Source organism: Xiphias gladius, chromosome 12 (assembly GCF_016859285.1).
Source record: "Xiphias gladius isolate SHS-SW01 ecotype Sanya breed wild chromosome 12, ASM1685928v1, whole genome shotgun sequence".
Taxonomy (NCBI): Eukaryota; Metazoa; Chordata; class Actinopteri; order Istiophoriformes; family Xiphiidae; genus Xiphias; species Xiphias gladius.
In genome coordinates, this window is record NC_053411.1 from 2,069,782 (window position 1) to 2,141,870 (window position 72,089).

The 72,089-nt window shown below is 38.8% G+C and overlaps 1 protein-coding gene across 4 annotated transcripts; it reads right to left on the bottom strand.

Annotated features, from left to right (window-relative positions):
* Nucleotides 1-2,345: 2,345 nt before the first annotated feature.
* Nucleotides 2,346-59,630, bottom strand: lrch4 (leucine-rich repeats and calponin homology (CH) domain containing 4). 4 transcript variants are annotated; one of them, XM_040140276.1, is made up of 19 exons: nt 59,244-59,356; nt 49,392-49,473; nt 31,687-31,831; nt 30,024-30,153; nt 29,573-29,678; nt 28,219-28,465; nt 27,448-27,544; nt 26,526-26,637; nt 25,816-25,925; nt 25,666-25,718; nt 22,469-22,621; nt 22,013-22,081; nt 21,753-21,807; nt 21,588-21,651; nt 20,021-20,122; nt 19,839-19,936; nt 19,021-19,158; nt 17,669-17,746; nt 13,575-17,271 (listed from the first exon to the last, which is right to left on the bottom strand). In XM_040140276.1, the coding sequence occupies exons 1-19, from the start codon at nt 59,247-59,249 to the stop codon at nt 17,035-17,037; spliced, it is 2,082 nt and encodes a 693-aa protein (XP_039996210.1). In that variant the 5' UTR covers nt 59,250-59,356; the 3' UTR covers nt 13,575-17,034. The 4 variants fall into 4 exon arrangements, with proteins under 4 accessions (XP_039996211.1, XP_039996210.1, XP_039996208.1 ...); XM_040140277.1 differs by lacking the exons at nt 13,575-17,271; nt 49,392-49,473 and adding an exon at nt 2,346-2,610 and having other exon boundaries at nt 59,244-59,630; XM_040140274.1 differs by lacking the exon at nt 49,392-49,473 and having other exon boundaries at nt 59,244-59,630.
* Between the last annotated feature and the right edge of the window lie 12,459 nt (nt 59,631-72,089).

A 72,089-nucleotide genomic window follows, 5' to 3' on the forward strand; every position in this document is an offset into this window, starting at 1 on the left:
TGCAAATTTTCCAAAATGGTATCAATATAGGCTTAAAAAAAACATTGCGGTGTAGTAAATCAATTTTCACCTTCTGTTTTTTTCTGTCCATATCCTTTTTAACTAATTTTAGATTTTATCAAATTATCTCAAAAAACATTGTTTTGAGCAAGGCTAGATGTTACAAGAGGTGATGAGTACCCACCATTTGAAAGAAAGGTGAGAGGGTTGGTTAAAATGGGAGGCAGCTCACGAGCCAGTTACACCAGTTCCATCGTCAGTCTCCTGGTTCACAGCACGAATCCTGGAGTGTGTTCAGAATAAAACCTTGAGCAGTATGTTTAACTCTACCTTACACTGACCAACACTTCTCAACAGCCTTGCAACAGATCTGTTCATTCCTTGGTTGAATGAGTCAGAGGTGAACAGTGTTCCTGACAGACACCAACGCACCTTGGATTGAGGTTTTTGCAATGTTAATTAAACCTTCACTGTCAGTGTTGTGATAAGTGCCCAAAGAGGACATACACAGGTGAATCCTTTCATTAGTGCAGCGGCGACTGGAACCAGTTCTTTGCAATAGGATGTTCAGTTCATCACCCTGTCTAATTGAGGCATTTTGCTATGACTTGGCAGCACTGAGCGTGACGCAGTTTGACTCTTCCACAGGTTAAAGCTATGAAACCTTGTTTCTGCATTTCCAAAATAAACCTGAATCTCACATTTTATACCATGTCCAAGATGATCATCTGTCTCTGATTTGCCCTTTTGTCTGCTGCTGCTGATAACTGCTGTTATTTTACATGCTGTTAAAAGTAGAATCCAGACATTTTTGCACATTTTCATTGACGTTCCTACCTTATTTTAATGTTTGTTATATCATACTCTTTTCAGTATGATGTCAGTGATCCTCTGAGCTGTTCCTCAGTCCTCTCCAGTGTTCTTTGGGAGATACTATGTCTGTAATGCCACTATCAAGGATTAAAGTAATAGTTTAACATTTTTGGAAATGCACTTATTTATCTCTGACAATTAAATGAAAGGATTGATACCGCTTTTATGACTGTGCACAAAGAGCAGTCCAATTAGCATCACACCCCATAACATTGTATAACATTCATAATGGACAGCTTAAAAAAAGGATCGCACTGATGCAGCAAAAATGAAGCATAGCATCTGTTCAGGCAGAGCACTGAAGTCGCCCTTAAATTGGCTGATTGGTTCTAGCCATTTGCAGTATGGCTCCTCATTGTTACACTGACATTACACCCATGCCAACACAGTTTGTTGCTGCGGCTCCCTCCACCACCCCAACTTCCTTCTGATGTGGTATTTCATGTTGTTGATTTAACTAAGATTCACTTTCATTTGTGGGGATTAGCTCCCAGCAGAATCCACGTCGCTGCTTGGATTCATTCAGAGCTCCCTCAAACAGCAGAGCCTTTTCCACTAAATCTAACTGTAGAACCATTTGCTATAGATGGTCACTTTATTGAGGTGTTTCTGACTGAACCAGAGATACAGTTTTTTATTCTACACGTTCTTCTTCCTTGTCAGAAACTGGCACCTACATTACCCACAATGCAACTTGACTCCTAACAGTTTGGCCAGAGATTGAGGTGGGTTATCCTACTAGCATGTAATGTAGCCTGGAGCTGCTTCAGACTTGTAGCCTTCAGACCCGGCTATTGCTGACTCAAGTGACAGCACTTGAGGAGATTTATCAGACTTCACACAGAGACCAAAACCTGTGCTTACCAACTGTATCTGGATACAAATGCTGTAGCCAAAGACACTGAACTACTAGGTAGATGGATACAGAATTGTAAGTCAAGAAACAGCTCTGTCAAGTGACTCTCCCTAAAACCACAAATTGTCATTTTTACAATTCAGTTATAGATTTCCCCCTGCTGCCGGAAGCAGGGGGACAGACCCAGGGGGTGGTATGCTAAACTAGGCTAACCACAATTTGACTCCAGCTCTGCGCTAACACACAGACACGAGATCTTCTCATCTTCTCACTCTCAGAAAGAAGGCGTGAGAGTGGGCGGGGGGAGTGAATGAACATTGCTTTCCCCTCCCTCAACATCTACCGCTGCAGTGCCTTTGAGCAAGGCACCTACCCCCCCCCCCCAGCTGCTCCCCGGGGTGTGTGTGTGTGTTCACTACTTATGGATGGGTTAAATGAAAAGGTCAAATTGTGGAAAAAACATACTTGGACAATAAATGATTTTTCTTCTTCTGCTGCTGCATGATATTCCTTGAAGTTATGTAACTTAATCCTTACTGTAAGGCACGAAGAAAGACACAAGAAGACTCTGAAGTCATTTACAGATTTATTTCAACGATAATCATGTATTTGATGTTTGTAAGATGGACACAGTATGTCTAACAGTAAAGTCAATGGAATAATTCAAATATGAAGCACTTTAAAAATGTGATGTGATGCGGTCAAATCTTTGCAGGTGCAGCTACATTATGCTGTCATTATGCTGAGCCAGGAGCCCCAGACGTTTCCTGTTTCAGGGCCCTCTGGGAGCCGTTAGCCAGGTCGACCAACACCTGGACGGTCTGGGCCAGCCGACTCAGCCCCTCGTCCTCCATGATGAGCTGAGGGGAACACAAGGCATCCTGGAAAGGGACGGAGAGAGGAGTGAGCAGGTGCAGGTAATATACATACAAGTGTTTTTGCCACGAATTGGTCATTTTTCAAGATATTGAATATTGTCTCTGTTACTGGCAATCTGCAGCTCTAATAATAGTAATCTTCAACAAGCTAACTTTGCTGTCGTCTCTGTTAGGGAATTAGTAGAACCTACTGTCAGTAAGGTCTTTTAACATGCCTTAACTCTGACCTATGGCTGTAGAAAGTCCAATTGATGTTGGGTGGCTTTGCATCATTTTCTAGCTCTAACTGATTGTTCTTACGTTTCTGTTTGTGTACGGGTTAAAGAAACGAGATACAATGTGTCCGTTTGTGAGCTTCCAGGGTCTTGGCAACGTGGCCAGTTTAATGCATTAAGCATCCAAGATTTTGGGACCCGCTTTGTTTTAATTAATGCAACAGTGTGCTTTCCAGATGGAAAGCTGATTCCTATAATATTTAGTATAGTCTCCTATAATTTGTCTGTAAGGCATATTGATCTGTTGCGTCAGAAGCTTTGGAGCAGATTCAGGAAGCCTCTCCAGGTATGGACAAAATAAATTTAAAATTCAGCCTTCAACCAACAGCAGCACTTAAAACATTGTTTTGTTATGAGTGAGGACCCTGTGCTGTCAGTGTAGTCATCTTGATTTCCTCTCAATATGCCATTTTTATACGGTCATATTGTTTTACCGACATAACGTCATATGGTGCTGTCAAGACGTGTTTTACTATGTTGCAGGAGCATTATGTACATCTTTTGGACAAAAATGTAACTACGAGTAACTGTAATGCTGCTGGCTAAGTTACAGATGTATTGCATGCATAAATTGATTTAGTGAGAAAACCCCATTGATTATCTGCGTCAGTTAGGACTCTTTCATCAGAGGTGCTCGTAGGTGTATTTTTAAACTTTAAACAGGCTAGCTGCTTCCCCTGCTTCCAGTACTTATACTAAGCTAAGCTAAGCCAACCACATCCTGACTCAGTGTCTGTACTTAAAGCGAGACTGCAACTTTTGCTGAACAGCCCCTAACACAGGGTCGTGAAAACTGTAGCATAACAGTACCACAAGTAGAGTTTGCTAACATTAGCCACTATGTTCCAGTGGTCATGCCAGACCAAGTAAGACTGTCGCAACAAAACCTCTGATCAAGGTGTATTGCTTGTGAATTCAACTTTTCATTTGTAAGAGGGAGAATGCGCTATTTCTTCTTTCAAAAGTTAAATATTCTTTTTTAATGCTCAGACAGGAGAGTTGTTTCAGTCTTCTCATGTCACGCTTTGACAGAATGCAAATAAGCAAATTTCCCCTAATCTTTAACCAGTCCTTTCCCACAGATTTTTTGAATGACATGTCTCTGTTTTGCATTCTCAGAAGTCTCCAGCAATCAGTTGAGTCATCATGTACTGTAAATTCAAGTAAGGTATACTTGTGTGCATGAAGCATGAAGAGAGCTCCGCATCAATTACATAGAAATTATACTGTGTATTTTTCAAGCCTGCTTTAAGCTGTGGCACCATCACATGGTAGAATCAAGAATAATACTATGGCAGAGTGATGCACCCCACTACCCGCAGATTCAAACCAGACTTAATGCCATCAGTTTAATTTGACAGATGCTATAATCACATAAATTGTACACATAGCGACTTTGAAATATATTAAATAAACGATAGATTATATTATAATCATCTTTCTAATCTCCTGGGTTTTTATCTGGATAGGAAGTTACTCCATGTAGCTTCTCACCCTCAAGGATAGGAGGCTCCAGGTTTAATTGTTACACTGAGTACTTATGATTAGTCACGAAGTAAGCTACAATCTGTCTGTGAAATGTAAATGAAGTCATCTTGATGTTTGAATATTAAGGGCAACTAGGGGGTGAAAGAGTTAACACATTTATAAGACAGGCTCAATGACATTCTGTAGCAAAGCATTTAATTTCACTCTCATATATGGTGGATATCAGAAACATCCACACGCCCTGTCAAATTTTGGAGTGTTTGGAGTATTGCCTCCAGGCCTGAAATGAAAAGCCATCAAATCAGCCTGACGTCCACTTTCCTTTGGAACAAGCAACCAGGCAGATCAGAATAAAAACAACCACATACTCAATTATGTTAGAAAATAAAAAAGTTATGATGTTTAATGGAAAGCCTCAACTTTCCCTGGATTTGCTCTTCAAACACAGCTTAACTAATCCAGGCTAACATGATGCTAGTCAGCTAAGAGGATCCTGTTAATTCTCATCCTGTCACAGTCCAGGCCGTGACTCCAGTTTTCTCCCCTCATGTTTCTAATGTTCTCTCTCTGTCTGTCTATGTGTGTCTGTTTCTGAGGCTTGGCGCTCCTCCCTCTTTCTCAGCCGCCTGGTCCCAGTCAGCCAGCACATCTGCAGTCCATCAGCTCACCGAGCTTGCAGTATATATATCCCCCGGTTCTACAGCCACTTGTCGCCAGATAGTTGTGCTCTCCACTCTGTTAGATTAGCTCAGGCCACTTAGAACTAAACATGGTACGTTTTTGCTCCTTTTGTTAACATTCGTCTCTCTGTGTCCAAGACCACTACTCGCCCGCTTGCCTGCCAACCTTTTGTTTACCACGCTCCAGACCTCCAGCTTGCTTTGCCTGCCATCAGCCCTCTTCCCTACCCTGCCTGCCTACTCATCTACTCCATCTCTTGACGGCCGCGTCGCCTGCTTCCCTCACAGCTCCCTCTCCACCCTCTTGGTTAGTTAAACTTGGATTAAGTTTTTTGTGAATATCTGTGAACTTTATTTGTGAAATAAATGCAACAAAGTGCACAGTAGCAGAATTAAAGCTGATGAACAACCATAAACAAATTCTGACTAAAAATGAAATCTACCAAAAATCTATAATAACATTAAATTTTTGAGATTAAACTGTATGACTGACTTTCAGAAAATTGATTTCAGTAATTGTTCTTAAGTAATGTAGGTATGATTTATGGAAAAGTCATCTAAAAGTAATTCAATACGAACAAAATGAATTACAATAGAAAGACACAGTATATCAGCCATACCATGAAATTGTCTGATAACAGCTTATTGCAGATATACTGTATCAATGTACATATTGGCCAATTTGTAAATTAGAAGTTACAGTACATAAATGGTATGTTTGAGGTAATGTAGACTCTGTGTCACCAGTTTTTATTCACACTTTCAATTTGTGCATAAAAATCCTGAGTGAAAAAAAAAAAGTAAAAATACCATTAAAAGGTTTTATGCTTGGCTGAGTGAAAACGGAGGCGTATCAAAAAAACCAAATGCAACAAAGTGCAATGGAAAAACACTTGGAGCAAAAATCATGACCTACACGAAGCATGTGACCTAAACAGCCACTGAAGCTTCTGCTCCAATGAAGAGAGCGATGAGGAGACTGGAACCTTCCTCACATTAAGATATGAAACAACCAGAAACGTCAGATTTCCATCATGTTTCCACATGTTTTTGTTCATTTGAGATTTGACTGGTGCGCTTTAATTGCGTCATTTCGTTGTGTCCTCTTCTGCATTTTTTTAAATTGCACCTGAATGGAAAATAAGTGCCACCAGCTAAATCTTGATGCACCAACTGCTAATATTCACGTGACAGTAGTTAATTAGCATTTTCTTTGGCTGATTTTCTTTGGTGTCTTTTGGCTAAAAATTGCATTACTTATAGATATAAACCTAGCTACTGATGCGTTTATCTTTCTACTGTAAAATGTCCCACTCAGCACATATTTTGATCACAATTCTTTAATTAACTAACTAAAGAGAACATATTTTATTAGCTTCATAAATCAGGTACTGTTCAGTCAATAGTAGACACTTTATACTTCTGATTAAACATTTTATACATTTAGTGTTTTAAAATGTTCGTGTCGGGATTTTACCTTGAAAAGTCTTGATGCAACTGACAAGCTGCACTTTTTCAGATTTGGATGTTGTCAGAGTTTCTGACAACACACATTTTCTAAACACAAATTCTACACATAGTGGATTTAACGAAATCCTTAAGATGGTGGGACTACTTTGCAAGCTGAGCTGACAAAGCTGGACATCAGTTATCAATAGAGCTCATCACCACGTCTCCATCTGCTCCCTGCATTTGGCTGTTGCTATCTCAGTTTTGCTTTCACTCCACTGGTTTCTTTTTTGATGCCTCTCCTTGATTGACTTCTTGTGACCCAATATCACTACTTTTATTTTCCTTTATCACTTTAAAGTATATACTATAAACAACCCACACGCCACTTCCTCAGGCAGATGCACTGTTAATTCTATCAGGAACACACTAGAGAATTGAACTGGTTCTTTCCCTGACGTTCTTCACGTGAACATTTTATCTTCTGTGATTAGTAACTGAAGATATTAAGTACCTTGAGTTATAGAAATGAGAGGCAGGAAACTCAAAAGTAGAAAACTGCCCTGGGCCCCAAAATCCCCAGGTTCACAGTGTGTCAAATGGTTATGTTCATTTGTTTAATTGTATATTTGGAAAGAATCTGTTACAACATCAGTCAAAGCAGGTCGAGCATTATCACCTAATCAGGTGGGTCTGCATCAAATTCTCGTTTTGAGACTTCTGTAGACTAGTTTTAAGCTCCTGGAAAAGCTAGTGGTAGCCCTTAGGTGAGATTATTTTGTTGAACTAGTTTTGAGACTTAATATATCAGCTAATATTATGCTCACATCCCTAAATAAATTTGAATCACATTACCTAAAACGAAACTGACAAACAAAAACTACATGGACCAAGCAGTATTATTTCAAAATAAAATAAAAGTGTTAATTTGTTTCAGGGTCTTGGAATGTAATGAAGCTGCCGCATATATACATATCAGTTGACACTGATGGGAATGTTATTAGTTCTGCAGGTATTTGGTCATAAACCAAAGTATTGGACCAATTGAAATTTTGATCTGATGGTGGTGCTGGATGAAAAGTCAGAGCATCACCAAAGTTATTACAGTTAATCCTCTGGAAGTCATTCGTGTGTGTAAAAATATGTGCCAATCCAGTTGATGGTGAGATATTTCACAGGATAAATGCCAGAGTCAGAGGATCACCAAAGTGAAGGGATAATCTGGGCACCTATATCTGCACCAAATTTCATGGCAACCTGTCAATATAGTTGTAAAGAGATTTCACCAAATGTCAGCCTGGTGGTGGCACCAAAGGAAAAGTCAAGCGATCACCTACTGTCAGTAGGATGGTTTACAGACAATGAATGTCTGCTCACAGTTTTATGGCAATCCATCCAATGTCATCCTTCAAGCCACAGCACTAGCATGGCTCACTGCAGTTCGTGAGTGCCAGAGATATATGTTATAGGAGATATAGGCCCCCAAAGAGGTTAATCTGGCATGCCTACTGTGACTATATGACTTCGATTTTTCACATCATAGCTCAGATTTAGATGGTTTTCAGACAAAGAACTTGGTTAACCTTTAGAATTAAAAGTAGATTATTTTTTTAACCTTGCTGAATGATTTGTTTTTATCATGCTTTCTTTGCTGGGGAGCTGTGTTGACGGCGATGTCAAAAAAGCATTTACAGCTCCACTACAATCAGCTAACACTGTATGTTACTGTATTTCTATGCTGGTAGTTGTTGCATCAAATCTCAGCTTTTAAATTGAATCTGGATTGATTTGTAGTCACTCCAGCATAACTGATGTCTGCTGCAGTGGTTCTAGGGCTTTTTCACGTTACAGTCAGACAGATGGGCCCCCTGGATCATTGTCAGTGACCCCTGGAACGCCCTAAAGGAATGCCCTCACCCAGAAAAAGTGACATTTCCCAGTAGGTCTGAAAGAAATGATTAAATCTCCATATTCAGTGCTGCTGACTCTGTAGTGATTACTCAATTTACTGGTGAACCTGAAAGTCCGAACGCGAACATGTGATGGAGATCATCAAGAGCCTGACAATACACATTGGTGTGCTTCAGTTCCAGTGATGTGTGCGAACAGCAGTCAGACTGATGGCTGAAGTGATGCAGAGAGGACAGATTAGAAAGGCGACAGCTTATCGAGTCACCTGCTTGTGAATTGTGCGGCACAAACCTACAGGCCGATTCTGCCTTCTCTCTCCGACCGTGACTCAACACACTCACCTGCTCCAACACAGGCCAGCTGGAATTTATGACGGTAAACCTGCTGTTTGGAGAGCACACAGGAGCTTTTGAAGAGGTTAAAGCACAGGACACAGTGGATTCACATCAGGATATCCGCATGACTGCTTACACTTTTACCACACACGCATTAATTAAGACAAAATTATGACCAACATGAAGAACCAAGCTGGTTTTGTCAAATTTTCCGTATTTCTCTCCAGCTCCACTGGTTACTGCTTAATGTTATCTAACCTTTTTTTTAAGGGCTAAGTCTGGCATTTTTCTATATTTTTCTTTATCAACAAATCCCATGAGGTCCAAATCTAACAATGTGTTAGTCCATCTCTTAATACTTTTCAGCGTCCTTACCCTGTCTGCGGCTCTCTGCCCCAAGCTTACACTTTTCATGACGCACAAATCTCATCTTTGTGTGGCCTGTCTAAATTTGTTTTCAATTGTGGGATTAGCTCATTGCTGCCCCCTCTGGCTCATGTGTTGGAAAACACCCACTATGTCTGCTACGTTGGTTGCGGCTCTCAAAAAAACACTGTAGTCAACCAGTGTGTAAACACAGAATTTCTTGTCCAGGTGCTGGGTTTAAAAAAAAAAAATATAGACATAACTGGGATTTATGCCTCCCAAGGAGTCACAACACTGTTTTTTATTGAAGTGCCTGATGAAGAGCAGATTTGTTCTCAAAATGTATTTTTGCTAAAGTAATAACATGGAAATTTTAAATGGAATGATAAACAAAGTCCTATTTATTTACCACCTTCTACCCTTTTTTAAGAGGCTTTCTCTCAGCTTTGAATAGCTCCTACATGAATACTAAGCTTTGCATTTTGGGACAATAGGATACATTTAAAACATTCAAATCGTGGTTTCAGTGTACTTGTCAATTAGGACTTGAAACATATTGATGTAATAAATCGGAAATTTTAAAGAGCGTTCAGTGTTTCCCCCGTTGGCTCTGGTTTAATGCTCCAGAACGAGGCAACAAAGATGCCATGCTAGAACACTTACTTGGACTAGGTACATACAGGTGACATTTCATTTTTAAAAAAGGCTCAGGAATATCCTAAAAAAGATAGAATTAGTGCATTTGTTGGAGATTCTATTTAGTGGTGGATGCTCTAGTAAGTATTGTAAGTAGTGAGCAGCAGCTCCAACAATGGAGCTTTGTGGCAGATAATACTTGTTACCAGAATACTTTCATTGTTGGTTTGGCTCATGGGATTTGACGACAACAATAAAACTATGTCACCACATTAAATAATTTTTAATCAAAATTTATTTGAAGTTCAAATTTAACTTGTTTGGAAATGGTGATGCAACAAGACGTGAAAATGGTGGTTTGAAAACACATAATGTCATACTTTGGCACCTGATGATCACTGTGCCAACTCCATTCACTTAAGACGAGGACGTGCAGTTGAAAGCGCCATAAAAAGCTAGCAAGTGGACCTTGAGTTAAGACTTTTTGTCAAAATAAGATGTTCAGCAGCTGCAGATACCCTGATCACACCTAATGTTCTTGGCTGATTAAGCAAAGCAAGGCGGCAAGCAGGCAGACAAACAGCACATGGTCAAAGTTTCATTTTTAATCATTTCTTTACAGTGGGAAGAAAAAAAAAAAAAACTTTACATATAGATTTATAAAACTCAAAAATGATTCTTAATAATACAAGAGTATCATATAAATATAAAACACAACAGTATTTCTGTTCCGCTAACATATTTAAGAATATAGCTTGATCTAAGCCAGTGAATGTATTACTGTGTGTTGCTTATCCAGTTTCATCTATAAAATATACATTTGAATTGAAACAGTATAAATTTCATTTTAACAGCAGGCTAATAAAAAAACTTCAGACGTGGGAAGGGAGGTTTTTAAAGTGGACATTCTGACCTCTAGACAGCAGAGATGTGGACATGAAATGGACGGTGGACAAAAATAACCAGTGTGCTGTACACCTTGTTAAAAAAGTAAATAAAGTTATAAAACTCTATTGCAAATTCAACAGAATTGCTTTTTAAAATTTGGGGCCCAAACATGATTAATATTAAATAAATAAAGACATTATGAAATAAATACATACAAATAAATTGTGTAATTTTATATATATATAAGTATGAACCAGTTTTTAAAATGAATTGAGGAATTACTCAAATTCAAGTCATTACTATGAAAATATTATTCCATATTTATTCAGTGTTATGGAAGATAATTTTTATGTAATTATTGAGATGTTTATTTCAAAATGCTTTTTCAAAAGACTTTTTATTTCATAATGGCACTTTGAATTCTTATATTATTTTATTTCCTAACACCACTGTTGTGAACAATGCTATTGTCACTGCTCTCTAACCTTCCAGTCATGTACCCCCCTGTCTCTCTTAGGCAAACAAGCTCAACAACAGCTTCTAAAATTAGCCAGTTAGCTCCTGTCAACTGAATTAACCAACCAGCTGCTGCTGTAACTACACACAATTATAGTGCATATAGGCAGTTAGTACAATAACTAATCTCTCCTTTTCTTATCTTAAGAAGGCTGCACATGCTACTTCCTGTACCTCGCAAGATGGCAGCTAAGTTGGGTTCTCAGCTTTCTTTATTACTCCACATTAAAATGAAAAGACAGTGTTAACAGCAGCAGCTAACGTTAGCTGGTTAATTCAGAGCTTCTCTCTGGTCCCTGTAGCCAACAGAAGCTAGCTAACAGTTGATCTTTATTTTGATGCTGAGTAATATTCTATGCTTCCAACCTTGCCTAGCTAGTTAGCTTGCTATATGGGTAGCATGTGTAGCCTTACTAATCTAAATAAAAGGAGAGGGTACTTTGTTATTTCAGAATGCATTCAACATTGTTGCTCTAGCTAAACAAAAAAAAAAAAAAAAAAAAAAGCTAACTGGCATGTAATTAGGGGCACCGACTGGATCTCTCTCTCTGAATGAGATAATGTCCCATCCTGCTCGTTCTGATAACGGTGGTTGATGGGTCAGCTCAGGTCAAGACCGGCTTATCCCACTGAGAGAGCGAGCATTTGGTCTACCCCCAGGAGAGAGAGAATCCAAGGTGATTGATGGCTCAGGAAACAGAAAAGAGATGACCTTATAGTCCAAGTTGGAGTGTGCAGGATTGAAGGGCGATAACTGTTCAGAACAAATTGTTGCAAAAGATAACATCATAAGGGAGCACCGAGGATAATGTAGAGATAATGCCTAAGAAAAAGCTGTGTACCAGTGGAGCCAAGAAAGGGCTATTTCATGGGATTAATAAATTTGGTTGTTATGGTCATACTGAGTACCAAGGAGCTGAGGGCGAAGCCTAGTGATAGTCTTGACACCAATGTGGCTGAGGGGAGCATCCCCCCTTTAACATCCTGTCCTAGGCTTATCAACTAGTATGTGTGTAGGTTGATGAGAAAGCTGCGAAGTAAAAAAGTCTGTTGGCTGGGATGTACAGAGATGATAATCTCTGCCAAGTCCATAAATCGCCTCAAAAAAGAGAAAAGATTGCAGTACAAAAACCTCCAAACTCAGTTAAGTGAGAGACTGAGTAGCAAGGCGAGTGTTAGATGGCAAGGATCATCTTTCTTGTCAGATCTATCAACATCTGGTCATTGGTGCCTACAAAAATTTATGGGAAGTCAGAGATAGCCAAAGGGGCTTTTTACAGTTTACGTTCCTCACTTACAACTCCCCATTTTTTCTCCTGATAACCCCCAAAGAAGCACTAATGGCAGTATGGAGAATGGACCAGGCTGGTACACCAGGGGTGATGGCATTAAATGAAATGACCCTCTCATGTGGGATCAGAGGGGCATAAAACTAGCATACCTTTTCAATGCCATCTTGTAGAGCAGGAAATTCCCAAAGTGCCTCAAGAATAGTAAACCACTCTCATACCGAACACCAGCAACCAGCAGAAACTGCATAACCTAAACAACTGGTAGCCTATTATTGGTTCATACATCCTAAGGACCTTCTTGAGTGTCCTGAACCAGAAGGTTGCCGAGGTTTGTTCTGTACACCTATGCTAGTGGGGCTTCATCAAACCTATGGGCTGCTGTGAGAACTTGACAATACAAGATGGCCTAATGAAACTTAGTAAGCAAGAGAAAAAAAAAAAAAACACTTGCAGTTGTGTTCATTGATTTTGCCAAGGCGGCATCATACCAACAAAGGTGCAAGAGAGGAGAGGAGTCAGTGAGCTTATTGCTTGGGCTCAGGAATTAGCTAAGTATCTGGGGAGATTATATATACACACACACATACACACACACATATATATACGTATATACACACACATATATACACATATATATATATATATATATATATATATATATATATATATATATATACACACACACATATATACATATACATATACATATATACACACACATATATACATATACATATACATATATACACACACATATACATATATACACACACACATATACATATACATATACATATATACACACACATATATATACACATATACACATATACACACATATATACACACATACACACACATATATACACACATACACACACATATATACACATACACACATATATACACACACATATACACACACATATATACACATATACACACACACATATATATACACATATACACATATACACACACACATATACATATACATATATATACACATATACACATATACACACACATATACACATATATATACACACACACATATACACATATATACACACACACACATATACACATATATATACACACACATATACACACACATATACATATATATACATATATATATATAAAAAAAACCTGGAAAGTCTCTGTAGCTGTGCTGAAGCCTTTCCAAAAGCTGGAGCTATTCAAGGCATATGCCCTACCGAGGGTCATATACATTGCTTACAATGGTATGGAGGCCATACCAAGCTGAGTTTGTGTGACAGGGACGTTCATGCGTTCATGCAAGAAATGATTGCACCTGGAGCCCTTAACAACAGATAGTGGGTTGACGACAGCCACAAGGATGGCAGGATAGGGCTTATCAAGCTTGTGTCACATTACTCCAGCACTCCAGCTAAGACAGTTGGTCAAGCTGAATGCTCCTGACAATTAATGCACAGAAACAGTGGCGAGGACCGCCATCTGAGACCCACAGACTTGAAAGCTTTGGCTTCAAGTGCGGGGCAAGAAAGACATGAAAGGAAGGGCAAGAGAACCCAAGATATGAACAGCACTGACTTCGATATTGCATGGAGGACACGGGAGTTCAAGAAATGGTGCTAATTCAGGGCTCAAGCATAGAAGTCATCAAGAGACAAAAGACATCTAACAGTTGACTGCAGGAATTTGGAAAATTTGAATAATGAAATAAAATCTTATAATAATGAGTTTAGTTTTAATAATTTCTTATTTGGTATGACAAATTATTGGTTAATTTATATTTTGTACACAATTTATACATATGATTTAGTCATATGCTTATTTACTTGTTTAACACTGAACACTTTTTAAGAGAATAAATCCTGCTTTAGTACTTTGGGAGTAGGTTTAGACCAATATATGGTTTGCTGATAGGGGGACAATATCACTACGGTTCATTTTTGATATTATGATGCTCGTCTCTTACCACAGCTACAGAAAACAAAAAAATATTATTCAGACTATTTATTCAATTAATTTCCCCTAACATTTTTTATTGAATTTTTCCCTATATATAATTTATGTTGGTCACCCACCTTCATTTTTTCCTTTCTTTGAATTCCAGTACAAAGTTTTAGTGTCCCATTATAGGGACAACTTTGTTTAGAAACTTTATTTTTAGGGCTTTAGCATCCTGAATCCCAAACATCTTTCTCTCATTGATACTATCTTTTGTACCTCAAATCAGTCAAATAAGCATTGTAATCAATTCCAATTGCAGACATTGACCTTCTATGAGTAATAAGCCTGACACAGCATGTGGCAGAAACAGCACAGACCATTTGATGCTCTTTTAAATGTGTAGCCTCTAGGGAATCAATTATTTACCTATCCAAAGGAGGGGAAAATTTTTAAACAATCAATGTTATTTTAACTCTGAATAATTGAATATTGATTACTTCTAAGGCTTAACAGGCTTACAGGCTTAACCAAATTAATGAAGCCTTTGCTGATTCACCAAAGACAGAAATAACCAAAAACAGAACAAAATAAATAATAAAGAAATAATTTAATAACCTGTTTACATTTATACAAACATGAAGTCAGCTGGTCAAACAGATCAGTGACAACGACAAAAAATACTTAACACACACAACCTCCTTGAGGGGTTTGTACCGTCAGTTTGGACACATGAAGCTTTGAGGGGGATTGATGCATTGACATTGCCCCCTGCTGCTCAAAGTTTACATAGCAGACCCAAAAACAAGAGCAGTCTCTGCAAGTGGTCTTGGTCAGTGTTCATTCAATAAGAGGCACTGTATCAATTGTCTCACTGTCACGTTGCTGTGTGAGAAATAACATCACTATACATCCAGGTTCCATATTAACTAACTTGTATCTGTCTCAAGGCTACAAAATCACATTCACAATTCATTCTCAGGTTACTTCAACAGCTTCTCTCTCAGGACAAGTGGTCTGTCTACAAACATGCGGACTGAGTTGTTACATTCCGCAGAGAGAGCTGCTCTGGAGGCAGAAATAATCTCAGTGGTTAGGTTACAACTCTAAAGCACAACAGTCTTTTTGGTTGAGTGACGCGAAGTTTTGTTGGAAATTAAGTGTTAGAAAAAAAAAAATCCATCCAGCCATTCACAGTTCCGCGTTTGTTGTTAATGACACTGCCACATGCCCAGATCTCAGCTATTACTTTGGTAGGTACAACGTAATCATAACTGATAGAAAGATGGCCAGCGCTTCAAGAGTCAAACCCAAGTTTTAACAAACAGCAGTTCCCAGAACACACTGTATATGCAACACACAAATCTCTAATTTTTAGTCTGCATGTTGGCATTTTAGCTAGAAGTATATAGTTTTTCCAGTGTAAATGTATGAAATACTGTGACACATGCATACTACACAGTTGGAATTAAGAAGTAAAGCTGCACTAATCAATATATTTTATATTAACAATGGACCAAATGATTATGTGGAATATAAAAAGTGTCACTTGTGACCAACCCACAGAGAATTATCACCCAACTCTACTCTAATCTCAGCTCTATAAAGTTAGCTCACTCACTGTTGACTGAAGCACAATTTTATATTATTATATTATATATTTGTATTGCCAGCATCTTGCACCCCCCCCCCAAAATAAATAAATAAATAATGCAGCTTTAATGTTTACTATGTATTCACATGTGCTTGATGGCTGCACCATATATCCTGCATTTGTTGGGTGTTAGTTGAGAATGTCAGTATATGAATTAAGATAAGCAGCAGAACAAACCAAACAACAAACAAAGTAAAGACAAAAGTTTTGAAGAGCAATTGCTTGTTGCTGCGTTGTGCGCCCTGAGCTTGATATTATAAATACAGAAGCTATATTGAGTGTCTCCATGTTTTGATCTGTATATTGATGTGTAGTATTGATTGGTAATGATTCAGCCCTGATCTGTCTCATAGGGGTTATACATCCCGCTCATCTACAAGTGCGCAGTGGTGAAAGGCAAGTATATGATGAGCCTAAGGTATACTATGTTACTGGGGTTTGACTGAGGATGCGCTTCCTTTGCTCTACCCATTCATGTCTCAACCAGCGAGATTGTTTTTGCCTCGGAGCACCTCTGCTTCAGAGAGTTTAACAGAAAACAAACGTTCTCTGCGTTACAGTGAAGGCTAAACTAGGCTAAGGCATTTCAATGTTCATCTGCTCTCATACAGTATTTGTCCTTCACTTTAATGATTTCTATTCCTCTAAACGTCAAAATGAAGAACTGCGTGTAGTCTATTCTGTTGTCTTTCTTAAGAGGTGCTCGGCTGCATGCTCTATATGACTAACAGCCAAACAGGGCAGCTGTGGAGTGTCAACAAACTCTCACGACTTATGACATCTGCTCTACAGTCACAGAGAGTATGCATACTGAAAACACACACACATAATGCGGAGTATTGTCTGAGATGACAAATGTGGGAACAGCTGCGTGTTGGCCTCAAACTTTTCAGCTGTGACTGCGCCACACAAGTCAATGTGTGCGTGTGTGTGGTCAGTATGCATGTAGAGCAGCTCAACATGTGACTATATAAGTACTTAGTGTTGTGAGTGTCTCCTCTAGGCGAGCAGGTAGCAGTAGAGGACGTAGAGCAGGGCCATGGCCACACAGTAGAAGAGCAGGAAATCTGTGGACAGCAGTGAGGAGGAGAGGGACGATGAAGACGAAGGTGAGGAGTGGCAAGGGGAGTGGTCCTCCTCCATTCCACCCCTCTCCACGGCCAGCAGGGCCGTCACACAGCGCAGCACAGCGGGCAGCTTACACAGAAGCACATCAGAGCACACACATACATCCGTCTGGACAGGACACACACACACACACACACACACACACACACACACACACACAAGGAAAATGCATGTAGTTAAAACTAGGAGACAAGAGAGGGACAAAACAGAGTGTAGAACTACACAAAGCAGAGTTAGGGTTGGACTGATATATGGGCCAAGAAATCTGATTCAGTTCAGTACAGAATGCCTTCAAACTTATGTCAGTCCAACCCTGATAGGAATAATGTAGCAAAACAACTGAGCTGAAAGCACATGGAAGAATCTTCTCAACCAGCTACTTTTTTAAGCATTGCATTTTTGGGATGCTTTTAAGAAACAAAACTTAAATGTGTCCAGGTTTGCACAATGTCCATGAATTGTAATGAAACGGTAGGAAAGTGGGAACAATAAGAGATAGATTTACCTCAGGGACTCCCAGCTTGCGACAAGCAACAATGAAGTTTTCCACGTTGAGTTGAGACTTTGCTGTGCTCAGTTTTGGCTGAAAACAAAGTACCGGACAACCACATTTTGGTAAAGTGAAAATTACTCATTTGCTTTGAAATAACTAATTTTTTCATTAGTTGGGATAAAGATACTGTAAAATTTCAAACCTCATCTTCATAGATTACCAAGCCTTTTACTCCTAATTTCTCCTGTTTTATATTTGCTCATATTTAGTAAGAAGCCTCCCTGTTCTCTGATCTGCTCCTGTTAATTTGAGCTTGATGCAAACGCAAGTCTTCCTCCATGTTTACTTGAAGTTTCTTACTTCCTCCAACTACCTGTCTTGATAAATTCAGTATAATGTACAGTGAGTCCATTGTTTTAAAGAAATCAGTCACCATTAGGGGACCTTAAGGAGAGCAAGTATAATGGGAGCACAAACAGAATTGAAATCTTTATCTGTGAAATGCTGAAGTGAACCTGTAGCACAAGCGGAGAGGAGTCAGGAAGCTAACTGTCAGTTATACAGCTATCTTAGCTTTGCTAACATTAGCCACCATAAGCTACTGGTCACTCTAGACCAAATAAAGCTGCAGTCAAACTAAAATCCGCCTGAAGATATTTAGCAGCATAGTGTGTCCAAAAGCGAAGGGACAGGAAATCATGTGCTTTGGGTTGTAAACAAACTGCTGGAGCTAGCACGGCTAGGGAGCTAACAACAGCTGTCCACAAAGTTGTAGATTGCACAGCATTTTATCAAACATCTTATTGTCATTACACTCACTGCAGCCGACAGCATCCCCCCTCCTTTGCTGCTTCTATATTTCACTGTGAAGTTATAGAACAACAATATAAACAATATAACAATATTTCCTGAATTAGAGGTCACTCCCTCCCTCCTTTCACACTGGCTGGACATTGGAGAGCATTGTGATTTCATGTGTCAAAGTTCAATCAGACTGAACTCTGCGTGATGCAAAGGAGGCGGGTCATTTCGCAACCAGACCCTTCCGCATAGAAATGAATCAGAAGCGAATTTCAGTCTGCCCCTGCTATAATAATGCAGCAGCAAAACTGTGTGTTAAACTGTGTAAACTGTTAGAGGAAGATGTGTCATATAGTCTCAGTTTAATACAGTTACAAAATCCAAAAGTAAGCTATTTTAATAACTTTCCTCAAAATACCAGAATCAAGTGGAATTATACTCAATAAACAAGGGGCAAGAACAGATCAGTGTTGTCTTTAGTGTGTCTTGATCATTCTCACAGGAGGAAACGGCTGATGATTTCTAGTCAGACAGGACAGGATTTAGCAGTTTATCAGACTCACCACTGCTGGGGAGGGAATGTGGATGATCGACACGGAGCGTGGTCGAATCTGATTGACCAGCTGGCAGAGGATGGTGCCATTGGATAAGGCCTCACCCAGATCCTCCGGTAGATTGATCTTCAGACGAGTCTCCAGAGTCTGAGGAGTGTGCCAGAAAGAGCACTACATCAGATTTATATTCTTGTCAGCATTTAAAAGCTTCTTACGCAGCATTTACACCACAGGACACAAACTATTTTAACCCAGGATTATTATAGTAATGATGTCTTGCAAAGTAATGATGTGGAAGCATCATATAAAATCTAGTGTAATCATCTGACATCTTCAATGAACTGTGAGAAGAAGCTGATGAAGAATATACATCTGTGATACTGTTGCAGTGGGGAGGGGTTTTCATTTTGATGTAACTTATAGGATTTAAACATTTTCACACCACAGGTAATTTTGAGCACATGAAAAGAAGAAAAAGTAACATCCCACACACTATCAACCATTACGGTGCATTTATTGCAAATTACATTTCAGTTAGATGACCTTTATTAGACACAGGTCATCTAACAAATGTACTGTGAATGCTAACAGTGTGTGGGGGTGTGCAGTGAAATTTAAGGGGGAAATCAAGCATTTAACAAGTAGCAAAAAATATATTTATGGATTCTAGTAGAATCTCATCAGAATCACTCGAGGTTAAGGTCCGCCCTCAGACCAGCAGTGTAGTAGTGACACATTCTACCATTAAATCTCTTTAACTACATCTTATCCAATGACCAAACCAACATACATATTTAACAAAACAACTGTGGTATGTAGTCTGTTACCTTGCGTAGTTGTGTGATGTCTGATCTCTCTTCTCTAGGAGAACGCAGCGTCATGCGAGACTCACTTCTGCCAGAATCCCCCAGAGTAAAGACTGGCCCTGACAAATAGACAATAGACAGTGCTGAAACAGTGCCGAATCAGTGAATGAAGGTGTAAAGTGTGTGTATTGTGTTGTCTGTACCTGTGGCTTTGACATTACTGCGGGAGGAGGTGCGGAACAGGAAGCTGTTGGGTTTCTGGGCCTGTCCAGTGGGAAGGGATGTCTTCGAGGAGGACGGAACATCTAACACAAATATTCAGGTCAATATTAAAAATGTGTTAGGCCAGATACACTTGCATAAGTACATATGCCTACCATGGAATTTATGACACCACAACACAGGAGAAGTGGTGAGACGTTTGGTAAAATTACAGTGAGATGCAGTTTAAAGCTCTGTAAAAGCTAGTAAATTACCTAAAATTATACAATTTCCAAGCTCAAGAAAATACTTTCTCTCTCAAGATGGAAGAAAAACATCCTTGTATGTACTCATTTAGAATGATTTGTACCAAAAATAATACGGTTTTGTCACAAAAAAAAAAAAAAAAATCTATCTAGATATATCTATATCTATATATATCTAAATCTATATATGTATATATATCTAAACTCAAGGTCCACTTACTGCAATAGTTTTTCCTGGAACTTTCACAGTCTTCCTCAGTGGACAGAGTAGGCTCAAAGGACGGAAAAGCTAGTAAGTGGACCTTGAGCAAGGATTTTAATTTCAAACTAACCTGTTTTCCAAGGTTAAGAACAAACTTCCAAAATGCTCAAATTAACCAAGTCTGACCGAAACCTTCTACCAAGCTTTTGATGCCAACCTTGGGTATTGTAGCAGTTTTCCATATGTTTACATCTACTGTTCTCAATGTGGACACAATCTGGTTGCTACCTAAAAAGTACTGAGGTTTGATATCCAGCACTAGTAGTTAGTTAGTCAGTGAAAATTAACCTAATTTAACATTACTCACATAATTGGAAAAGGAAGAATGCCACTGGTTCAAGTTTTTCCTAAATCTAGAAAAGGGACTTGACAAGCTATATTTGAATTGTCTCCTATTTTATAATTGTTTACAGAGTAAGTTTACCAGTGGTTACATTAGTTTCATCAAGTTTTTAAATTTTCCAACATTTGACATTTATGCCCTCTTGACACAGTAATAGGCCAGGCGTGCGGAGGTATTGAAGTAGACTACTATCATCACTTTTCACCTTTGAGTAAAGAGTGTCTAAAACAGTGTGCATTCTATTTGTACCACTCACTGAGATGAGATTAAAAAAAGAATTGTAAAAGACACAAAATTATTTCGAGAGATTCTCCGAGAATTCTGGGGGGGTGTGAGATGCAGCCAGGAGAAGTCCATGATGGTAAGCTTTTTGTCCCACGTGTCAGTGTGGCCATTTGGAACAGACATAAGCACTTTGGCCTTGTAAAGCATAGAATTTGAAGCATACTGAGGCTTGAATGTATTGTCACTATAGTATTCTGCGGTTTAATATAAATCTTTACTGATTTAGACCTAGTCTGGAACTATGTTACTGTTGTCCCCATGTACGATTTGAATTGTCACTGTGAAACAAGTATTTTCTGTGGACATAATATTTACCAATAGATCACAATGAAATTATGTGTATACTACTCATCATTTCTTCAAATAAAAAGGTACTTTCCTTTATGTAGCTCTGGTTTGTGTGTCTGTAGTACCTGTTCTACTGCTGGAGCGCTGTAGAAGTACTGAAGGAGACACTGTGCTCATCTGTTCAGCGCTCTAATAAAAAGGAACAACTCAGATTTACATCAATGGAAAACCACAGTACAGCTGTTCACCTCTCGGCTGTATTCACTGAAGGCATGAATAACACTACTCACTGCACATCTCTGCCGCAGGCCTGAGTGGGAGTTGCTGTTCTCTGGAGATGCACCACTAGGGGGAGGCACACACCAAGTTTATTCACCAAAGAAAACCAACACTTTCCACACCCTGAAGCTTCCCTTTATTTGACTTCAGCAGAGGCTGAAGAAAATGCAAGAATGAATGAAATGAGCATAACTTAGGTCACTCACTGTCAGATCTGTCTCTCTGCTATTACTCTGCTGTGTGTCTTATTTGCTCTACAGGCCTTACTTACGCTGAGCTACTTCCTGTCTGTGGTGCCGTGGCCACATGACTTCCTGTTTTGGTCGATGACTTCAGCAAACTGCAAAATTAGAGTTTTGACATGGAGAGCGTATAATTACATATGAGAGAGACAGAGGGGTGTAGCCTCTGACAGATAGCTGTTCCTTATGTGAAGAACACAAAATGCCGCACACATGGAAACTAAAAGCTCATTGCTGTGTTCCATTGATAGGAGGAAATACAGTCAAATTCATGTTGCTAATGTCATGTGATGCCTGTGTCAAATCCATTCATACACTTCAAGCCTTTAGTAAGACGGCATCAAATGCTTCCTTCTTTGCCAGCAGCAAACTGAAGCTTTCAATCCTTTATGACATTAAAATAAATCTGCACAGTTGAAAATATCTCATGTTTAGCTTTAAAATATCTACGTTTTTACTGAAAGTCAGTGATTGTGATTGTTAACCTGGCCTTCTCTCTTTGCTGCTGCAGCCGCTCTCTCTCCTGCCAGATCAGCAAGGTGCCGGGCCTCCTTCGCTCCTCCAGGGTGGGGCTGGAGGGGGATAGGGGACACGAGGAGACTGACGATGGGGGGCCCACCTCCACATGGAGACTGGACCTGCAGAGGAGAGAGAGAGAGAGAACACCAATGAGATAAATAAGACACATACAAATAAAATGTTTTCGAATTCAAATATCTCTAAAGATCTGGTTATTTGTTGAGAAAAACTCGCCTACACATCATTTTCCCTGTACCATAGTACGCATTAGTGCCAACTCCACTGTTAGTTTCAGGAAGGAGTTGAGATACAATCAGTAGCATTGACACTTTTTGTTTGAAATCTGAACTATTGTTTAAAAGTGGGGAGAAACTTTAACATTAGCCCCAAGGCGCCACAAATGAACGGAACGTTAATTCTACATCACAGTTTAGGATCAGGCTACCCGATTGCATTCAAATGAATCTGAGCTAATTATGTTCTGGTTCTCATTCATTCTATCTTGATGTTTTTTGTTTTTTTTAAGTGACAGCCCTAATAATGACAACAATTTGTCTACAAATACAAATTGTACATTTTTAATCAGAATAAAAGAACATTGACCCATCTGTCCTCTTTACATTTTGATTGATAAAATATTAGTACACCCTTTCTTAAAAATGGTAATACATTACAAGTGTCTCAAGTAATCTGTTAAAATGTTCCTGATCTTGGCCCCAAACTGAAAGGGATTTAAATCCAGAAGAACTAAATGTATGATTCCTGATTATTCTCTATGCTGAGTATTATACTTATTCTGGTAACTAGCCCACTCAAACATCCGTAAGTCCCACCCCGGGTCATTTAGACATTTATAAACATGACATAGTATGTGGGTCAATCTAAATATACTATGTACCAAATTTGGTGAAAATTGTACATGGGTCTTTAACAACTAAAAATGAGAGCAGATTAAAGTTTTAGAATAGAAAATAAAAATGCACCATATAAAAGCAAGTCTGTCAAAGTGAATCTGATAAGGCTTTAAACTACATTATGAAGCTTGGTTTGTTTAAGCTAAGTGCAAGTCTGCTTTATATTTTCTACAAACTGTGTTGACTTTCCATTTTAAGTCTGGGTATTCTATTTTTAGAGCTCCCAGAGGAAGTGATGGAAGCCGAGATTTAGAGCATCCGTTTGTCTAAGCTTCAACATGATGTAAAGTGCTGTTTGTGTAGAACTGATACATGATTGTGCAGCGGCCAAACGAAATATTCCTCAGTCAGAAGGAATAGACCGGTTGGTCCAGTTACCAAATATAAATCATGTACTGTCAGTGAGGCTTAATGAGGGTTTGAGTGCTGAATTTATGTTAGTAATTTGACCAGAATATAGTTAACAAAACTCAAATATTGAGAACAATGAAGCACATCGTTTGTTGCTCCAGAGGCTGAAAACAATGGCCCTGCGTCACATATTAATATGTAGCCAATAGGACTACTGGGACACCCAATCTCAAGAATGTAGTTATCTTGGTTATGGAACAACAGAGCAGCATGATAAGAGCTGCCTGCTGGGCTTCAGCACAAAGGGCTGAACATACTACATGCCAAAGAAAAATAAGATTTCATGGGAATTAAGATGGAAGACACATTCTTACAAAGTGTAATGTAGGAACCTGTCCCCAAATCTACTGTTACCACTGTATTGTAAGTAAAGCATGGGTGAGTCACTGTGTCAGTACTGTGAGCTTTCCAAGATAACAGCATTTTGGGGGGAAGTGAGGGAATAACACTGTAAGTAATGGGAAGGGCTATATATTGACTTTTCCCAGCTCTTCAAATACTCTGTAAACTGACCTTGTAAAAGAAGGAAAGAAAAGAGAGAAAAAGTGATAAAACCTTGTCTGTCTTTGTAACTCAGAGTGACTAAGTACACAGTTTTCACCCGGGGAAACCAACACACTGCTGAATTAAAATGGAAGACTGTCACTGGACCAGGCTGAGCAGAATCAAAGGTGATATGTAAATGCTCTTCAAACTTACTGGAACACCTTGGCACAAGTACTGTAAACAAATAAGGCCTAAGTAGAAGACATTCCCAGCATCCAATGCCATTCGTGTTATGGAAAAGAGTTTCCTTTAAGAGGTTTCCTGTAAACTTTGTTGCTTCTTGTTCTTCCTTCCCCCTCCCCAAAGCAGATTGACATACTGGCAGTGATATTTTTCAATCACCTTTACTCCTTCCACCATCTGTTGCCACTAGAAACTCTGACATCCTTACCCATTTGCTTTGGAAGATCAGCAGCCTCTTCCACTTTTGTGATAAGCACAATATTCCTGTTTATCTCTTCAAGCCAATATTATTCTTCTTTGCTTTAGAGTTACTGCACCCAGTCTAACGATCTGGCTTGCCCTGCCAACTAGTGGTGACAGCATGCTTTTTCCACAACCTGTGCAGCACAGATGTATGGTGGCAATATGTACAGAGCTACAGCACAACCGGGTTTTCAGATTTAGACAACTTTATTTATACCAAGAAGGGAAATTCATTTGCAGCTTACCCAGTCCATACGCACAACTTCAAAACTCACAGGCAAGGTCAGTTATATGTCCGAGGCAACAGATCAACATACATGGATCTCAGGTGTGGCCAGTTACAACAGACCGCACCTGACCAACACCCAGCTGTGATGTGGGTGTGGTCAAAGGTTCAACAGAAACACCTGTCTAACCAAAGAGTTTTTCCTTCATCTAAAATCTAGTGTTGAGTTACTGTTTAAACAAATATTTGTTTGTGCTTTGATCCAATATTACTGTATTACACTTGAAACTATATTACTAATTTGCATTTTATGCCAATATTATTGTTTTGTGCTTTAAATAACAATATCCCTGGTTTGTGCTTTAAACCATGATCTCTGCTCATTGTTTTAAGCTTTTAACAAAATTACTTTTTGTGCTTTAAACAAGTATCACATAATTGCATTTTGAATGGATTGTCCCGTTTTGCACTGTACACCAATATTACTGTTTTGCGTTTAAACTTATATTTTTGTGTTGTGCTATAAACAAATATTGCTGTTTTGTATTATAAACTTACTCTAGTTTGTTATGCTAAAAAAATATTACCAGTGTCATGCAAAGGGTATCTTTTACAGTACAGTAAGTTTTACAGGATTTACCTGCATATTGTTGAGTCCTGGGTTTGGGACGGTGAAGATCTCTCCTTCTGATTCTGAAAAATCAATGATACAATCAATAAGTTCCCTGTTCTAACAAGACAAGATGTCGGGCAACACGAGGATAAGACACAGTCTGTGAATGACTGGTACCTCAGGAGCTGCTGTGAGAGGAGGTGTGGATGGATCCCTTCTGATCTCCTCCTCCTCTTCCTCTGTCACACTACTGTCAATGAAGTCCACCTGCTCAGCCTCTCCATTCACTGTAAAGAGAGTGGAAGAGAGCTTGTCTTTTCTCTAAATGTGCGGACAAATCTACAGTTTCAGAAATCCTTTTTGACTGGAAAATTGAAAAATACAATACCTTCCCGAACACTGTATAATACACTCGATTACTTAACAACAATGACTTACAACAGGTGTGTCCTAGCACTGTCAAAATTGGCTAAAAATGACGTTCAATTCCCATAAGAAAACAAACCAATACAACAGTAGAGAGATTGGATGCATATTTTCGAGATGTGCCCTCAGGTTGCCACAACTGGAACGGTAGGCTAACTGTAGCTTACATAGCCTGCATACAACTTTATCTCGTCTACTGACCGAAATCCGAAGTGTTTCCAAACAGGGCCTCTTAGATTGCTCTGAGTACAGATCGCCGAGTTTGGTTGTGAACTCTCTGCCTTCATTACCACACGGTTGCTGTTGAATTATTCACTCGTTTCAGCTTGAACTACATTTCATTTTCAATCAATGTACTTGCGCAGCAGACTTTTTTTCCCCACAATGGAATGTCTGTTTTTAATTTTTTATATAATCAAATTTAGAATATTTGTTGGCAGCCCTAGTGTGTCCTCCATTACCTTTGTTAGCTTCCAGAGGAGATTCATCCTCCTCTTCCTCCTCCTCCAGGTTCCTCTGGTCTCTGCTGACCTCAGCCATGCGGAGGGAACGCTCTGAAAAGTCATCTGCTGACTGGAAACAGAGACAGACAGATAGTTACGGAGTCATTGATCTGTAGGTGACTGTAAACACATCACATTCTAACCTTGGGTTTGGTGGAGGTAGGCTGAATTTATATACGCTGCTTTTTCAACCCCAAAAATATATAAACACTATAGAGTATGGACATCTCATTTTCAGGTTTATTGACAACAATGTGCATTAAGTTCAAAAATATTATTCAGGTTTCTGATATCTTACACTTCTCCTCATGTCAGACGATCATTATGTCCTGATCATATTTATTTTTTAATGAAATTTGATACTTTTTAAAAATTCAATATTTGTTATATTTTCATGGAACATGCACCTTACAGTGCACAAAATCTTCCAAATGCTGTCCTAAGATATTGTGCAATGTCTTATAGTATTTTGTATACAATACTGTCTGTGCTGTTGTTGTAGGTAGGTTTGGAGATTATTTGGTTTAGTAATTCGCAGGATGAGGAAAAATACTCTAATTAAAATGCAGTTTCAACCAACAGCAGAGTGGAATTGTGGTATTACAGTACTATGCTATTTTCATATATTCATATAATTTGGTGACATCACTCCTTTACTATATTTTAGTTAATGTAAAATTATGTTGCGTTGACTGTAAATTGCATTGCATTGATATCCAAGTCAAAATTTGGTTTAGGTCATTACATATTAATGTGGCATAAATGTGGCATGAGTGCATTTCTGTTTGATGTACTGTATCATGTAGTTACTCAGAAAACGTCAAGTCAACTGTATAAAAGACTGGATCTGGGTGTGCGTCTGTGACTCCAGTAGTTTTACCTCATTCCCAGACCATCTCTTGCTGCCACTGTCTACGCTGTTGAAGCCAGAGTCCAGGCCTCCAAACTGACCTGTGAACAGCTCCTGGTCTGACAGACTGCAGGGGAAGATGCACAGCACACATTAGGATAACTTAAATACACACACAAGTAAATACAAAGCAGTTTTTACTTGGCAAACTGTTCCACGAGGGGTGATTAGTCTAAAGTGCAGTGACTCGTGTTTTTCTTCCCCAGATCAGATGCAGAGCTCTTCTTTCAAATATTTTCTTATCTCTGTCCTTGGTTCTGTCTGTTTCATGAAAACAGCTCATTATGCTCCCAAAAGAGGTCATTTCAAGTTTATAAATGTTTGATAGACTTGGCTTCCTCTTAGTTAATATGCATTTTCACTGCAATCATTTATCAAGCATTCCTCAATTCTACATTTACTCTACCTCTTTTCATTTATCCTCTCACCTCGTATTCACAGAATTCCTAGTTTGGTATTAAAGTGTTCAAGTGCAGATTGTGGTGTTAAAATACTTATTTCCATAATTCCCTGATCCTATAATATCTAGCTGTAGTTGCCACTATCAGTAAACAGTACTTATGCGCTGCCACCTTATTTAGTCACATTATTTTTTATTGTATTACATGTCATTTTTCTAAAATAACCTGAAAATTGTCAAATGTGATATACAGACCAGTAAGAGCTTCTCTCTTCATCCTTTCTGCAACTCCCCTTTCATCTACTACATGCTATGTCTTTCATCTGCCCCCTCCTACTCACCAGCTGTTAAATCCAGTGGGTCTCAGGTGTCTCTCCAGCTCCTCCTGGCTCCTCTTGCAGGCCTCCATGTTGAGGTACTTGAAGATGTGGTATTTGCCCTTGGAGCAGATCTGTGCAGGTGGCATTTGCAGCGGGTTGTTGTCCAGCGAGATGCTCTGGAGATGCCGGAGGTGGCGGTAACACAAGGGCACATGGGAAATGCGGTTGCAGGACACATCGAGCCGGACAAGTGGGAGCTCGGATATTTCTGCAAGGGGCACAGAGAAGGGTAGTATTATTTATGGTGTTAATTAAAATCAGTATTGAAGTTGGTTTATTAAAGTTATTGTTGAAACTCATCATCTTTTTACAGTGGAGCCCATATACTATAATTCTTATAAAGTTGCAGCCTGCAGGAAGTGTAACTGACAGTAGCCTAACAGTGATAGTTAAAACGGCAAAGTGGAGGCAACTGGAAATAATCAGTGAATGAAACTACTATTTCTGTTGAAAAGAGAAAGCGAGAGCAGCAGAGTGGGGAGTATGACATGACTGGTGTTGTAATGATGGAATAAGTGCTGTGAAAACTTGTATTATGGTGAGTTGAGACTGCCATTATTTGAATGCTGGCTTTTATATGAAAATGTACTATATAGCATTTTACATCACTACTAGCATTTTGATCGAGCGTCAGGTCAGTCGACCATATTCCATATCACCGCTTAAATTTTTGTCCTTACCAAATTAGCAAGCTAGTTTTAATTTAATGATGGCAACATCTACTTAGCAAACACTTACACCATAACATTTCTGTTGAAAATTAGCCAGCTAACAATGGCACATGTAAAGAAATGTTGATTAATGTGCACTGTCCTTATAAATATAGAAATGAAAAGAAAGAAATGAAACCTGGCCCCTGTACACAAGCAGGACTCAGTGGTACTCTGTCTCCTATTCTTTTTAAGGAGTATCTTCATTCTCCATTTTCCCCCAATGATTTAGAGAACGATCCACCAATGGTTTAAGATCCATTAGGCTTGCAGTAAGTCAGAAGCAGTTCAATACCTCTACTTGTAAGCAATCAATATTTCAAAATAATGATGCAATTACCATCTAACTTAAAGAGTTTGTACATAAAAACCCATTGCACTGTATACACAGAGCAATACTTTGATAGGTTGTTACAGGTATACTGCTATTTGGAGGTCAGTCCAAGTGAGTTATCTGCATTATCATCTACAGTATAGCTTTAGATTCACTGATAACAATCAATGAGAAGAGATAAACTCAGCAGAATCACTTCATATGCACAAGGTTTATTTGAGGGTTGGGACACTATAGGAGGTGAGCGTTCAATGGTGAAATGTGTCTGTACCTTCAGGCAAAGTGGTGAGCTGGTTTCTCCTCAGGTTTAAATCCCTTAGACACTCTAGCTGACTGAGCTCTGCGGGCAAACACTGCAACTCATTACAGCTTACATCCTGACGGAGAAAGACACAGAACGAATACAGTGAACCAAGACCAGGGATCTAAAACAGAAGATTTATAAAATTTATAAGACCACTGATCTGTTTTATTACATTGGAAATGGATCTAGAGACTTCTTGCTTTAAATTAACAGACACCATGGACTTCTGACTATGAACCAAAAGGACATACATAGATCTGGACTGAAAGAATGACACTGGTGGAATGTGACTTTTTTCCACTCTATCACCATAGAAATCTACTGTTGCTGAGAGAAACTGAGTTAGAGCACGGAAAGATACTGTTGATGAGAGACACCAGTGTGTTTGTGTGTGTGAGGGTAAGTGTGTGTATCGTACCAGCTGTCGGAGGTGTGTGAGGGAGTATATGGAGGCGGGCAGTGAAGACAGCTTGTTGTTGCTGACGATGAGCACTCGCAAGAGGGGAAGCTGGAACACCGACGGCGGTAAACCGGACAGAAGATTACGACTGTGGGGACAAGCACACACACACACACACACACACACACACACACACACACACACACACACACACACACACACACACACACACACACACACACACAGAGTGATGTCATTCCTTGGGGAATATCCACTTGAGTATTGTGCAACATTGCATTGAATTTCAAAAGTGTATTTGCTTACACATTCTTGTTTAAAAACTCATAAAAAAATCAAATGTTTTATAAATTATAGTTTCATTTAGTAGCTAACTGGCTAGCCACCAAAAATGTGCAGCTACATAGAGTCTTTGTATTTTTTTGTTATAAAGTATATTTGCCTCAAGCCTTCACTTGATTTCTGTATTACAAGCCACCTGGAGGGTTTTCTGGTCTCCTAGCATCAGTAAAATAACAATGTCAAGCAGAGAGGAGTGTCCGTTTGGTTCTGTAGTTGTAAGAGGGTTTGGAAAGGATTTGGATTTGGATGGCCTCTTTTAATTTCCAGCATAAACAAACAGAATTTCAAATGCAGTTTGAAAACATCAGCTGTGCTTCAGAGGTGTGGTGCATCTGTGAAATTGATGGAAAGTGTTGACTCTATCTATTTTGGTGTTTTAAAGTGAAACTATGTAAGGTAATTACTATTTATTAATTTGGGTTTTTACAGACCAACTTCCTGGTTTAACTTTTGACTACCATAATTAGCAACGAGGCCTCCAATCCGAATGACCGAATAACTCATTTGTCCCTACCCTTTGATACAATCCATAGGAGCGTCTCCTGCAATGCCGCCCCAATGGCAGCAGGTGTACCGGACCTTTGTCGTCATGGTTACAATAACAAACACATGGGTAAGCTTGTAGAACGGTCACGGTTTGTTAAGGTACAAAAACTACTTGGTTAGGTTAATTAAAAGATTGTGGTATGCACTAAAATAAATACTATTAAGTCATTTTTTTTAGGAGGACAGTCTGATACTTAATACAGTTGTGTTCACACAGTTTTCCCTTGCAATTTAAGATTATTTACATTATATTTACTCCTTTGGCAGACGCATTTATCCAAAGCAACTCACACATATGGGACAACACTAAAGCATCAGTACAGTAGGCAACCTTGAGGCAAGTGCTAAGTACTAGATCTGTTCAACAGATATATCTATATATCTATCTATATCTATATCTATATCTATATATCTATCTATCTATAAATATCTATAGATATAGATATCTATCTATAGAGAGAGAGAGAGAGAGAGAGAGAGAGAGAGAGAGAAATATATGTACATATAAATATATCTTTAATAGAAATATTTAAGTATACCTGTATGCAGCAAGACCATGAGAGATACCATTAGTTTACCTGGGCTACAAGTGGCCAGGGCTAAGTAGAATACCAGACATTTTCTATTTTGTACTAATTAGACTCCAAATGAAGGTTGATTACCTGCCGGTGTGCAGTGCTATACAGTTAGTAGTCTAGCTTAACCCCACAAGTGGTGAGTACTGTTTCCCTGTTCTGTATGGCTCATGAAGTACCGGTGTTTGCTGCCAAGTTACCTGAGGTTGAGGTAGGTGAGGGCCTGGAGGTTGCCCAGGCTGGAGGACAGTGAACGCATCCCATTGTGGTAAAGGCTCAGTGTCTCCAGAGAGATGAACTGACAGAGCTCCTCCGGCAGCTCACAGAGGCGGTTCTTAGACAGATCTGAAAACAGACAAGATGAAAAAACATTAGGTCCATCAAAGTTTCTCCAGTATTCATTCTGCTACTACACAAAGGTAATTAAGACATCTGCTGACACAAAGTCAAAAAAATATATAATTTTAAAAAAACAACAGACTTTTAATATTATTTTATATATCTTAAGTATTAATGTCGGTATTGGCAAACTGTGGTGCACAATTGGTGCACCAAGTTTTTAAAAAGTTCTTGTTCTGTTTAAAACAAGATAAAATCCAAAAAGGAATCCCTGTTAAGAATGAGATGTTTTGAGTTTCCTGGTGATCCAGTGGTCTGAAATGTAACTACCACATCCCTAGTTTGAATCCTACTGTAAACTTTTGTTCAAGGTCTTTAAACTCTCTCTCCCCTCATGTTTCTTGTCACGGTCAACTGTCAAATAATGGCAATAAGCCATAAAAAATAATGTTCCAAAAGAATGGGAGGTTCCCAAAATATGTAATATCAAATAAATCATTTTAACCCTTGAGACCAAACTAAGGATAAATAATGGAGGGAATGGAAATAAAAACAGATATTTCCAAAACAAGAAAAAAAAAGGACATGGAACAAAGAAGGACTTTAAATTAAATTGAAGGAGGACACCAGTGATATAGTATTGCACTTCTATAAAGTTAAAAAATAAAAAAAAAGGTCAAAATCGAAGCTGCAGAAGTCAAGATATCCTGACTTTTAGTCCTGAGTATGGGTCAAGCAGAATCCTACAATTCCCTTGATGCCACCAGCTAGCATTTTTTGCTACAAGTCCCCTTATTACCAGCCATGACTGCCGGGCAGGAATTGTTTTGACCTTGTGAGTCTGTGTGTTTGTGTGTGTGTCATCATGGCAAAATGTGGCCCTGGAGACACCTACTGTAGCAGGAACTAACACAGAAGCAGTTTTGAGTACTTTGGGAGGTGTCTGTCTGTGGACGTTTTGTCACCACTACAACGTCACAACTGTGCAAGACACAGTCATGAAATTTCACAGGTGTGTAGTTGAGATCAAAATGAAGGCCAAGAACAAAGATGGGTGTGGGCAGCCCCATAGTACTGAGTACTCGTGTAATAATGCAGTTATGACTACTCAGTACTCATGGGTCGAAACATCAACATCATGACGGGAGTCACGGCCGGTGTAATCCCATTGCAAGATGATCTCTAGTTTGTAATGCAAGTATTCTGTTATAATTTTGTAGCCTCCAATACCAAACTTAGATAATAACCCCAATGACATCAATCAAATTCATACTTTGGTTTGATTTTGTTCTGTATCCTTGGCCAAGAATCCACACTCCTTTCCAAAACCACCAGCCTAAAATTGACAACCAGCTCCGAGCAGGGAACCCACACTGCTCTGACAGAATCTTGGCAAGGTCAACATTCGTCCACTTTTGGCCAAAGTGGGGGAGTATGTCCAAAAATAGCTACTATTGGCTGCTTCCCGCTTTCTGTTTCCAGAGTCACGGTAAGTAGGCCATTTTCATCTACCTTCAAGTATACAGGAATACCAGTCAATTGTAATTAAAATCAGAAATGAACCTTCCCAGTCCAAACATGGTCCTGATGTACAACTCCACAACTTCCGCTATTTACCCTTACTTAAGTCTGATGAATGCATCAGACAAAAATACATAAAATTACACCTGTAAATGATTCATCAGACCATCTGATTTTCATTGTGAATATACCCCTTTAATTTAGAAATATTTTTCTGTCGCTCATTTATTATACTAAAATAGTTCCAGTTTTAGTAGAAATACTAGGTCATTACTGGGAGAAAACTTTTTCTTGGGTAGATGCAAAGTGCTTCCTAATACAGCTGGAACAGGAAAGGAAAAGGAAAATTAATTAGCAACAATTTTAATAACTTATTAATGTTCTTTTAGTACAAGTAAAAATGTCCAACAATGTGAGCATATGTAGTTTTTCTCTAATTTATATCGTTATAAATTGAATATTGTTGGGTTTTGGACTGTTGGTCAGACAAAACAAGGAATTTGAAAACATCACCTTGGGCATTGGACATTTTACTTACTGACATTTTATACGGTATATATTTAACTGATGATTAATCGAGAAAACAATAGATTAACTGATATTGAAAATAGTGTTGCAATTAACAACTACTGCCATTATCAAATAATCTGCAGATTGCAGATAAACTAATTGTTTAATTTTTGTAGCTCTAAATGAAAGTAATCTTTAGCTGCAGCCCTACATAGTTCTATATATTTTGAAACTGTCATATGTATAATCTACGGTGATCCCAAAAACTGCCTTTTTCCCAAATGTCCCCCTTCCTAATGAAGGTATTACTAGCCTTGCTCAGTATTAACAATATAACCTCTTCTCTACACAAATACCTGTATATTTCAACTCTACAGCAGGCTGAATATGGGATAAAAGAAATAGGAGCATGCAGCAGACACAATAAAGCATCAATAGAATGTCTATAGAGCTGCAGTGATTCCAAAAAGCACTATTAGCACTGAGCTTTGGCTGGCAGCAGGATGAGACAAAAGTCTGTCAATGGCAGACAGCCCAATGGCTGTTTATTGATTGCTGTTGGAAGCAGCAAGGCTGTAGGAGGAGGTATTTTCTCTCTTTGTTAGGGCTTTTATGAGGACTTTTATTCTGGAAGACTTAAACAGAAAAATTTAGAAGAACAGAAATGTGAAAATAATCTAGAACATGGTTCATTGAGTATCATTCACTGATAAACACTTTTAGGGACTACCCCCCCCCCCCCAGTTGTTAGTTGCAGCCCTAGTCGAGCTAAAGATAAACTACTGACCACTTTAACAACCAAAATAGCAATTAAAAGATGGCTGTCTGTTTCTCATCTCAGAAACAGAACAAGAAAAACACAGAAAAAAGGGACAGAAAAGAAAGACACCAGTAAACAAAGAAAAGAGAGGTCTAACAAACAACAAATAAAGCATACATGATGCATACTTAACTGTTAAGCCTTGTTATTCATCTAAGAGTGAAAAAATTCACCAGAGCAAGTGTTTTGTTAACAAGACCACTTAATAAGGCCTTAATAAACACTGCAGCGTGGTTCAACGTGTGTTGAGAGAGTGTGTGGGTATATGTTGTGTATGTGTATTCTGTATATAGTAAATATGAGTGTGTATATACTGTACAGGAGCACTAAAGCCTGATCTTTAGTATCCCATAGCTGTAGGGGAGCTGTATGAACAATAGGTGGGGGTGGAAATAGTACTGTGTGTGTGTGTGTGTGTGTGTGTGTGTGTGTGTGTGTGTGTGAGTGTGTGAGTGTGTGAGTGTGTGTCTGCTATGGGGGATGGAGAGGTTGTCTACTCTCTGTATCTGTTGTTGCAAAAGACAACTATATACTTGCCTCCAGTTTGGGAGCTCCAGTTTGGTTTAAAAGGAAAGTGATTGTTTGGAACTTATTTCTACTGCAAAAATACAAGTATTGCCTGTGCGACGCATGCACACGCATTTTTAATTCTATACTTGTGAGCATCCTGCAATATCTACATTCATTCCCTACCTTTAACTTGTGCCTTAAGAATATCTCCTATTCTTATCTTAGCCTTAAACCCAAGCATTAATACAGAAGTGTCCCATATTTGGTCCTCCTTTCAACAAAAATATAATACACATGCATAGCCATCAACAACTGAAAAGTCTCAGGCACCCTCCTGCTCACTTTTTTCCCCAGGAGGCATTTCTGCCAAAATGTCCTTGTAGCTGTTGTCAGCCAGAACAACTAAGCATGAGCATCATGGGAAAAGCATGTGCTCTGGAATGGGAGTAGAGAAGCAGTATAATGTCCAATTTCTAACTAGCCTGCCATGGCTCAGACAGCAGGACGCTCGCTGGCTTTAAACAGACTGCTCGATGGTCCAGAGCCAACTCTGTCAGCCCAACAAAGCTCTACGATGAGCAGGAGGTCCAATAAGTCTGGATGACAAGAAGTCGAAACATCCGGTTAAAGAGCTGACACACATATAGCCTGTTAAGAATTTGCATTTTTTTTCAGGATTGTCTAAATCCAGCTGAGACTGTTCACAGCTAGCATTATTGTCTGTGTTAAATGTGATTTAAGTGACCATTTGTGATTGGATTTGGCTTCTCTGCCCTGTGATTTGGCTTCCCTACCCAGGGCAAACAAAGAGCCTTAAAGCCAAATAGCTAAAGGAGATGACTGTAGCCATTTCTTACCTTACTTAAGACAAACGCTTCAAAGCCTGGTTTGATTTGTCATAGGCAAATTAACTCTGGTTGGGAGATTTTTCATCAAGGCCTGGAGGACAAATATATAGGCTAATGTGTTATAGGCTGAATCAATGGTCAACAGACTTTTGAAACTGATTTAAATGAGCAAAATAAGTGCCCCTATACAGTGTATTTGGCTTAAGTAGGTTTCAGGAAAATCATGTCTAACAAAATCAAAATGTTGGTACTAGGGATGCAAATTTTAACCAGTTCACTTTATCGACGATCTGTCACATTCATGATCAATTACAGATTAATCATAATCAAGATTAAAAAATAAAAAAAATTAATAAATAAATTCATTAATTAAAACAAAATGATATTATCTGAATAATCAGGTATTTAAAAAAATAATAATAATGCTGCCACTAAAATTGCTGCTCCTACTGCCTCTAGGAACTTTGGTAAATGGGGGGGAGAAAAAAAAAAAAAATCACAGTTCACTATCCGAGCTTTGTAGGCAGTGTTATGAATGTATAAGTCACCTTCCAACACAACTACCTAGCTACATTCATTAAAAATAGTGACAGAAAAAATGGCCGCAGAAATAACAAGCTTGGACAAGATATATCTGTAGAGGTTGTTGTTAGTCAACTTACAGAAATAACTTAAAATCAGCATATTTCTTTGACTACTGTGGAAAAAACTCTGTTCCTAAAAGCCACTACTGCAACTTCTTTGTTGGCCTTAAAAAAAAAACAACTAAAAAAAACAAAAACAAACTCAGGATGGACATGTCACTCAGTACTCTTAGGCTGAATCAATGAAGAGAAATGAAACGGTATTCCTGAAAGTCGGCAGCAGGTCTGCAGTAGATGCACACAAGCCAGAACATGTGTATGTACCTCTTTATGAGGGTATGTGGGTTTTTAGAAAGTTTCAGGAAACTATCTTTGACCTCACCTTTCCTTGTCCTGTACCATACTTTTCTTTTGTTCATGTTTTTTTGTTTGCTACATTGAAGCCACAGTTTTTCCTGCTTATCAGTGCTGACTACTCCAACCCTGGCGAGTGTCAGTGTTTGCTGGATCTACATGTGGACCCTCTTTGACAGCTAATGGAAAACACCTGCTATGAAATCACTGATTGTGGTGTATGTGCAACAGGCTTTAAAAGTTTAAACCCAACAGAGCAGTACAGCAGCAGTTTTCTGCACACTGCTAATGTGCATATGTATGATGAACCTGCATCCAACTTGCAACTAATCTAATTGTTTGACATGCAAAAGCCATTATAGTCAAATTAATAGTAAAACCTAAGTGTGACTGCCAAGGAGGTCATAGTCAAGGAAATGAGTGTTAATGGTGAATGTAAATGTAACTAAAGGCTTTTATTTACACTTTCCAAATCTACCTCTTCTTAAATATTACTCAATGGAAAAAATTGCACATCACCATTAACTGACTATATAACTATATCAAAATGAAACTTAAAAATTAATTCTTTACCTTGGAAATAGTTGCTGGACAAAAAAATCCTGGCTCTAAGTCTATGTGTAAGCTTTTTCCAGAGCTTTCGACCTTATCACGTGGCCTTCAGCAGCTGACTAAGTTTGTCCGGTATTCCTGGAGATGGATCTATTGACTAATAGTGCGATGGATGATATATAACAGCTACCAAAGCTTGCATGTCAACTGACCATGTGATATGGATTTAAGTTCCATCAAAAGCTTATAAACATTCCTTAAGATAGGATTGTTTAGTCAAAATTAAATGTCAAAAGCAATTATGGCATTTTAAATGACTTCTGAACCTTTCCATACTTTTTAAAAAAGGGCAGAGATATACACTGTGGAATTGTGAAGCAAGATCATAGAGCCTAAAACAGTGTCAGAGGATTTCAGAGGATCAGCAGAAAGAGAAGGATTGGACTGTCAGAGCAGAATACTCTGTCTAATTACAGGCCAGGCTGTGATGGAGCAGGATCTACTTCAGACACTTACATCACTGCTGACCCATTGACCTGTAGAATTTACAACACACTGGTAAGCAGGGGTCTTGTAAATCCAAGTCTCTTAACACAAGGAAAGCCCAATCAGTACATCAAAACAAGCAAATTCACAATAAAAAAAAATTTTTTAAAAATTGAATACATGCAACAACAGTCTCGTATTTCAGATCGTATTTCATGACGTAAGGCCTCACAGAGGTACTGTTCAACACACTGACATAATCTGACAAGTCTTTAATCTTCTGTTCCAAAATCTCACTTCATTGTACAACAGAATATACAATACACTTTCACAAGTTTTCAAAGGTTTATGGATTCTTTGTACACCATTCTTCCGGTCAGACATCATGTAGACTGGTGGTTCAGCACTTATTTCACTTCCCAATGTTTCCAATGATAACAATAGATCTTATATATCAATCTAAAACTGAGATGTTCAAAAGATATTTGAGACTTCAATATAAATCAGTAGAATGTACACGCCTGCGCAATTACTGATTCACGTTGTCAAAGTCAATTAACACACTAATCTGTTTGCAAATCTTATTACCTTTCAAGCCGTCCTGCCATAAAAAGCCACAGACTAACTCATCTTATGTCATGCTGTGTGAGCAGTTCATGGGGCGGATACTGGCCTTCAGAGAACCATAGCAGTCAAATTCATGTTGGTTTTGCGTAAGCCAGGTGTGGTTTGGGGCAACAAATCTTCATAATGTGCACAACAAAATCACTTGGGAGCCATTACACCCCTGAAAAATTTTGTTGCTAGTGAAGACATCAGTATGTTTTAGAGATCTCCCTATAAAGTTTTTTTGGCCCCGATCTGGATCCAAGATATCTAATACTGAGTGCAGGCTGATACCAAGGCCCAATATTTACGTAAATTACACATCTGCCCAGTGCACACTCAAGCAACAAGCTGAAAATGCAATAAGAACTTAATTCATCCCAAAAGAAAGTTTTGTGCCAAAGATTCTCAGTACACATAGTAAAAATAATTATATTTATAGCAGCAGAAGATATGCAGTGTTGATAATATATGTATTTGGGAAATCAAAATAACAGGTGTAGGCTTTTAAATTTGACACACCTTCTTTTTCATGAGCTACTTGATCCAAACGCTGAAGGTCCTGATTCAAAACTACAAACTTGATAAGCTTAAATCATAGATATGACATGCATGGAAGTTAAACTGGGAGAATGTGACAGGATCAGTTGGAGAGGAGGCATGTCTGTTGATTGAGCTGTTTAAACTACAAAAACATTCAGACAACAATCCAGAGCAGATTGCCTTACCTTACAAATGATGGTTTGGTTTGCAAAGGTGTGAAAGTAGACAGAGTTTGAATTTCTCCCTTAAGCTATATTTTTTCCATTCTTTACTCTCCAGAGCTACCTCTGTCACTTTTTACATATACAATGTTTTCGAGTTTAGTCTGGGAATGTGCACCTATCTGAAGGATGATCATTTCGTGGCTCGTCACTATAATGGCAGACTTTTCGGCCCACCTTTAAGTGTGATTATTTGAAACAGGTATTAACACTTTTGCCTTTAGACATAGCCGGACTAAAGATCATACAAACTAGCACTTAAAGTCCTCTACACATGATCAAAGGCAGCATGAACTATTGTTTTCCTATTGAGAGAAAAAACATCTAACGTTGCAGCAACACGGTATTGCACGCCGCTCTGATTTGACATCTTTCAGCTAGGGATTTCAATTATTAATTGATTGTTGATACATTGCAATTAATAATCAATTAGAAGTATATTAACTGACAATGCAGAAAATGAGGATGTGCAGTTTAACTGTCAGAAAGTGTACTGTAGTTTGCTGTAGTGCCCGGTTGCTCCATTAGGTGCCTCTAACTGTCTAATTGAGATTGAGTTACGCATCAAACACATCTCCTTGCCATCAAAGGAAGAAGTAAGTTGCAGCTTGGCATTCTTTGCTCAATGTTGCCATTCTGTTAGTGAACACTGCAGCATAAAGTCGTGAAAATTCCATGGAGTTTATTTCAAGTGGCTGGCCACCAGTGGCCGTGGTCTAGGTAGGTATGGCTCATGCTAATGCCAAAATGGACTGGATAACGTTTGTAATTACTGATGAAGCTGGCACGACAGTATTTGTGCACCCCCAGGACATGTGTGCCACCTGAGCAGGTTTTTCCGGCAGCTACTAATGTTAGCTACAGCAAACAACACATAAGTCACTCTTACCATGTAGATAAGGTTCTGTACTATAATATACAAAACCAGTAAAACCAGAGTCTGCTGTGGGGCAGTAGGCTGTTTCATGTTTATTCGAAAACGTTACAGGTTATTTACTGTTGAAGGCTAGAGCCCCTGTGATAAAGGAAAAATGGGTCAGACACTGTTTTAATTGTTAGATATTTCCAACATGTTCAATCTGATCTAACGGATGTTCTCAAGTGAAGCCTGGAAGTTGTGCAGCATTTTTGCTCTGTTTAATGCTTAGGATTTTGTCTAGCCATTTGTTGAATGGAGACAGATGGGAGTAGAAGCTCTGTGACTTTATATTAAGTAATTATTTGGTGTTGTTTCATTTATAATTCAAGTACATCGGGGTTTACTTTATCTGTTCTTTAAAGTTCCTAATTTACTCTGATTTGCGCTGAACATAAGTAACATTAGTGGTTAAAAATTGTTTAATTTCATTGACATGGAAAAAGACCACTGTATTTCAAAAATTGTTAATGATTAACCAACTATTGATTGATAACTCGGCCGACTATTGGCGAAATTGGTTACAATTGGCATCCCTACTTTCAACCTTGACTTTGTTTGTAGATGACTATTCAAAGCTATAACTATGATACAACCTGAAGGTCACCCATGATAGATGGAAAGCTAGAGTAATTCTGTGCTTTAGCTCCCAGAACTGGACAATACCACCTTAAAATTGATCTTGGCGAAAAGACCTAGTAAGTAATGGCACTTTCCTGCTACCTAGCACTGATCAACCTATAGAGGTCCTTTCAGTATCTCAGTGGCCAAACTGCCAGAAACAACTTACAGTGCCGCTTCAAAAACACCCAAAGTTTAATCGACTCCTTTAACACAATCTAAAAAAATAGTATAAATTATAAGAATAATATAAATAGTATTTACTGCAGGGCTGTTGTGTTGTGATATTTTGTTCCTGTTATTTTGTGCGTCTCCTGTGTTTCCCTGTAACTTGTTACGCTTACCCAAGAAATATCATTAGAAATAAGAGGATATCAGGTGTATGAATGCCAGAACCTGCTTTAGGGATGTGACTGAGTTCTAAGGAGCATGATAAGGGCATAAAGAGTCTGCATTTTTCAGTGAATAGCAAAGTAAAAACAAGCAAGCAAAAGTTAAAAAAAAAAACAGCAAATAATTAACATGGCATATGTGAGCAACTAATGAAGATCTGAGACAAGGGTAAAAGGAAAAATAAGACAAGAGAAGTAAATCCATGCTTTTCTCCCTCCACACTAGCCTGCAAAGAAGAGGACTAAATAGTCTGAAAAACATGTGTCGAGGGGAGTAAAAGACAGCCTTCTCTTATCCAAAACCCCACTGACCTTCTTAAAGCTGATTAGCTAGAACTAGAAACCCACTCTCTACCAAGATATTTAATGGTGTCTGATATAAATATTAAAGCTTTCTGAACTGTCCATGTTCATAGACTGTACCTTCACCTCATCTCAAAACTTGTGTGGTGTTGATGAAGTACCAACAATGTCAATTTTAAAAGCATCAAGCTTGTAAATGTATTCCATGTCCCTCAGCCAAGATTCTTCACACTCCACCCAGTCCTCAGTGTAACACTGAAATTGAAGAAAAGAGGGACCCTGGGCCTCCCTATGTGTACAGAGGTGTATTTGTGTATTCATAAAATGAATACTATACTCATATCACATTCTGAAGAAGGGAGGTGAGGTTCATAAAAAAGGGTAGAGAAGGAGGGGTGGAGAGAATGAGTAACAGGCGGATAATATCAGCAGGAGAGCATGGACAAAAGAGCTGAAAAGCAGCCAGAAAGAGGATGAAAAAACACAAAGAGGCCGACCACAATGATGCCAAGACAACAAAACCTCGAGAGGAGTGACTCAACAAAAAGTGCAGCTCTTGACTGGTTTAATCCACAGAACTGAAGGGCCAGAAACAACTGATTCACAGGGAGAGGACTATGGGTAGACATCACTTACTGCCAATTGCGAAATCTGTCCAAAATTTTCTGAAATAATATGCAACATTTTCAAATGTAAAATTTTACTACTTTCCAATGTATCTGCCTTTTTAATGTTACAATACTCATAACAAAAAAATAACAAACAAACTGAACCAGCAGATGACATACCCAAAAGTGATGGGTCTTTATCAAAATAAAGGTTACTACTTAGAGGAACCTGTAGCCATTCTCAACAATGCAATTATTTATATTTTGGTGGAAATTAAGGTTAGCTTTATAAGCATTAAAAAACATCAGTAGACCAGACCAGTAGATCAGACCAGCAGCTTAAGGTCGCTAATGTTAACAAACTTTAGATAGATTTTGCTGAACAAGTTCACTGACTTCACGACCCTTCTCTACTTGTGCAACTATATAAGTAGGAAGTGCTAATTCCATTAAAGCAGCAGTAATCAGTTTTTCTTGGCCACTTGGTGGCAGAACTCCACAACAAGGTGAAATCAAACATATTTGGCATGTTTATGATCTTACTTTATGTTGACATGGCTAATGTGTTAGCAAACAACTGCTTATTTCCACATCCAGCAGACACAGAGTAACATTAGCATTCATTTAGGGTTAAGTTTGTGTCAACCTGATGAATATAAGTCCAATATTCACTCTGCTTTTAGGTCTGTTTTGGTCTCCACCATGACCTGAGAAAAATATAGTAGTGCAGCTTCAATGGGGTAGCTGGACTGACATTTATTCAAAGCTAATGAAACTTAATTCAATTTTGTGGAGCGTATCAAACAGTGGTGGCTTTGTTTATCTACTATGATACTGAATAAAATGTGTGGAAACCTCTCTGACCAATGAGAAGTCTGGGGCAGAGGGACGTACTCCATCCTGTCTATCACCCAGAGTCACTTAGCTAGATGGTTGGTTATGTTGATCTTATGTTGGTTTGAATAACCAGAGATCTGATCTTTATTCTATTTTATTACTTACAAAGTATTAAAATATTTAATCTTAAATATAACAGGTTATTCATTTCTCATGATTGTTCCCCTAAATACAAAAATAATAAATATATAAATAAAAACATGTCTTTGTTTGTTTGTTTCAAAACAGTGCCCTGTACCTACCAGCCACACCTTAATCTTACCCTGTCTTATTTAAAATGATAGAAAGGCATCCAAGCCTGTCATTCAATCTGATGCTGTTCGGGTTTATTTCACCATGTTGCCAATGACAACACAACTCTCTGTCTGCTGTAAGACAGGATGTGGCAGTGTTGATTCCTGTTACAGTGTTAGTTACACCGAGCTGCAGAGTAGCACTGTAGACAGAAGCTGAGCACCACAGCTGTAAGTACATGCGTGTGGGTGAAAATGTTCCATGACTATGCCGGAGTGTGCAAACGGAGACAAATACATGATGTCCAGGTTAATCACTCTTACAGTGACACTGTTAATCCTTACTATGTAAAGCTTATATCCTTGAGTGACAGACAGGGAAGCTGTATTCTTTCTAACTCTTCATTCCCCTTTTTTTTACTTTTCAAACTTGCAGTCTTCAGACGCAAGCCACACTGACTCAAGTGACATCATTTGAGGACATTTGTCAGATTTCACACAGTTCCCTCTGGAGACAATAAAGGGTTTATGAAACTTCACTGGAGATGAAAACATACACTGCTAAATCAGCAGGGAACACCAAATGCATCCCTTATCGGACTGGCCTGTTGGAACATCTAGCCATAGTCTTCAAGGCACAAGGATTCAATACTTATAGCAAACTATTTAACACCTTTAGATCTCTGCTGGTACATCCTAAAGACACAACCCTCTAAAGAGGAGGACTAGAGTGGTGTCTAACAATACTTGCAGAAACTTAGGGGAGCTCTACATCCGTGAAACAGCAAGGACCTTGGACAAGAGACTGAAGCTGTGTCCCAATTCCATTCTGTATAGTAAATATAAGCAGGTTTTGAGTATGTAATGTGTTCGCCCTGGGAAAAGGATACTGTATATAATTAGTATGCAATATGTAATTGGGAAACACTGTAAATGAACACCAGAAACAGACAACACTAGCCATCTGTGAACACCAGACAAAAGCCAATAACAGCATCACACGACCGAGGTTTTACGCTTACGTCACATGATGACAATTTAGCAAGTGCCATTGTCTCAAGAACTCCATGCAATATGGTCATAAGATCTGGAAAGCACCAGTACGAAAATCTTGGGATTAGGATATCTTTATTCCAATACGAACTTCATTCCTGTGTCCACCAAAGGTCTAACATGTTTAGCCTAGCTTTGCACACAGGCTGGAAGCAGCGGGAAACTGGAAGCCTAGCTCTGTCCAAAGTGGATAAATATATAAATAAATACATTTATTTTTTTTTAAATTAATTAATTAATTAAAAAAAAAAAAAAAAATCACATTTCAATAGTTCAACAGCTTTTTTATTTATTTTCAACATCATAGAACAAATGTTTTAGTTGTTCTATGATGTGAAAGACAAATTTTTAACATCACATGTTAAATACACAAAAGTGTGGTATCAGCAGTATGCATTTGAGATATTTATTGCGCAACAACTGCTTGATGTATTGACAACATCTCAGAGGACTTGTATGGTTGCCAGGTCTGCAGTCGATGTTGTGACGATCCAAGATCCAGGTGACTCAGCTAGATAACAAGATACAACATGTAAATGAAATTGTTTTGGGACATGTCAGACTTTTGATGAAGTTACACATCAGTCTGTACTGAAAGCACAGAGACTGAATGTTACTTTAATAGAAAACAAAAAAATACCACTATGGTTCAACCATTATAATTTGTTATGATTACTGTCAATACCTTTATTCGCATTACCTTTAGTTTTCCCCATATTTTGAACATAGAGATGGGATTTAATGTGGGGGCAGAGTACTGTGCTGGGAAAAACTGGCTACAAGAGACGAAGAAGGGATGTTTCCTCACAGCAAGTGGGTAAAGATGGTGGCGTTAGACACTTCCTGACATTAGTTTTCAGTCTATAATAGATTATAGAGAGTAACTCTCCTTTCCTGATCTACTGTAGAAATCAAGTCGAAACTCATTCACTTGTCCTCCACTCAATCTGTCTCTTTCCTCCTACACCAACTTCTCTCCCCGTCCATCTTGCACCCTTGCTTCTTTCCACCGGCTTCTCTCTCCTCTTTCCCTCCTACAGACTGCAGGCTTTGCTTTAGTTTTTGTAAGCAAAGTTCAGTGTGTTCATGCAAAAAGGGCAATACACTACAAGCATAGTCAGACAGTATAACGGGCCCAAAATAAAATGGAGTAATTATAAAATATAAAAATAATAAAGTAATTATAAATTATAAATATAATATTATAAATATAGTATTAGTATTTCTGCAATTCCAGTGTTGCCTACAGGTGACTGATGTGCATGCAGAGACACAAGCAGTTTAAAGGGGGAGAGTGTAACCCAGGTTATATTCTGTCGCTACAATTTACCGATGTCCCATAAATGGCCATTAAAGGCCATGTGTGACATAAGATAAAAATTTATTCCATGATTGTTAACATTAGACTTTTGTCAAAGGTCAGTCTTGGGGGTCGTCAGCCAGATCAAGTGGTGTAAATAAAGATAAAGTATGTCTGCAAAACAAAATGGGAATGTCACTGGATGAAATCTCAGGTAGTCAAAGTTATTACTATTCATTCTAAGGGGGACATGAATGTGTGTACCAAATTCATGGCAATCTATCCAAAAAGTGTTGAGATATTTCAATCAAACCACAAATATTAACCTGATCGTTGCACTAGACAAAAACTTAAGGGATCACCAAATTCATTCAGATATATCATTTGGATACCATGAATGCATATACAAACTTTTTTGCCAGTCATTGTGTATATTTTGACATATTTCACTGGGTAAGTGAAAACTCTCCTGGTGCCGCTACACAAAAAGTCAGGGGATCACTGAAATTGTTAGATAAAAAATTAAATGTATGAACAAAATTGTATGGCAATACGAATAATCACCAAATAATCATATCTGACAAGCTGAAACCAAAGACTTCTATAAATACAAAAATAGGAGGTGGCTATAAATACAAATTACAACAAAAAAGCCGACCCCCCAGTATCAAAAAAAAGAATTTTTTTTTTAAGAGTTCAGAACTGGGCCCTGCCTTAGGCATGCATTATATATTATAATATAATGTATGTGTCATCTGTCATCTATGTCAGTATCTTGCAATCCTTCTGAAGAAAAGAAAAGAAGAAGTTTTTGTTGTAATGTGAGAAACAAAATAAAAAAAAAAAAAAAAATAAAAAAGCCTGCAACCCAAGGAATGTTTTACTATTTTGGGAGTAGCAGCAATAATTAATATTTCACTTTCGTCAACATTCAACTGCATAGTTTAGGACTATCCATATTTTCCCGTTATGCAAATTTGATAGTCTGCTAAAATCACGAGGATTAAAAGAAAGTTACAACTGGGTATCATCTGCATAAAAATGGTAGGAAGCACTGTACCGGCTGACAATGTGACCGAAGTGTAAAATGCATGGAAAACAGTATAGGACCAAGGATAGAAGCTTGAGAAAGACAGCAAGTAACTGGACAAAAGAGGAATAGAGGCCAATTGTGACAGAAAATAAATGGCCTTATAAGAGAGGTACAAGACAAACCATTTAAGAGTGGTAGCATTGACAGTTACAATGGCAGAACTCAAATCAAATTAATGCAAAAACCTTCATACTCCAACCAACTTCAAGCATTTTTGTAATCCCCAACAGCATAAATTCTGTCTGAAGCCGCAATCAATACTACTGAAGTAATTCAAGAGCAAGAGCCCTTTTATAAAACTTCCATATACAGTGCAGGATAATGAACATGCATTCAACTCTCACTGACCCATTTATACCAGACTGCTGTCATGGTTTAATCCCCGGTCATCACAGTTTCTACAAGATCTGTGTTTGCAGTTGAAGTTCCCTGCATGCCATTACTCACTACTACACCTTATATAAATCTGTGGTCCAAGTGGTCATCTTTCAGTTTAGTAAAATGCTGCTGGAAAAAAAAGGTCTCTGGACTTCCTTTATTTGGTATCCTTATGAAAAGTGAAGGCAGCAACTTTCACTGCACAATCATCGTCTCTGTGATGAGCTGATTTTATTAACTAAAATGTTACAGTAATCCTACAATAACTCTATAGGATCTGAATACATCTGTGAACAAACCTTGTCACTGCCACCCCTCCAAGGCCCCATGCCTTTTCTAACCTCTATCATGTACCGACTTCCTTAGTGAATCAGCCATCTGGACACCAAACACGGTGGGAGTTAATGGATCTGCTGGGTTACATAAGGCATGGCCTTGGCTTTCATTATTCACCAGCAGTCAACTCCACACCATTAGATTATTTACACACACTCTTATAGTGTTTCATCGTGTTGTAGGACAAGCATAGGTCCAGGAGGAATGGGAGTGAGGCCCATTAACTAATGGCTGCCTGCTGATCCTGGTGCAGACAGCAGCTACAACACAAAAAATAAAGGAAATAAAGAAAGTAGAGACCCTTGCATGCATTCCCTGGTTTTAAATTTAGCCTGAGACCTCTGGTTTAGGTCATCTTTGCGCCAGTCTCTATATCATCCTGTCTATCTATATTATGAATTGTCAAAACATTTAAAACAAGATTGTGTTGCCTGTTAATGTTTCCTGTTATAGCTTTATGGAGCTAAATTACCTTTGAGACAGAGGTGAGGTCAATGTCGAAAAATGAAATACAGAAAGTATTGCGAGATTAATAGAACAGTTGGTTTAGATCTTTCCATGGGTTTTTTGTCCGCACTAACAAAAATATAGAATAATGCCTAATAATGTTATCCTTTAAAACAGTGGTCCATTCTGAGTGGATCATGAGCATATGAGCAAATTTTCAGAACAGTGCTTTTATGTTAAAGTATTGTTTAAGCATGATTATACATACTAAGACATGCAGTTTTACAGTGCCAGTATCCTTCAATTTACCAATGCCTGTAGCTTTGTTGGTCATGTGGTCTTTGCCTTGCATCTTGTGGCAAACCCCTTACCTGACCTTAATTATTTCTATACGCTAGTCTAAACTAAAAGCTAGTCTAAACTAAAAGCTAGTCTAACGTATTAGTCAATCATTAATGGACAACAATTTATCAAATGATTTATCATTTAAGCAACTTTCAAGCAAAAATAGCAAAACTTCACTGGTTCCAACCTCAAATTATTATTTTCTGTTTTTTTTATTTTTTCGATGATAGTAAACTGAATATCATTGGGTTTTGCACTGTTGGTCAAATAAACCAACATTTGAAACATTATGGGCTCTGGTAAACTAAAAAGGGGAATTTTTCAAGATTTGCTTAGATTTCACAGAACAGATAATTAATTGTGAAAATAATCGATATATTGGTCAGTAATGAAAATAACTGATAGTTGCAGCCTTAATTTAAATGTTGTTGATTATTATATCTGCCTAATGCTCAGTGTGAGCTAGTATAGGCTCCAGCTCCCCACAACCCTGATCAGGAAACTGTTAAGAGAGAATGGGACTAAATAAAATTGAATGGGTGTTATGTTAGCCTACGTGTGGAACATGACTTAATGAATTAGGAGAACGTGGACCCAAAGGCCATACCAGTTGGTCTGTTAAAACGTAATGTAGTTTAAGAAGAAAAAAAAAAAAAAACAAGAACAAGCAATCAACAACTCTGGAAAAAAATACTTCCCACTTTAGAGGTTAGCTTGCGAATGCAATGTCTCTCTCAAGCGTCAGATATGATGCAACTTATGAAAGTTCCCTCCAGCACATGTAAATCTTGAAATGCTCAGAAAGCACCGAAAAAATACAGCTCATTGTTTCTTCTATTTGGCAGTCTTCAGCCAGTTGAAAACTGGTTGCACAGCGACACTTTCATCCTCATAACCTAGCTGCTGCCATCCAGTTGCATAATAACATGCTATCGACCAACAGAGTCAGTACCTAATGAACAATGGCTATAGCAACTGTGGAGGAGTTCTAAGACACACACACGCACGCACGCACGCACGCACACACGCACACACAATGTATGTATGGCACAGTATATATTTGTTGGCAGACTGGTAATGTTGTCTTACAGCCTCTATGTCTTTGCCTTTTTCTCTGGTTACCTCCCATGGGACTAGGGAGGGATTCCCCCTCCCCGACAGCTGTTGTGATCTGAGAGGGAAAACACACCAGCAGGTTTTAGACAGAGAGTCAACAAAGAGAGAGCTTTCAGACATGAAACTAAAATACTGTAAATAAAAGCGTGGCCAAAGAATTGAGCATACTGCAGCCTCATTTACCCTCCATTGGAAAAAAGGAGGTCAACTGAAAAATAACCTCTGGTCCCTGTTAATGCAACAATGCATGAAGATGTACACGCTGCTCTCTGCTATAAGAGCAGAGCTTCTTTCTATAATTATACAAGCCTTGTCATTCATCAGCTGACATTAACAACTTGTCCAGTATTCATCAGTTCATGAAAGACTCTCTCCACTTTCCCCATGAACATCTTTTTTTGAATTAGTTGACTAGTTGGTTCATTCCACCTAACAGAAGCAGACCCATCTGGCATTTTATCTTCTGTGACATTTACAACAAAAGTCCTTTAGGACGGGCTTGAATGGACAGTTGGATGGAAAGATGTTGGCGGACAGAAATTGTGGGGCAATCAGGAAGGCAAAGCAGTGACGATTCAAAGTAGAAGACAGACAAAGCAGAAGTGAAGATTGTATGTAAAGGCAGCCCACATCCGCAGCACAGAGGAAATAGAAGATGCAGGGTGGGGACGCATGCACGCGCACACACACACACACACACACACACACACACACACACACACACACACACACACACACACACACACACACACACACACACACACACACACACACACACACACACACACACACACACACACACACACACACACACACACACGAAAGCATGCACGCACATACACACACACACACACACGCGGTGCACAAACATGCATGTACGAAGTCTCATTTAATAGTATTTTAATTAAGCGTCCCTGGCTGCTTCTAGCCACCTCAAGAAAATCTGCTCTAATTGGCTAGCAGCACTGGATGGTTAAACTAGAAAAGCAATGAAAATCTGTGTGGATCTTAGATAAGATGATGTAATGCTATGATTAAATTCCATCAACACACGGGCAAGCGAGAAGGGTCTTACTTACTTGGTTTCAAAACATTTCAAATCACTCAAACATTTAAGAGCAGGGAGATGGCTAACAAAAGCTAGCAGCTCTGTGAGACTGTGCTCAGGCACAGCCCTGCTTTGAGCTGAATGCTAACATCAGTGTGCTAACAAGCTCACAATGACAATGTTAATTTTGTTCAACAGGTATATTTACCATATTCACCATCTTAGTTTAGTGTGTTAGCATGCTAACATGTTAATTAGCAGCAAACGCAAAGTACAGCTTATGCTGATTGGAACGTCATCTGTTTTGCAGGTATTGGAAAAATTAGATGAAATTAGATCGAAAATGAGGGGACTATGTTTTCAAGTTATTACAATTAATTCTGTGTGGACTGATTGCACCTGTGCCACAATTCATGACAATCCATCCAGTAGTTGTTGAGATATTTCACTCAAATGTAAACCCCATTGTGGCACTAGAAGGAAAGTCAAGGATAACCAAAATCATTAGGATTCATCCTCTAGGGACCACAAATGTCTCTACGAAATTTCATGGTAATCCACCTAATATTTGCCCACATATTTCACTGTGGACCAAAGTGGTGGACTGACTAACTGACCACCTGGGTCTGTTGTGGTCAAGTTCACACAAACTCCCATGGCAACAAGAACGAGTTAAGGAGAGAACTGAAATTATTGGGTAACTGTTTTATGAATCTGGCTAATTCATCATTTAGTCTCAAAACATCATCAACATTGGGATCAAAGATCCCCTAAGCTTACGAAGACACAAAGAGGCCAGAAGGAGGAAATGTCATTTACTAGCCCCTAGCTATCTGCCTAAATCTGATGCAGATGCAGTGGTAATTATGTTCTGGGCTGATAAGTCTATACCATGGTGGTATGAAGCTATTCTAGGAGTTGTTAAAGCTGTCAAAGCTGTATTCTACACAATGTTTTAGTTTTAGTTTTAGTAGTAAACTCTAGTCTCAGTCATAATGTACATAGCTGAAGCCAGGACTTTTTTTGCCATGAGGTGGGCTCATAATTTGAATCCAGTGCATCCAAGCTAACCACAGCTGTCGCCCTTCACAAGCTTCAAAGTTTTTTGGAGCTGCCTTTTAACCTTTATTAGTTGAGTCCTTGCACAGACTCAGCTCAAGCAACAGCTTCACTTTTTCTAGGTATATGTGCCTGAAAAGGGAGCGGAAGAAATTAACAGGAATTTCAGGCTGACTACAAACACTGGATTTTAGTGTTTTTTTAAACAGTATATATAATGACATTAACAGAGAGCCACTGTTATGGCCTTCAAACTGCTCAACCTAAAAGAAAAGAAAGACACAGGCCAAAGGGACTTTAAATCACCCTGGACATCTTATAGTATTTCACTTAAATTCACAGAAATGAAATGTAGTTCAGAATGGGCCACTGGGTGTGTAGACTAATGGAAAATAATTAAGCCCTGTTAAAAATTAAATCCATGAAATAACAATGTGGAAAACAGGGAAAAGTTTGGATATTTGATCAAAGGCCAACATCAGGCTTCATTGTAAACCCCTCTTCAGGGACATGGCATGGAAATATCCCTCCCCCTTACGCACACACACACGCATGCACACGCACGCACACACACACGCGCACACACGCACGAGCACACACACCCTCCTTCTTTCATTCATTATGTCTCTATGTCAGCTGCTGGCCTTCTAGGTTGTGGTGGTATGGATGTGTGTGTGTGTGCTGGCTGTCCAGCTCCCCTCCATGTCTTAACAAAAGGGTCTTGTCTCTCTCATCCCCAGAGGTCATAAAAGACTGGAGGTCAGTTTATTAACACTGTGCCCATACAACAACATCTCTATTGCCTCTGCTACTAAGCAAACTAAAATTCAACTTACAGGAGCCTTTGTCGGCCCCAACAATCATTTTTTTAATAAAGTATGAAGTAAGAACTCAATATCAAGGTTATTACTAAGAGGATGTCCCAATCCCAATCCAAGCCTTTTAATATTGAGCATCTGATGTTTTCATTTGTTATTTTCTACATTTTCTACAGTGCTCACTTGGTATAAGTTAGGCCTACAATAAAAGTCGAAAAGCATTTTAAGGAGAGACATTGTGGGTCTCTTGTGGCAGGAAGGTCTGGACTTGGATATGGACAGCATTAACACAATGCTTAAGTTCAACCACAGTTTTCATCTGGCAGCAAATACGAGGTGTGGTGCACCTGCAAAATGTTACTGAAATACAAATTAAGTGATTCTTCTTTTATTGCTTTTTAACCCAACGCAGCTCCACTTGCTGCATGTTGACATACTGTATCATTAACTGAGACTGCTGGCTGCTTTTTTTATTTTATTTTGTGTGCTGTACACTTCACTCACTCACAATGCTCTGTGCTTTCAGTGTTTTAATGGAGAGCGATGGGATCAGAAATGGACTGAAGTTACTGTACCAGGTCCTTAAAGCCCTCAGTGTGCTGCTAAGTTGTATGACGTGTCATCTAACCACATCTGCCTACTTTCACACCTCCACACACCTGGCCAATCACTGCATCACTGACTTTTGAAAGTCACAAAAAGACACTGCCTACCTCACTTCCACCTTCAGAGAGATGAACTGACAAGCGCTTTAACTGAGGTCTTAACAAATGCTGCCACAAATGTGATGCTTAATGTTTTGAGCTTGCTTCCTCTCTAAATGAGTCTCCATGATCTTGCTATCGAAACTCTCAACAATCATTTCCACTGCAGGCTCATCATTTTTGCACTTAGAAACAGAGACAGAAAACTGATGAAGTTTTTTTTAAGATTTAGAGCTGAAACAATGACTCCATTAATCAATTAGTTGATTGACAGAAAACTGACTATTTTGATAGTCTTTGATCAAGTTAAATGCTAAACATTTCCCATTGTTGGGCTCTGGGAAGCTATAAAGGGCATTTTCACTATTTTCTGACATTGTATATACAAAACAATTCATTGACAAAATAGTCAGTATATGAATAAGAAAAATCATAATCACTTGCAGCTCTTTTTAGACTCTATAAACAGCTGACTTGAACAGAATCACAGACAACCTCAGCAATTATTACTAGTCCCATGCAAACAGGGCTCTTTCTGCCTTCCTGACATCAGATTTACCATAATTACCAGCTTCCAACTTGTAAATGCCACTCACATCACCATTCAAAATCCAAGTGGTAATTACGACTGGGAAACAGGATTATTCTGAAAGCTCTGATACATTAGTATTGATGCTTAATATTACGGAAGTGCCTGAAAACCAAACTTATTTTCACACTCATATAGGACTGGACTAAATAAATAAATAAATCACACATAATCCCCTACTCATACATTCATTTTTGGCATGAAAGTGATTTGACATTGGCACCAAATATCTCTCATTTGATACCTTTAGTCCAGGAACACTAATACCATACAAAACCCATACAGAGCAAACCATAATTATAAAAGCATTTGCCCAAGGCTGGGCTGTATATTCACTCTGCAACAACACACAGACTTATGAGTCCAGAAGGTGCACACAACATACAATGGCTGGGCTTTGTTCCCTTCAACCGCTCTGAGCTACTGGGAAACACTCTGCAAGACGCAAGCCAAGTCCTCCTCTTTGTGTGTGTGTGTGTGTGTGTGTGTGTGTGTGTGTGTGTGTGTGTGTGTGTGAGAGAGAGTGTGTGAACCTTTGACCTTCCTGAGGGAAGCTGCTCCAGTGGGGAAGAAGGGGGGCTGATGTTATCATAAACACCAATGGGCCTCCAAAGCCGAGTCTTCTCCCAGTTTAACCTGCATATTCATCGCTTTTTGTAACACAGCACAGCTTCACTGATATCCTGCCCCCTGTAACTAACTCTGGTTAAGATGAGCTGTCTGTCAAGATAACAGTCGCTACCTTTCCAGCATCAAACATCACAGAAATGAAGGAGTGGTTGCTGGAAGAAGTGGAGAATTTAGCAGCTATAGGGCAAGATATTTATTTCAAGGGAGACCAAAACAGAGCTACAGTAAAAGGAGAAGGAAACTTTGACTTCAGAAACATTGGACTTCAACATTAGTCAGCTGGCCCAAAAAAAAAAAGACATGAATTCGATGCTCATGTTGCTGTGTGTCTAGTGGATTTGCGTGTTTGCTAACAGCAGACAACAATGGTATATTGGAATCAAAGGCATTAGGAGTGGGTGATGTAGATAAAATCCTCTCGTGGTATACTGTGTGTACTTTTATATTGCAATATTGATATATATCGAGCAGCAAAATAAAATACCTTTAATAAATCAAGAAACTTTTTTTGTGTTGGTGCAAAAATCATAAAGCAGTCCTGCTCACTGATTTGCAACATTGCCCACAATGGCCTATTACACACATAGATATTAGACGGACAGGTACCCAAGCATAACTGATGTCGCAAATTTTGTCACAGCTTACAAATTTACACCTGAAACAATTAGTCATATAATCTACAACAATTTTGATAACCTATTCATCTTTTTTTTTTTTTTACCAAGCAAAACACCAAACATTACCTTGTTACAGCTTTTCAAATATGAGAAATTGTTGCTTTTCTCTGTCTTATGTGACAGTAAACTGAATATTTGTGGGTTTTGGACTGTTGGTCAGACAAAACAGGACGTCAGAAAATGTCACTTAAGGCTTTAGGGAAGTGTAACAGCCATGTTTCAGCAATTTCTGACATGTGTTAACCAAATGATTAATAAATTAATCAAGAAATTAATAGGATAATTAGATTAATTAGTGGTGAAAATAATTGGTTATTGCAGCCCTAGACTAACAGTATATATTGTCATATTGTGCAACTACAGAAAGCAGCAACAATAGAGCCTGATACAACACGATGTGTAAACAACTGCAGACAGAATTGTTTTGATTTCTGTTTTAAATGTCGCGGTTCTGTCATTTTCAAAGGTTTGATCATACGCGTGCGCCTATCTAAACCTTGATTAAAGTGTCAAGTGTCAAGGATGTCATGTACCAATGCACATCCATATGCACCGATCAGCCACAACATTAACACCAGTTACTGACTAGTGTCTGCAGATATATATATTTATGAAAACATATACGCACACCATTCAGCCAAAACATTAAAACCAATAACTGGAATTAATGTTGTGGCTGAACAGTGTATATAATGTGCTTACAATGTACTGGTAATGCATCAGGGCCTCATCAAGTATCTTTCCTCCTCACTTAACATGAGGATTAGTTTAAATCTAACCTGGATAGACATAGCTGAAGAAAATCATGACAGTCTGGTGAATCAGCCAGGACTGTCACCACCCACAATCACACACGCACACACAGAAACAGAAGTTGCAGGGGCAGGACTCTCAGCCAGGCCCTGTATCTCACCGCTGATATAATGTCTGTGCGACTAGACCTAACTACCAGGTATCTGAGTGAAACTGAGAGCATCTCATTACTCAAATACTAGAAATGACCATACAGATATTCTAAGTGGTGCAAAAGCATGCATTAAAAACTAAATGTCTACAACTGGGTCTATAGCAGAGCATGACCCAAGAATTAGAGCTGACTGAATAACATATGAGTCACCATGAGCCAGTGTGAATGGCAGTGATGCCAGCCGCAGCCTTGTTCAGAGTGGAGGTGAAGCCAAGGCTGACTGAAATGATAAAAATGTCCCAAGTGGTATTTTGAGATTCCTCCACATCCCTCAGAAATTTGTCAAACTTCAAGACTTCCCCAGTTTGGAAGAAACAAAAATTCCCAAACTCCTATATGATAATCCGTGTTCTGTGGAAGGTGAGAATTCTTGTTGCAGACCTTTCTAACAATAGATATTTTTTGATCCGTCACAGCAGGACAAATTAGCATTGGGTATTGTAAGAATTTTTTACCAGTACTGATAGCATACCTTAGTTTCCGTACCAATACCAAAACAATACTTCCTCCATGCCTCACCTCACTTTTTCTACAAAACAGTTTTTTTCATTTAACAAAACAATAAATGTCATGTTGTGTCTACACATAAGTAGCCAGACTAGAACTTTCCCTAACTTAAATAGTCTAAACTTGACAGAATTCTGATTTGAATAAAGAATTAACAAATCAAAGAACACATTACAAATCTGTTTATGCATTGAATCTTCATTTTTGAAGGGGTACTCCACTATCTATCACAGGAAGTTCTGTTTGCTAGTGACAAGGATTACTACTCACTCTTTGAAAACAGTTGTCTAATGTCTTCTGTGGCTCTGGATGAACATTGTCAAGTCTGCAATTATAACCCTGATGATGTCATAGTGATTTCATCAGGGTTACCTCTGCTCAGGCTTGGAAAATACAAACGAATACCAGAAAGATTGCATTACAAACTGGAGGTGTGGAGTTTAAAAGACATGGGCAAGGGAGTGTTTTACAGAAGACTTGCATTTTGGAAAATCCTTACTGGAGATAAAAGTCAGGATATCTCGGACTCTCCTGCATGATTTATTTTACTCCATCTCTTTTTTTCTTGTCTCTGTCCCTTCTGATTCTTGGAAGTGTAACACTAAATTGCTGGGCTACACCTTTAAGCACAAATTCCAGAAATTCACTGGTTCCAGTTTCTCAAATGTGAGTATTTGCTGGTTTTCTTGGTCATATGAAAATAAACCTAATACATTTTGCAGCTCCTTTCTGAAGAAGACCTTGGGATACAGTTGAAAGCTTTGAAAAAGCAAAAAGTGGACTGTGGAACACTTGAATGGAGTTACACCTACATTTAATGAGTCAATATGTCCACTGTAAAAAAAAAAAAAAGGTCAACTGCAGGGCTCTAATTCATGATGTTGATTTATCAGCACAGCTGTCTGCATTCAGTGGAGATAACACTAACATAAAAATTATGAGTAATTTAACTTGTTCCTCAGTTTCTGGGGACTCCCCAGGACTCCAGCATAGGACAACTGGATCCTTGCAAGACCCCTACTGGACCTCTGGAAGTATTAAGAATACTTCGAAAACTCACGTTACCTGATAAAGACTTGCTCAGGAATTCATTAGACCCTCTCATGCACCACTTCATGGTATTAACTTGCAAAAGACCATGATCATAAATGACACAGCTGCGGCCAAGATATCCTGACTTTTATTCCCTGGTATGGGTCAAGCTCCAAAACACTGGATCCTATACTTCCCATAATTCAAGTCGAGGGTATCTTTCATTATACCCTCCAAGCCTGGCAAATGCCCAAGTCTTCAAATTCCATGCCACCAGGTTCTAACGCAGCTTTTCTACTTAACATTTTCAGTCCCCAAGCCCAAGATGAGAACTCTGATGACTTCACTACGATGTCATCAGAGGTTATTTGGTCAGACTTGACAAAGCTCCTCCAGAGCCACAAAGACATTATACAACTGTTTTCACAAGCTGAGTACTACTTCTCATGAATAGTAAACTGTACATTGCTATGTACAATCAGTGGAGTGCCGCTGTAAACCTAACTTTAAGAACCATATCTATATATTTTACTTATTTGCCTAGCTGGATTATTCACTTATCCAAGGACCTGCACTTGGATAAACACATCCTAATCACGTGGCATTACATTAGGTATGGGATATATTCATCACTTCCATTAGGGTTGGGTTGCTCTTGTGCCAGGTGCCTGTCTGTGTGTGTGTTTACGTGTGTTCCAGGCCTCCTCATCCCACAGGACCTAGACCTGGGTTGTTATGAGCAGATGGTCATAATTACCAAAGCACAGAAAGCAGCAGCAGAGCATAGGCTGTTATTGGTTTAAATTGCTGCGTAGCCAGATTGATTTCAGCAACCTGGATGGGGTAATCCTCTTTTCAACAAGGCAAGGCCAAGGTAGTTCCCTTTAATCCACTGTCGTCCACACCTACGTCACTGTGAAGTTTAACTCTCTGTTGTTGTTGTTATCAGTAGCCTTCTTCCGTCCTGTGCAACTTAGCTCAGTGAGATGCAGTGACACACAATCAGGCAGGTTAGTAAATGATTGCCATGATGTTTCATTATGGGCTCATCATGCAATACAGAAAACACTAAACACAACCAAAACTACTGTTAAAGCCCAAAGTGTGAAGCTGTGAACAACACAGGAACTAGTGAAAGAATATCAGACGTTAAATTAAACGAGACAGCGAGACTGGAAATGCAGAAGGTTTTCATTCGCTTATAAGACGATATATTGAGGAAGGGGAACTGGCATGTCTGACGTTTCTCTTAATTTTCCTCTTTGAAGTTCACTTCAAGAAAACAACACGCCAACCTCCTTTCAAAAGGCTGAAACTCCTACCCCACAGAACATGGCTCGACTTTCATATAGTCCAACAAGCAGGGACTTTCATTTAAAAAAAAAAAAGGAACATTCTTGAAGTGGTGCACACTGCACGCTAACGGCAACACTCAGCTCACACTGCAGTTTGATGGGAAACGGACCACTTTTAAAAATGTATCATCATTGATAGAACTACATTTTGGCGAAGAGTACATGTGCCAAAGCAAGAAGCTGGTCCTGGTGATTTGAAAGAAGTCTTATTTGATATTTCACTAGCTATCCAGTTACGGTAGTCATCAGGACTACAGGATGAAACTGTTGAGTTATTTGAAGGAGTTGTGTGAAACGTGTCTGGGTTGAGGGAGGATGCGCCTCCCCAGTTCGAAGAAAGAAGCAGGTGGCGATAAAACAAAAGGCGGTTCTCATAATAACAGCTAGCTCGCTGGTACTGCTTTGTAAGTTGAAAAAGGCAGAGAAAAAAAAAACTGACCTGCATGTGTAATGTCGGACAGGTCGTAGTTCCGGGCGCTTCGGGGAAACTCTTTCAGTTTGCGGTTGGACAAATTGAGAGCCCCACTCGCGGCAGCCTCCTCAAGCGCCTTCTCCACGCTCCGGCTGGCCGCTACTGTGGCCGGCAGCTGGGCTCCATCCCCAGCAGCCATCAAACGGACAGGTCTATCTCCTCTTTTACTTAGTTTGAGGCTCCCGCTCCTCTTTCATACCCCGTAGATCCTTCTAAACTCCAAACTGAGCGCCGTTTAAACTTCTCTAAAAGTACAATATTAAATCCAAGAAAACTCGGTAAACGATAGGAGTTTTGGCTGCTGCCCTCACACGACGGGAGCTTTCGGTTCCACTACTAAACGAGAGCTTATGCTGTCAATCTGTCAGGAAGTTGCATAAAGCACGAGCATTTCGCAACAGTTTTACGGGAAGACTATGTCTTTCCTTCAAAATAATAGTGCAAAACTTGCCACCCAAAGAACAAAAAAGTCATCACTTGTCCGCAACATTCATTTCATATATTTCATAAGAGTGCTGCATCGAGCTGATTGGAGGCTTGTTAAAATGTATAGATTCAACATGCAATCACGAAGAGGGAGCTGCTCAGAAGACTCTTTCTTAATGATCTCATGTGATGTGATAAAACTGATCAACCTTTTTTCATAACCTTTTTGTTGGGTCAGTGTTTGCTTTTTGTTGGTCTTTTTGGTTTGACTTTTCAGCAACATAAAGAACCTCTTGAATCCAGGAGCCCATGGTTTGCCAGGTGACTAAATCCTCCACGTTCTTCGGCTGATTCCAGCATTTTTTGACTCAAACTTTTCCCATCAGGATTAAGAATTTCTCAGCCAGATTGTAATGGCCGCACAGGGAGGGCTAAGAAAAGAGCACCTTCGTGTGCAATTAAACAGTGACTTTTTATTTTAAATGTCCAATTTTCCTACTAATATCCTAGAAAGTTTCTTTGAAAGAATTATGTAATCTGGTACTAATTATACTGACAAACGTCTGGGACAGTTGTTTTATTTATACTTCAGTTGTCAGTTTTGACAGGAATTTCCTGAAAAGAACTTCTACATTTGAATAAGACTTTAAGACAATACAATTCAGTAACAAACTCAATAAATAAAATGTGAAAATCTAATTCATTACAAAAAAAATCACAGAGACTTTGTGGGAATCGGGCTGGGACTTCAAGTCATGATATCAGTATTTCTAAATCTTGGCTATGGTCCTGACATGACCTGAACTTTGTGGCAGTCTTTAAAGAAATTTGTTTTGTTTTTTGTTTTTTGTTTTTTATTGGTATGCTTTGGAAAATGGTTGCATATACAACGTCTTTGTAGTTAGAAATTCACATACTTGTGTTTTGACAGACAGTGAGGCCTGGCTGTGCTGCTGCAGTGAGGGTACGGTAACAAACGCAGAGAGTTTGGTACAAACAAGACTGAAACTTCGGAAGATCCCCTCTTGATTTGTCCAACGCTGTTGGTTGAAGCCTCAGATAGCTTCAGCTGAACTAGATGATGTATTTTTGCTAGGACTGTGGAATTTCTCCCCAGTCCCTTCTATTGGAATGTCATCGGGGAAGGGATCATTTCAAATTGGGGACAGACAGGAAGGAGTGATCACAGTTACTCCTCTGACAGACATTTGAGCATGTAAGTATTATTTTAGCACAGACAATTAAAAAATGTGAACCCACATGTGAGCCTTTATATAAGCAACAACAATGATGAAAACGGAGAAAAGTAACCATAAAATCAATGTATCTCTTGTGTTGAAAACGTAGAAAAGTATCACTAGTGGTTAGTTATTGTTGGAAGCTTGCAGGTGATAATTTGATATTTTAGACTGACACGTTTGATTGAAACAGCAGCAACTTGGTGTGAAATAGATGTGAATTGTATGTTCACTATATACATCATTGTCCTTGAATTTATTCACAGAATGCATATACCGAACTTTGTGTTTCGCTTGGTGCGAATTTTATTTTGACAGTTACAACCGGAAGCAAAGGGTAGCCGTTTTTCGTTCTACCTGGCTTTTATAGTGGTTTTCGGAAGGGTGCAGCCACTGCGAGGGAGCCAGGAGGGGTGGGCGTGGCCGCAAAGAGAGTATCTTTGACTTGCACCCATGGGGGCGGGGCCTCTGTCTGTATATTGAATGTAGCCTGAATTTCAGGAGATACAAAGTTATATTGATGCTAATACGCGCCAGTTGGAATGAGAGTAGTGCAGACTCTTTTTGTGACATAGTCAAAACATTGAATAATCATAACGCTGTGTTCTGAACGAGGTAGCAGCCAGGTGATTCCATGAATGTCCCATTTATCATGAATGAAAGCTCATGTCTGTTAATTGAATTTGTTCATTTGTTGTTTATATTTACTCCTCAGGGATAAAAACAGTGATAAAAACTAACAGATCAAGTTACGCAAAATAATGTATGTGGAGCTGAACCCAACTGTATGTCCAGTGTTTTCTGCGTGACTGCATACACACACGTGTCTAAACATTCATGTGAGTCAGCAGGGCTACATTGTCCCTCTTACTTCCGGTGAGGTTTATTACCCTTATTCCTATTCCTCTTTTCTTTCAGGAACAGATGACTCCCCTCCTACACACACATGCACACACTTCTGCATCCATTAGCATTGTCCCCCTCCTCTCCATCCTCCATCCATCCTTCTCTCTAGCCCCTGTCTCCTCCCTCCCTCCCTCCCTCTCCAGCGTCCCATTGGACCATCTGTCAAAGTCCTGTCTGACTAGTCGCCCAGCTGGGCCCACAGCTAGTGTGTGTGTCGGGTGTGTGGAGGGTTAACTTTCGCTACATGCACTTGTAAAATCCATTAACAGTCACTGCTTAACTCATTTTGTCCAGTGTATTTCTAGGGGATTATAATGAAAGCGTAATACCTCCCCCACCCATGGGGATGCTGTGATATTGCTTGGTCGCTGTTTTGAGGTTTCCTTTGTTTTTTCCATCTTATGAATCTGTAAAGTCTACAGAGGAGCAATATATGGACAGAAAATTAAGTTCTGTTTGCTTGATGTCATGTGTTAACTGATGATGCCCAATTTCATAATGATGAATTAACAAATAATTAACAAAACAATTATTGCCTATGTTTTTGCCATAAGTGGCATTTACTAAAGATTTATAAGACTGGCTGCTGACAAATTAAGGTGACACCCCTGCACAAAAACTGCCGGGCTACTGATGATGTACTTTAAAGGTGGCATTACAGGACTGTTTAGTACAGAACTGCTTGGGCGGCAATTTTGGAGTTGTATTATATTTTGTCTAAAGTGACTTACAATAAGCACATTCAACCATCACAGGAACAAGAGTAAGAACAAGGTGTCATCCTCTCCTCCCTAACAAACAATTAAAGTTGTTTTCAGTGCTACAGTAGAAGTGCACAGTGGTTGAAGAAGTATTCAGATCCTTTACTTAAGTAAAAGTACCAATACAGCAATGTAAAAATACTCCATTACTGTGTGAAATATCCTACTTAAATAAAAGTACAAGGATTAGCAGCACAATGTAGTTAAACTATTAAAGTAAAAGTACTGGTTTGGTCCTTCTGGCTATCTTATAATATATGACATCAATAGAAGATTAATACTGTAGCATCAGTGTGTAGCAGCATGTTACTGTTGTAGCTGCTTGAGGTGGAGCTAGTTTGAACTACTTTATATACAGTTTTTGTCAACAGGGACACCAGATAAATCTGACTAGTTATCAGATGATTAATGGGAGAGGAAAGAAGAAAATACAAAGTTCTGATGCACAAATCTTTTCTCAGTTTTTGGACATTTTCTCTAATCTTTGATTTTTGGTGAGATTTTGGATCATTTGAGCATTTATTGAAATGAAACGTGTGAAGTTTAGAGGGAAAAATACTATTTGATGGCGCTGTTAACAACTCATAGACATCTGAAATGTGACCCTCATACACACTGCTTGCTGTAAGATGTCAGAAGCCAAAAAGGTTGGAAACCACTGTTTTAATCTTTAACAATGTGTTGTATTTTAAAAGCTTTTTAAATTAACAATCATGTAAAATCTTCATCTTAAAAGAAACTAGTAACGAAAGCTGTCAAATAAATGTAGTGAAGTAGAAAGTACAATATTTCCCTCTGAAATGTAGTGGAGTGGAAGTATAAAGTCGCATGAAATACCCAAATAACATACAAGTACCTTAAATTTTTACTTAACTACAGTACTGGAGTAACTGTACTTACTTTCCACCGCTGGAAGTGCACAGGAAGTGACTCTGCTGTCCTGTCTTCAGTGGGAGTTCATTCCACCAATGTGGGCCAGAGAAGAGAATAGCGTTGAAGTGATGGAGCAGTCAGTCACCCAGGGCCAGAGTGTGGAGATCGAACGTGGCTCAGAGGGAGGAAGCAGCAGTTCCTTTGGCTGCCCTTTGGGCCTGCACCTTCTTAAACTGAATGTGCAGTACAGTAAGAATTTACAGCTGTGAGCTACTGCTGCCATTGTTTGCTGAGAACAGCAGTTCATCATCCAGGGTCACACTTGCTGTTCCTTGCTTTCCAAGATGGCACCACTACAGTAGCAGTTCATTAGTGAGCAATAGGTGTTGGCACACGCATCCTTTCCCCTGACAAAACATTTGTGTTTTTTTTCCATTGTGAAATTTCTCTTACAGAGGAGTGAGGTTTTTTATTTGAGATCAGCTGCTTGGTTGAAACAACCACCACAAGCCCACTATGTGTGAAATTTGTTTGTCATCTTAGCATCTTTCAAATTATTCTATCACATACTGACAATTTCAATGAAAACTGGTGCAGTGCTGTGAAAAACCTACCTGATCCAGATAACATAAATCAGGTTTTTAAAAAGATACATGATCACAGACGAGACCCAAGGACAGTTAAACTCAATGAGACCTAAGAATAATTAGACCAAATCCAAAATATGGTCAACCCAAGAAGAGAGAGAACAGCAATGCTGGCAGCACCACAGTGCTCTACCAAGAAACATGCATACACCATCAAGAAGAGCAGCGATACACAGAATTTGCCTGCACTTCAAACTTTTATCTAACAATAGGAATCTACTTGACACAATAAGATTGAATATAATTTGGAGGTCTTGGTTACCAGGAACTGAGTGAACCCGTGAAGACCTCTAGCACATTGTTGCCTGTCACAGTGTCTTTTCTGATACTGCCGCCAGTAGTTGCCAAAGTCATAAAGTTTCAAATCCTACACAAGGGGGCTTTAAACTAGCATTTGGTAGTACAAATCACTTAAACCCATACAACTACTTCGGTCGGATGTCTCCCAAGCCACAGACATGACCAACATCCCATTTTTGGTACCAGGAAAATTTTGACAGATGTATCACTCAGCTATTTCAAGTACACCGTGAACCATTTTTAAAGAGACAACCACTGGGGTAGGGAGGTGAATGAACACGGCATTTCAGAGCACTTCCACCTTCTCCCTCGAAAATAAATGTGTAATTTATCTAGAGTAATATCTAGCAACTTTGCTAACGAGTTAAGATAGCATCAGACACACCATGTAATCAGACCCTGAAAGCTAGTTAGAGGGAAGGCTTATTGTTTTCAAGCAATTACATTATGTACATCAGAGAAAGAAAAAAGCAGTATGGGAGCAAGTAAAAAAGCCCAAGACCACATTTTCCATTCATGGGAAAGTGGCCCCTTTCGGACCCCGATATATGTGCTAGAGGGATGTTTGATCAGACATTTTTGTTTAATGCAATATTTGTACATTGTAGCTAACAAACTTATTATCTTATTTTCCAAGAGTGAAATGCTCAGAATGATACCATTTTTATGTCTGTGCGTGTAGAACAGAGCTGGAGACAGGATGTGATTAGCCTAGCTTAGCATAAAGACTGGAAGCAGGGGGAAGCAGCTAGCCTGGCTCTGTCCAAAGCTCAAAAATACACCTACTAACACCTCTAAAGCTCACTGATTAACAATAATAATAAATATCGATAATATTAATAATATATATAATATATATAATAATCTTAACACTAACAGAAATGTAAATATGACAATCTGTTTTTCTAGGAGTTATGTACTATTTCTTGACGATTTTAATAATTTTATGACCTCAGCCCTACTTCTGGTAAGGCCTTTAAGGAAAAATCTTCACTTCATAATTCAGACCATGCAACACTTCTGCATTGTGGGCTTTAATGAACTATCATAGCAGTGGCTAGAGGCCCCTCGTGGGGGTTTTAAACTGTTAGCTTTTCTCCATAAAGAATCATGTACCTTTTGCAGCTTCAGTGACTTTCCTGAAATCATGTGAATCATGTTATTTCAATAGAAACACACATGAGGAAACAAGGGGTCAGGAGATGAGCTGAAACACGCACACACTTTCACAAAAATGCATGATCACCCTGTATGTAGGTGCAACAACATGAGATGACTACAAAAGACACAGCTACATAAACTCGAGCTCCCTGCTAATGAGTGTGAATATTCATGCTCTTCACTGACCCACATGCATTTGGGATGATGTCATCACTATGACCAATCAAAAGAGGTGAATGCCCCATGTTGATTGGTATTCATTTTATTAGCACTGGACCAATAAATTAGTTCACTGCTTATGTTGTCTCAATAAAAATGGCTTCTGATCCACCAGATATAATTTGGTTTAACTGATTACACAATGTATGTAATTAAGAACTAACGTCTCTACTCACTTTTGAGGTCTTTGCAGAACAGTGACCCAGTAATCTAGTCTTTAGTTGAACAGCTCTGGAGTTTTTTCCCACCAAACTTTTTTTCTGTTCCCAGCAGATGGTGTGACATCACAGTTTCTCACGCTCTTTGTCCATCCCGCCTTCCTCTGAGCTCTCCCTCTCTTCCTCTCCCAACCTTTTGTTTTTCCCCAAGTGGGTCGTAGCGACTCTGTTGGTGTCCTGATCTACTTCTCTCAGGTGCAGACAGACGTGACATTTACTAATCCTTTCTCAGCTTCATAAACCATAGTAACAACTGCATTATATGCTGCCGCTAACAGATTAAATCCATAATACAATAGCTCACACTGAAGTATATGTCCTGGACATGTGTAACAGGAACATGCAAAATGGTTGATTTAGACCAGGGCAGGAGTGTATGTACGGGGTGGCAGAGGTCAACCCTAAAATATGACCACCCTGAAATTTGACATATGATTGGCCTGATAATCCTGTTGGAGTCACTTCGCTTGATATCTAAACGCATACTAAGCAAAGAGAAGAGAAAAAAGTTCAAATGTAAAATCTAAATATTTTAAATTCCCCCCTCCGGTCGAAAATGTGTTTTGCTTATTATTACTTCATTGTGATGTTGTGGACTTCACTGTGCAGAAGGATGTATGTGAGTTGGAGACATCTTGTGTCCACCAATCAAACTTTTGAAAAAAGCAATCCTGGATTTTTCAATAAGAGAAGATTAGATTAACTTTTTTTTAGGGGAAATCCATATCAAACACAAACTGTTGTTAAAACAGAGTATTTTAAAGCATGTCTGAAGGGAATCTTCAAAATAATAGTTCAACGATTTTGGAAGTATGCCCGTTCACTTTATTTCTAGGAGTGAGATGAGAAGATCAATATCAAGCTCATGTCTGTGAGTTAAGTACTGAACTGGAGTCAGAATGCGGTTAGCCTGAAACAAGACTTAAGGCTGGTTAATGGTCTGTCAGACTGTTGTCGTAAGAAATGCTGTCAGACCTCGTCGGACGGGAAAAGTGTTTGCACCATATACGAACAGCCACACAGGAAAACAGCATGAGAAGTCAGCTGTCATAAAGAGGAGTGGGGATATGATATCTTTTAAAAATGGGGAAGATGGTGTACATTTTCAGATGGTCTCTCCTGGGAGACATTCATCCTGTTGCACTATTTCACATGAAAAGAGTCACAAATAGTTCAAATTGTCAGTTTCAGAAAGTTACAGATATGGTCAGACACAGACCTCCAAATCCAAGGTCAGAAAGGTGTGAGGGGAGGGGGTTGCCGAAGCTATTTCTGAACCATCCAACAAGCAGTTTCGACAGGGCATAAAGCCGGCTTTATATCTACAGCCATGCTAGCACTTTGCCACTGCTTTGTCACAGTGATAATGTTAACATGCGGTTCAAATGTTTACAATGCTCAATATCAGAGATGAGTGTGTTAGCTTGCTAACACACTCATCTAAGTATTAACCACAAAATAAAATACACCTAATAACTCCTCTACTGCTGACTAATTAAAAATGTTTAATCTTCTTTCCTAAATTGCTACTTAAACAGAAATTTCAAAATAAGAATTTGTGGTTTTGGGTGGCTTTATGTGCTAGAACTCTTTCTTCTCTCTTGTTTCTTGTTGACAGTCAGGTGCAGTGACTGTGTGCAGCTTCCTGAAGTCTTCACAGTCACTTCCTCTTCCACTGTTTATGCTAAGCTAAGCTAAGTATAGCCAGACTCAGCTACTTCACACATGGACATGAAACTAATATCAAGCTTCTCATATAAGAAGTGAAGTAATCATTTCTCAACATGTTGAAATATAGCTTCAAAATAAAATGTTTGATCAAACACATTTCCAGTATAGTTCTTTACAGACATTTAAACTTTAAAGGGATTATAAACAAACTTTAAAAGATTGAATTACAGAAAGTTTGAATATGTTTACAAAGTTTAAGCTAACACTGATATAAAAATGAAAATAAAGATATAAAAGCACAATAAAAGCCATAAACACATCAGAAATTCTTCTCTGTGACCAACTAGAAGCCAGTGCAAGGTCTGCGGAACTGGTGACACCAGTTTGACTCTCTTTGTCTTTTTCAGGATCTTGCAACATCTTTCTGAGCAAGCTGCAGTTTTTTCAGGATTTTTTTTCTTTTCTTCTTTTTGTAAACCAGGAAACAGGCCATTATAGTTATCTACAGTTAACGTGGCTTCTGAAATTTAGGTCAGAGTCTACGACTACTCCCAGATTCCTGACATGATTTGACCTTTTTAGTGATAGAGATGTAAGATGGGCACTAATCTTTTGCCTATGTTGTGGAGAAAATAATTACTTCTGTTATGCTCCTATTTAGTTGGAGAAACTTGTGGGACATCCAGTCATGTGAAAGTTGAGTATGATCTGCATAATTATGATCCAAAATATATTCATGGTGTATAATAGGCCTAGCAGAATCATGTGGTGATGAACTAAAACAGGACCAAGAAATGAACCCTGTGGAATACCATATGAAGTTTTGTAATCTTTAGACCTCAACTCTCCAATAGACACAAAAAATGTCCTGTTTTGGAAATATGATTTAAGACTGGTTCCCTCGGTAAGTCTAAACGACCAGAAATAATCAAGACAAAGACTTTTTCCATCAGAGTTCTATTTCTAGTTTAATTCAGTTTCCGAATTTCAATGGGCATTTTATTTCTGCAGTGGGAACAACAGTTTTGCTTCCTGGTTCACCGAAATCTGTGCTTAAAATCCATAAATAAACTTTCAACGAATTATCAATATTCTGTGGAAAGTTTGGTGATCTGTGACCTCCAAGGAGACTGAGTGAGTGACTTAAAGAAAGAAAAGGAGGAACTCCATTGACAGATGGAGGGATGGTGAAGGGCACATGGAGAAAAGGACTTCAAAACTTTCAGAAACAGACTGTTAGCAGCTCAGTGACAGAGGCAGCAGATACTGAGAGATGATTGACAGTGACTGAGGGAGAGAGGGAGAGGAGAATGAGCGAGCGAGGTAGAGGTCAGGGGAGAGAGTGACTGAGTGACTGCTGAAAGGGGAGTATGCCTGAGAATGAATGGTATGTGATTTAGATGTGACCAGCCCACCACCAGCTGCGCATGTTGTCTCAGACACACAAGCAAATACACAAACACACACACACACACACACACACACACACACACACACACACACACACACACACACACACACACACACACACACACACACTGATTGTCTTATCAAGTCCTGACACACACCCTTGGAGTGGAGCCTGTTACCCATTAACACTGCAGTAAAACAGGATGAAAAGCAGACTGAAATCTCTCTGGTTTCAGTTGCTGCCTGATACCGGGATTATCTATAACCTTAGCTTATGATCATCATAAGGCAACTCACCACTTTTACAAACCTCTAATGTGGACTAAAATCAATAATACACTTATTTTTCATCTCCATATAATTTTTTTGAGGAAACTGAATTTAACAAACAAAATTCCGCTAAACATAGTGAAATGTAAAAATCCCCCCCTCACCACCTGACCACACAAGACCTCTCCCTGTTAAGAGTGGTAAAGTAGCTGGTGCAATGGGCGTGAAAGTTTGTAGACAATAGCTCAAAACAAAAAATAGGGTTTTAGCTCTGGGAAAAACCAGTGAGTGGAGCTACATACTTCATATGAAAGTAGTGTCTGTAGTACAGCTACATATGACAGATCCTGAAGCCACTGGGAGAGGGTTAAGATGTGGGTGGATGCAAGGTTAAGATGTCAGACTGCTTGGAAGTGAATGGGCCACAGTCCTCAGAGACTCCAGCTATTGGAATGAAGGGACAGTTCTTCATTTTAACCCTGATCACCTTTGATATGATCTCAAAACAGTCATATCAAACATGTGCCACAGTGGACAGTAATAGAATATCATGGCTCAAATTTCATGGGAAAGCATGACATCTGTCCCACCTATCATAAACAATACGTCTCCATAAATTCCAGACAGCCAAACTTTAGAAAAACCTTAATCTGTAGAGTCCAAGTTAGGCAGCATTTCATCACTTCTCTGTAAAGTTTGCTCGCATTTCATGCAACCAGCACTAGTTTCAGGAATGGAATTGAATAATTATCTGCTTAAAATATTGATAGTAAATCTTTGAGATGAATAACTTCTTGGGTTTTCATTTAGAAAGATTGTCCTAAGGGCAGTGAAGTGGCAAAAAAACAACAACTTTATTTTCTGTGTCTGACTGGTCTGTGGTCTCCAAATTAAATTCCCAGAACACACTAAAATGGTGGATTAGGTTTTTGATAGGTTTGATATTTGATTGGTATTATACAGTAATATAATTGCCTGTGCCCGGGCAGCCCGTGTGGCCTGTTTCATACTGCATACTAAGCACTTAAATGTAAACAAGTAATGAGTTTGGGTAAAATCAAAGCAATCGTTTGTATTTTCATAGATGACTTTTCACATTTTCAAAAGTTATCTGTTTAAAAAGTTTACATTACATGAATACAGCCACTTCTTTGCTTGCTGCTCATGCTAAGTGTCACATACCATAGTTCTCAAATAGAAATCTTACATTCAAAACAGATAAAATATAGCTCAAATAATGTCTGGGGTTGTGGCCTGGCTGTCCCCAGATATAGGACAGAAAATAAATGCCACTAATTATAATATTATGGCTCCCTTATTAAAATCAGCAAAATTGCATTTCCATATCATCACTAAAAATAATAAAACGAAAATAATCCTGTTATAGTGGAAGTGTTTTAATTTGAAATTGAGGGAGGAAATGTTGAGTTTGCATTAAAAAAGTAGTCCAGGGATTTCGTATTGCCCCTCCATAAGGCCGGGGGTCTTGCAAAATCAAAAAGAGAGATATTAAGCAAACTAAGCAGCTGTCTGAGGCATTACAGTCTCCAAGGAGTAACCAAACAAATTCTGCCTCGGGGCCCAAAAGAGCTTAGTCCAGGCCTGTAACTCTGGAAATAAGAAAGACTCCTCAAGACTGTTTAGCTTTACATCATGAGGTTAAGATTTCTATTATCCATCTGCACGTAAAACTTGACATAACATTTATCACTATATCTTTCAATTACAGTATAGTGGAGTAGAGTTGATGGCTCTTGTTGTTTAGAACAAAAAAAAAACTGCATGTAGAATTATGAACGTGCATCGCCCTCATGTGGCCATAGTAGGAACTACAACTATAGAATAAACAAAGAGAAACAACACGGTTAACATCAAAAGTGTTGATCTAGTAGGAAATACTTATCCTGCTTAGCCACTGTGTGGCGTTCAGCCAAAAGAATGGAGAGATACATCATGACTCTAAGAATGTTTTTTAGAAAATCGTCCAATCACTTAAACGTATGAGGACGAGAAAAAAAAATAAAAGGTTGATCTAAAATGTATTAAAAACTACTCGCATCCTGCCAGTCTTCCATTTAATTTCCCCCTTAGCGAGGAAGTCCAACTTCTTAGTACTATATACTACTTTCAATCAATCATTTTTTTAAGGTATTTAATCTTTTAGACTTCATATTTTAGTCAGAATTACACTCTATCTTGCCCTTTTACCTTTTGAATTTGTTTTTTTAAGGATTTGTTCCACGTTTACTCCCTCTGTTTGTTGAATATTTCATATAACTGGGACGTACACATGGTTCATGTGTTGTTTTTCTCATCAGCTCGGCAGAAAAAATGACAAATGAAATAGTGTTTTCCCTGCAAGAAATGAAATTCCGTTGGGAAAATACTTCATGACAGGAAAGAAAAAGAAATACCGGGGGAATTCACAGTATGTTGAATTTTTCTACGACAGTCTAATTACATGTGACTACAGCTAAATACTGAACAGCAAGTAATGTGAAATTGTTTAGTGTTTTGTGGCATTTTTTTTAAATAATAAATATAATATGATAATTGGAAAGTGGCTTCCTCCAGGAAAGGATGCTTGACGAGATAAGGTATCTATCTATCTATCTATCTATCTATCTATCTATATATATATATATATATATATATATATATATAGCTGGAACAATAAAAATACAATATCTTTGTGTACTTAAAGTACATAGAA

Excerpts from the sequence above, each read along its gene's own strand:
- lrch4 (XM_040140274.1), bottom strand. The coding sequence starts at position 59,415 with ATGGCTGCTGGGGATGGAGCCCAGCTGCCGGCCACAGTAGCGGCCAGC. Across the intron at positions 29,679-30,023 it reads TCACACACCTCCGACAGCTG|GATGTAAGCTGTAATGAGTT; the intron begins GTACGATACACA and ends TTTCTCCGTCAG. Across the intron at positions 25,926-26,525 it reads TCCTCTGGAAGCTAACAAAG|TGAATGGAGAGGCTGAGCAG; the intron begins GTAATGGAGGAC and ends CTCTCTTTACAG.